This window comes from Haliotis asinina, chromosome 11 (genome assembly GCF_037392515.1).
Source record: "Haliotis asinina isolate JCU_RB_2024 chromosome 11, JCU_Hal_asi_v2, whole genome shotgun sequence".
NCBI lineage: Eukaryota > Metazoa > Mollusca > Gastropoda > Lepetellida > Haliotidae > Haliotis > Haliotis asinina.
This window is the reverse complement of record NC_090290.1, coordinates 40,329,492-40,389,665: the sequence shown is the minus strand read 5'-3', so window position 1 is coordinate 40,389,665 and position 60,174 is coordinate 40,329,492. Positions and strand designations below refer to the sequence as shown.

The window sequence follows — 60,174 nt, the reverse complement described above, 5'->3', positions numbered from 1 at the left end:
GAGACCGCAATAGCATACAAAAACGACCAGTTGTACAATAGAGACCGCGATAGCATACAAAAACGACCAATTGTACAATAGAGACCGCAATAGCATACAAAAACGACCAATTGTACAATAGAGACCGCAATAGCATACAAAAACGACCAATTGTACAATAGAGACCGCAATAGCATACAAAAACGACCAGTTGTGCAAAGGTGTCCTAAACATCATCAGTTAAATATAGATGTGAATCTCTCGTTAATGACTGTCTTCAACACAAAGACGTCACACTGTACACACACTAGTCCAATCATGTGCAAACAAACCACAGAACGGTGAAGTGTACCCCAGCTGTCTTGAATATTTTGTTTGTATGGCTCTGCCGAGAGTCTTTCCGGGCGGTTAGGGGAGGGGATTGAGAGGGTTGTATTCACCATACGTATGACACCTAGGCGATACCTTGAAATGGGTAGTATATGAGAGACCTAACAATAATCAAAAGTGTCTAGACATTTTATTGTTTGAATTATGTACGTCACAGAGAAATGTACCTATTTTGGGAAGAACTGTTTACTTCCCATATCTGTCACCCTAGACTTCATTTCATTTGGTCGAAGTGAAAGTATAGCATTCCCATTCCAAACTGATTTATCAGAAATAATGTTGGGGAGTGGAGGGAAGTTGGGGTGGGTTTGAAATAAAGAAATAAACAACAACAAATAATGTCATGTTGGGATGATCACAGTTGATATGTTCTGTTTAATCGCTTTACATTTCTATATCCAGTCGGAGGAATAGAAACACAAAATTGTTTGGAAGCCATGAAATTGTTTGGAGGCCAGTAACTTTACAAAGCAAGTACACTGAACAGCAAAATAACTTGATTTTGGAAAAAAATGAAATCTTGTAAAAGTAAACGTTAAGTGTAATATATTCTATTTAAAAACTTGACGCAAAGCAACAGTTGCGTTTCTCTTGTTGTTCAGTAAATTAAAAAATCTGGCCTTCTTCTGAAAAAAAAAGAATTATGCTTTACACTTGACTTTATGCTTCACCATCAAATGTACATCGTGTCACTCGTGTGTATATATGGGTACGTGCAAAATGCCTTATGTTCATGAGTACTAACAAAGCTTGAATCAACAACGTCACAATCAAAATCCTGATTTATGTTTCCACCTGTGGAATCAAAACAAAACATAAACATGTTATTTGTGTTTTTTATGCGAATTTCAGTATTACCTTCTTCACAACTGGTAACAAAGGGTAAGAACATGACAGGGTCTGAAGTGACATGTTCGGTTGGTGCTGGTGGACATATTCGGTGTTCTGTATTATTTCCTTTGTTTTGTTTATCACTACAGAATAGAAATATACCCTTGCACACCGATGATGTCACCATGAATGCAAATGCCATATTAATACGTTTTACTCTATGAAGAATCATTCCGATTTTAAGTGCTGAGTTGGGGCCATGTCTAAGACTAACGCAAACTTATGTCTAGTCTCTGAAATTTACATTTTTTTAAAAAAAGAAATTTCATTAAAAAAAACTTTCCTAAGTTGTATTAATAAAATGTGATTAAATGGGGCCGAATGACATTATTCATTTTCAGCCAGGAATTATGATAATCTAGACTTATATTCTGGACATGCATGGGCAGTATTGGGTTGTTTGTTTCAGGGTCTGTTTGACAAGGGGTAACGTACGCTCTAACGAACGCTCTAACGAACGCTCTAACGCGTTTTCGCCTCTAATACATTTTCATCAGGGTAACATGGGGACTGGACATTGCAGCGTAATGGTTCGTTAATGTCTTTCATGATAGAACGGTAATGAATTCGATGTATTTTCATCGGCATAATCGTTGAAATATGGACGGTGAGGTGGCCTAGTGGTTAAAGCGCTCTCTCGTCACGCTGAAGGCACGGGTTCGATGTGTGAAGCCAGAGCTGGTGTCCCCCGTCTTGTTATTACTGGAACATTGCTCAACACGACGTATAGTATGTTGACAGTGAAAAAGCAAATCCAACAAAGTGAAAGTAAGATTGCGAACATTCATAATTTTACCTTGCCAACTGACCCGTGAAGGTCCCGGGATAGAACAGGCCTTCAGCAACCCATGCTTGCCATAAAAGGCGGCCATGCTTGTCGTAAGAGGCGACTAACGGGATCGGGTGGTCAGGCTCGCTGACACACGTCATCGGTTCCCAATTGTGCAGATCGATGCTCAGGTTGTTGATCACTGGATTGTCTGGTCCAGACTCGATTATTTACAGACCGCCGCCATATAGCTGGAATATTGCAGAGTGCGGCGTAAAACTAAACCCACTCACTCACTCACCTTGCCAACTGAACATTTAAATCTCAGACGTTTATTCATCTTAGGATAAAAGTTGTTAGACAAACGATCATGGACTAAAATCGCTATTATTGGTTTGTAAAACAAAGGGGTAAGTAGTTGTACAGAACCTTGAGCAAATACATCAAAGAAAGCCGTCGCGAGTCTAGAAAATGTAGTAAGTCTAGATTTCCTTAACTTCAGCTTCTGAAGGTCTCATGGCCCCATTTCATTATATTATTGGGTTTTTTTTACTGTGATTTTTTTTGAAAGTGAAATATGTTAATTTCAGACACTAGTTGTTAGTCTAGGGGGTAAGCTAAGTACTGAGGTGAAACAAACGCACGTGCGGTACACGCGTTGAACGTTAACTTAGACCAATCCTTCTTCTCGGTGTTTCAGTTAATGTGCACATTTTTCCTAAACTCACTCGCTCACTCCTTGTCTGTAAACAGACAAGTCAACATTCCACTGTCCAAACAGAGGAAGTAGGGTAAACAGTAGTATTAGCCTTAACGACGGCGCTTCGCATTTCAACACGTTTCGCCCACAGCTTGGCAAATCCATGCACATTGTATGTGCACAAGATAACCATATACATCTCAACTGACCGAAATAGAAGTGAATGCAGATACGTTATTGTCACGAAATGTGTTTATATAACTGAGATGATTAATATTTATATTTAGGAACGAGCTAATTTGTATGAATAGATATATAGATATAGATATATAGATATAAGTCTATTTATGTATTCATAAGCGTAATTTGGGATGTGTTTGTTTTTGTTTTGTTTTTTGTTTTTGGGTTTTTTTTGTTTTGTTTTGTTTGTTTTCTTTTTGTTTTTTGTTTTTTTTCTGTCGGTTAAGAAGTACTCACCGAGAATTGGATAAGTGGTCGTTTACCATGCATGGTGGCTTGTATGGTCCAAAACGATTAATTCCTTTGTCAGTTGGCACCTTGGTTTAAGAACATTTTACAACAGGCTTGTTTCGATATTGAAATAGTTTGTTTGTTATAGATGTCTGTGTAACAACAGAGCTCGAGTTAGAGTTAGGTGAGGAGCGAAATATTCTGTTGTGGCTCCCAAAAGTGTTGCAATGACGTATTCTCATGTCAGCTATCACATACTGCGGGTCGATGTCACGAGTATAGAGGACGCGTTATAACGAGGGGTTGTTGTATGATCAAAGGGACAACCCAGCTAACATCCAGGGATGTTATCCTAGCACATGTGCTAGAAACGTGTAACAAATTGAATTTTTAAATGCACATGGATAGTCAATTCAATTTATGACGTCATGAAATTAGTTATATCAACAGAAATACTGCCTGTGTGGGCTATTATTGATATGCGCGTGTTAATCTTTTACCGTTCAGAAAAATATGCCAAGAGCTCTTAGCTCGATGACTAGCCCTTAGCTTTGTTTGTGCATCAGTTTACAAATGTACTTCTTTTCCAGTTGACCCGTGTTAACCAGGCTATAGCGTGGAAATGTTGGGTGAAACGTGTGATGTCGTTAAAGATTTGCACATAACTTATTGACAAGTTAATCTGGACTGGGGCAAATGTGTTTTGGAGACTGATTAAATGTTATCCGCAAAGTTTTTAGCACCAATCAATTATATCTATTTTGTTCAATATATATATATATATATTTAAATTTAGACACAAATTTATATTTAAAAAATAATTTTAGTTCAGAAACATATTACTAACGGAAGTGGGTATACCGGCTATCAAGAGAATAATGAAAAGCATTTTGATTTTCACAACCACATTATGTTGGCTGTTACTACAAATTACACGACAAAGACTGAGTGACTTGAGTCAGTCTTTATTTATATTATCGATTTAGAGATGTTTTTCATATCTAAAACTCTCTTAGAAGACTGCGAATTGAATACAGAATTGTATTCATGCTACTGAATAAAACCACATGCTTCAGTTTGAGTAACGCCATCTGCAAGGCATATATATTATTATATTTATCGTACTATTCATCTTATGTCTCAGCCCATTCTCTTCCCACAGTGGTTACTTGTCACATTTTCCTACGGAAGATATAACAAGTAACCTCTGTGGGAAGAAAATGGTCTCGACCATCCAGGGTACAAAAGCTCATGAGCAAGAATATAAATCAAAAGGAATTATTTTGTTTCGTGTAGCTCATCTGAGTTCAGCAAAACCACTTTCATACATCGGCAATCCGTACCAGTGTGTGAAATAGTCACTGGGCCGCTAACCTGTGTCAAGTAGATATCCAGTCGGGCCAGTAAATCTCCACAGTCACTGACTGGCCTGGCTGGCTAGTGACTTTTCACAGGGTCATGTTTTAAATATATCCCTCTCTCCGACTTGTTAACTTATAATATACTTTTAAATCATGCAAGAATACTACCTGATAAATGAGGATATGTTGCGTTTCTGTAATATTTTGTTTAGTTTCTACTTTCAAATTTTGGGCTAGTGAATTTTGTTGTGGTCTAGTAACTTTCAGGCATTGCTAGCCCGACTGGCAAGCAAATGTGGAAACTATTTCGCACTTCGTTCTGTACGTCTTAGCGAGTTTGCTGACTTACGTGTTGGCTGATATGCCCTGATACCGGGGCGGTTTTGTCCGTATTTGCAAGGTGCCAACCATACACGAGGTTCCACTTTCCATAAACATCAATGGGACCGATCAGAAGTGTGTTGGCAACATGAAATCGGTGTTGTCATATGTTCCATAATGACTCCTAAAATGGTTTGGGAGTTCGTTCCACAACGTCATCAGGTCGCCATTGACTGATCCAATGATTAGATTCCCATACTCTAACAATGACTTCTTCGATCGCTATTTTAAATGGAATCTCACTGTTTTCTCATCCCACGTGTATACTAAACGTTGGACAACCGACAGTACATCTGAAAAATATAATCAAAAACATTGTACATGGCCGGTAAAACAGATGTCCGAAGTTGTCTCAGTCTAACGTCACTAAAATGAACATACTGTACAAAAATATTTTCTAAATTGAAATAAATTGAAATAAAATGAAATAAGAGTAGCGAAGAGAACCTTTCTTCATGTCCAAGAACTGCTGTGATCTAGCCTTGCATGGGATGCATTGGTGTTTCGGGGTCTGTAAGAACGAGTGCATTCTTTGCACCTGTAAAGGTGACTTGCATGTTCTTTCTACATTGACGTTTATATCTATCATGATTTATTGGATTATACTCGTTATTTGTACAGTTGTATCTTGGAGGGAAATATGTTGTTGGAAAAGTAGTATTGTTAGAGTGAGTGGTATGCATTGTCTTTATGCAAGCTGAAATAAATTATTTTTCACAGATGGGATTTTGTCATATATGGCTGACGATCCTCGTGACGCACGTTTTCTTTTTACATTTGTTCACACCCCCTGCATCTAGAAATTGTTTATACAGATTCTGGTCAGTATGGCGCAGGTGTTTTATTCTGAGGCAAGGATGTTAACACTAACCTTTGATGTTTCATTTGTCATCAAACGCCCCTTGCCGTAACCTCCCAAGAAAAAACATTGATTACAGAACAGTCTCGTTATCTGTTTACGGGTTTCGCCCTATTGCGCAACATAGTGCGGTAACCAGTCCAGAATTTTAGACTTAATTCATTAAACTGGATTCATAAATGTTAATCAGTATGATCTGAAAAGTCTAAGCACTTGCATATTGCAACACTAAACTCCTTCTAATCCCTGCAAACACGTCGTACAGCTTGCTCTGTCGTACAGCGAGCTCTGAGAAACGGAAAACTGAAAATCGCGGAAATCTCAAAACGAGACTCTACCGCCAGAAACTTTGGCGGTCTGGTCCGGAATTGATACTACATCGATCTCATTGTGCGTTACATACCTCAACTGAATAAGCGCAACAAACACATAACAAGTCTAACCAGTGAGCCAAATGCATTGTGAATCATTTTACGACCTCATCAAATGGCAACCTGTGTTTTCTTACTTAAGGTATGCTGCCTAAACTTAGACATAAAATATAGGCATACGGTGTTATCAAAGTTTAAAATCAAAATTCATTTGTGAATAACGTTTTCCTATGAAACAAGGAATTGGAATTCAGTGTAACAGGGATGTTTGTGGTGTCTATTTTCACTTTCACATGTAGGTCATAGTCTGAATAAGGTAATGAGACTCATGTTTCGGTATGAGCACTCCTCAACACCCGCCCCATTCTGTAACATCTTGAAGACAGACGGACCCTGAATAATACGGGTTGGTCACGAATGTTGAAGTCCAGTTTTACTCCTATAGACAGTTAACTTCCTTTGCCTTCGGAAGATTGGTCGTATTTGGTCCCCATTTTTTTCTCAGATGCCTGCTTGCAACTAGTGATGCAGAGTTATGTCCCCTAGGCGGACAATCGGCATGTGATCGAGAATTCGAATTCGGAATGTTCATTCCTGTGTGACCTGAGGAATTGAGACTCGCCTCACGTCAATACCACGCGCTGACATAACTCAAAAAAATGTTCAAAGTTGACAAATCTCTCTCTTATGAAACTTCACAAGTATTTATTCAAATGAACTGCAGGATTACGACCTGTCGCAAAGTGAAAGTAGTGTCATGCTGCCACGAATCCCCATGATTATGCTGCCATGAATCCCATCTGGAAATACTTGTTTCTGGCTATCTTGGATTTACACGCACTGGATTCATCCTTATACTTTAACAATATTCTTGTTTGTCGAGACATTTTTTAAGGCTTGGTAGCGAAGGAAGATGTGTTTTTTTTCACCTTCATAGTTAACACTCACAGAAACGTCCATTCCCATGTCTGACGACTATGTATCGGACAAAGTGATCATTGCTGCGAGCGAACCCCGTCACCATTCCAGGTATGAGAGAGTGAGTGTGGGTTTATGCCGCTTTTAGCAGTATTCCAGAAATATCTCGGCGGGGGAACGCCACAAATTAGCTTCGCACGTAGCCATGACGGGAATCGAACCTGGGTCTTCGGCATGACGGCTGACTACAGAATTACTAGTTGTTGATAATTCGATTACATACCACTAAGTCGTGATCAGATGCAACATGCATTAGTTGCTGAAGACCTTTTCTAACCCGGGTCTTCTGATGGACAGAGTGAGTGATTTTTAAACCGTTTTCAGGAATATCATGGCGCGGGGACACCAGAAATGGGCTTCACACATTGTACCCGTGTGGGGAATCGAACTCGGGTCTTCGGCGTGACGGGTGAACGCTTTAACCATTAGGCTACCGCCCTCTCCAGGTATGACATGTAAGGAGCAAATGTGCTGCAAACATGAAATTTGACTTCAAAGCGTTTTTGACCTCTGTGTAATACTCAGAGGACATAACAGACCAGGAATGAACCATAATTAATACTTCCAATCAAAAACCATGTCGGCGACGTACGTTTCCTGCCTGCAGTATATCTGAACCAGCATACACGTTCATTTCACTGATGTTCAAATGGCTGCGTCTTTGCTACTTAATGTCACATTACGCAATGTAGTCTTATTCATGTTCGGGACAGATAGGCCTAATCCAGTGATATTATGAATGATCCCCATCTGGGTATGTCGACAGCCATCTTAGCAGGCCGCTCGATCCTTCTGACCTCTTCATACAGCAGCACTGGTTCCTGGAATACCAAGGAATTAACATATTCAGTGACTGTTCCTTCAATGCCTGAAAGTCTCGCGAGGAGCTACAACCGGTAATAAACTGGTACCTGGCTCCATTTGCGCCCAGATTGCGATATGTAAGCTGGCACCCACCATACTTCCGGTACCAAATTTCTGGTGAAATGCTTGTATTCAAGAACTACTCTTGGTTCCAAACTGCGCGACGGCCAAATACGACTTTGCTAGATCAGAGAAAGTTAACAGTCATGCCTGGCTGTGACAGCTGACAGTCTCAGTATACTGAACAGCAAAAGAAACGCAACTTTTGTAAAGTTTTTAACAGAAGACGTAAACATGAACGCTCACTTTTACGAGATTTAATCTTTTCAAAACCCGCTTTCCTTCAGCTGTTCTGTATAGATGGCAAATTTGGAGATGGTTAGCTCGAAAATACATAGCATGTATATTAATTCTGTATTTTCGGTTCCTTTCTCCGTAGGTTAGAAGAGGTCCCCCATTAGCATGTGCTGGTTTAAGAGCCATTACCATGGGTTCCAATGGTTCATAATTCTGAAAACGAATTAAATGACCCTCTTTCCTAATGTCTGGAGAAGCATTCTAGAAGTTGTAAGCAATAGGAATAACATTTCTTTATAATGCAATAACGTTTCAGTATAGATATTTAAACCATTTTCATGCTTTGCAATTTCAAATTCTTGAAAATGGTATACGTTCTAATATCGAAACATCACTACTGCACAAAAGAAGATGATCATGCATAAAGACTAGTCATTCCCACATCCACATAAACACAAAACAAACCTTGAATTTTTTTAACAACTTTTAATACAGGTGATCCGACATGAGGAATGCATGGATAAAGCAAGTTGTTAGCCAGTACCCACTATAACCAATACTATAGGTAACTAACACACATGCAATAGAAATGTTAAATATAAACATAGTGGAATGACCAGCCTCTATAGGCATCCACAAAACATCAATGTAAACCTTTAGGTATTAAGTGCAAACAAATACTGCTATTCTTAACCTGAATGGGTCCAAGTGGATGGTTGGTCAGTGAAAGTAAGTTCCCATACCCATCACCACTGCAGCCAACATGAGTTGTTTTCTGCCCCACCACACTGGATCCTGACATTTACTAACACAGTCGCCTAACAGGGCAATAACTTGTGACCCCAAAATCCTCAAATCAAAATTCACAACTGTGTATAAAAACTAGGGTCACATTTCTAGAAGACACTCACTTCCATTAATGTTAGAATATAAAGTTTGGTGTTCCATGAAGAACTGATGAGGAATAATATCAAATAATAATAATATCAAAGAGTGCAGGAATTCCCTTAAGTAGTTCCCAAGTAATGCTTTCAACTTTTCAGTATTCCAGTTAATCCACTCATTCAGGACTAACACTCAAGAAGGAACTTTTATTTTCAGATTATTTCTCTTACAAGAAGAAGATGGCAACACTGTCGACCCTTCTAATGACTTTTTTTAAAATCATTGTTTCTAACCCTGTTATCATTGAGCTCTGCATTAACATCCCAGGGATTGTAAAAGTAAAACACAACTTGGGATTTAAAAACATGATCATCAGATTCAGGCACGGCTAAGGAATGTAACTCTGTACATCAAACTGTTGTGACCATTACCCACTTAGGACCTGAAGAACATCTCAGACATGTCTTACAAATATGACCTCAGGAAATGATTCATGCATTCCTGAACACTAAGACAACAAGAACCAGTAGAAAAGTGTCAACATCTTGACATGAAAATAAGATTTATCACTTGTACGGATTGTAGTCAGTAGCTGTTATTTGTATTGGATGCCCACAGCACCCTAACATGACAACCGACTAGATGCAGTAAATGTATATGACAAGCATTGCTGGAGAGCAGGATTTCTTAACACTGGCACCATATAAACAACAGCACTGAACATGCCAAATACATTAACAAACATACAAAACAACCAAAGCATAAATCTGTATGTGTAAATCACCATGGTCATTCAATACTAATTCATGAAATATATATATCTAAAAAATAGTCAAGACAAAATACAATTTGTATAAAAATTGTCAAAAAAGAATAGTAAGTAGTCGGTGGAATACACTTTTCATCAAAACAAATAAATGGCATCGGTCATTAATGGATCAATACAGGATGTACTCTTGACATAAACAACCTTTAAGATTCGGGAATATTTAGATCAAAAGGCAACAGACCTCTCACAATGTATTTGTTGACTGAAATTATCCATCACATTACTTTGCAGTCAAGGTTCATTGTCAGCATTTCATAGGCCTGTACACAGTATGTTCCTCCAGCAATATTTGATAGGTCAAGCACTGGGACGATGTAGCATGGAACCCGTGAAAGAGAAATCAACACTGCTACAAATATGTCGTTTCATGCAAACCCTACTATTGATGAATGTGACAAGCGCGTGTAACACTGCGCAAGAGTACGCAAACAACTATGGCCTAGAATAATACATTAATATCATGGCCATGGGGGCAAGGAATGAGCATTACATGGTGGGAAAGGAACCTTGCTTTTTGGGGGGAGAAGCGAAAACATAAACAAGGCTACCCCACCGCCCACTGTACAAGAAATATTGCAGTTTGAGTAAAGTCACATTAGGGCTCATTCTTTTCCATTTCGCTTGAACCATGCCACTGTCTGAAGAAAAAAAACCTCCAAGGATAGCGATATGGCAAAACTGGATATAGGTGCGACAAGATTTTGCAAAGACTATTATTTCATAAATTCACAAAAGGTCACCTTCTGCCGAAGTATCACATCCCTAAATCACTTGCTATCCAATTTCAGGCAGCACAAATGGGATATTGAAGGGGAAAAACACATAAACTTGGAGGCACTGAGCAGATTTTGCTGCTTGTAGCTAGACAGGAGATTCTAGAGAAATTGCTTCAACTAGTTAAACAGTTTCTGTTATTTCTACAAAATAACTTGTAATGAATCACAAGTATTGTGATACTGGAGCTGTTAATTGATGCATTGTATTATGTGTCCAATATCGCCATACAATACATTGTGTCCCATATCGCCATACAATACTGTTTTACCGTATCATTACACCACGCCACACAGCCTATCAGCTGCATGGGCTGACTGGAGGAACATATGGCACTGACAATGAAAATCACAAGTGAAATCACAAGCTGAAAATACTGACATTAAGCTTACAAAACACTTGCAAGAAGTCAAGAAAATAGTGCAACCAGTTAGCTATCCAATCCACACGCATCCTTATTCTAAAATTCAAGTTTCTGAATGAATAAGATCTAAGTACCTCCATGACATCAAATGTCCACAACTTTTTTTAATGTATTGAGTTTTACCACTACTATCACATAATGATGTAGAACTAACTGGCTCATTTGTGTCTTAGGGCTAGCTATCTATACTGATATATACTGAACAGGAAAAGAAACGCAAATCTGTCTTGTCAAGTTTTTCAAAAAGAAGACATGACCGTCAATGCTAGCGTTTATGAGATTTCATTTTGTTTTTAAACTTGCTTTTCTTTTGCTCTTCAGTACAGATCATATGGATTGATAATTGTCCACTGAATCTTGATTGATTTCCAAAATAATCAGAAATGCCAAAAATATCTGAAAGAAATAAATATATTTCACATCACTGGTGAGTTGTGACATGAGTTTGCATGGATTATTAACAAAACAGCATCCCGAACATGTATGATATTAATAACTCAAATTTCATAATGACAATCATAGCACATGGTTTTCCTATTGACTTTATTTCTGATTATCGATCATTTTAGCCAGCCCCAATGCTTATAGATCTAACACACACAAATCAATGCAAACACACATACAGGTGTTACGTATCTGAATTTGTTCGCAATGACATTTGATTTTTCTCACCAGTCAGCTTTAAGTACACTACAGCAAAGTCACGTACAAAAATAGTAAAACATAAAAATCATTGTGGCAAAATTGCTTATCAAGGTTTATATGATGATAAAATAGGCACACAAGGTCACAGGATTAAGTTGTAGCACTTGAAGATAGTGAGCGGGTGATCAGCACATCAAGGGGAAACAACTCTGCTTCTTTCATCTAAATTGTCACACTTTTCATCGCTCCTTCAAAACTAAGCTTATATATTAACAAATACAACCCCAACTATTGTTCAAAGGAAAACCTATCACTAAGACAGAGAATAAACATTGTTTTATGTTTGAGTTTGAAAAACCAGAGGTTAATATTACAAGCATAGTCCTATGTTGTCAGGGAAAAACCAGAGGTTAATATTACAAGCATAGTCCTATGTTGTCAGGGAAAAACCAGAGGTTAATATTACAAGCATAGTCCTATGTTGTCAGGGAAAAACCAGAGGTTAATATTACAAGCATAGTCCTATGTTGTCAGGGAAGTTGACATGTAGGTCACAGATTCTGGAACAGATTGTTTCATCTCATTACATTTCAGGGCAGATTTATAATTCAACTTGAACATTTTTATAAGTACATCTTCAACAATTTCAAACACGTAATATCTAAGTTTCTCAGATGCTTTGGTGAAAGGTGCCGACAGTACTTCATCAGACAATAGTGTGCTCTTTTCGGATTGTGTCACAATGCCTCGGTGTCACTAGGCCATTCTAGCCTGCCCCATCATAATCAAACACTTTTGCATTACGTCACAATGAAACTGATGTCACAGTGCATGTCAGTTGCCATCGCCTCGTACAGCCTCCCACAGTAAACTACTTCATAGCACCCTGTTTCATAATGTGTAAACATTATGTTCATGTTTTAAGAAAGGTTAAACATCTAATATCACAACTTTCCAGCAACACGGTAACTTTCGCAATGTTTATATTCCCACAATGCAATTGTGGAATGTCGCTTGACTAGTCAGCTTCATCTGTATGTATTGATTTAAACTTACGTTGACAGTAGAAATGCAACGTTTATATTGCCACATGTGGTTTACAAAACTAACTAAAATAATTTGGAGAAGACATTTAACCTGAACGTAAACCGTCATCAAATTGCTTAGCATCTGTTCTTTCTAGTAATGTTCGTCTTGCTGTAGGGCAGAATACACATCAAAGGGAGAGCGTGTCAGTTAGCCCTGTGCAGGGATTTTTAATTTAGGTCATCAACACTGTTGTTTGTTTTCTGCCTTAGATCAATCGGTATTATCCTTAGAAAGTATTAAATTTGACATCTTAGAAAAGAAGCAATGTTTGCTCTACCCCAATGTGTTTTGTAATCAAGTATAGTTGACTGCCCTGAACTATTATAACATCAAAAAACTCTGACTGTCATCCTCATGCTTTAATCATAACAGTTCAGGGCAAAACTAATACTTTATTACAAAACATATAGGGCAGAGTGAATTTTAATTCCTAAATATAACGAATAGGGAAAATTTCTAAAGTTTGTAAATTGTGACAGCAAGACAGATATATTTGTAGAAAACAATGACCATCACTAGTCAATAAATGATATACTTATCCAACACATAGTAGTATTTTAAAGACAGTGATACCCCGAGCCCCAGAACCCATCTGAAAAATTGAATAATTGAACTGTTTGGTGGATGGTATCGCTGCGAATCATATTTAAGCTTTCATCAACGTGTGGTAATGTAATCAAATATTAAGTACAGTTTGCATCATGAAAGACGCAGACACTGATCATATTCAGTTTTACGACACTTATGTATTGCTACAAAAATATACTACTCAAAAGAAATTTAGGACAATTCCTTCATAGTACCACAATTACTACAATGACAGTTTAAGTATAAAAATTATAAAGTACAAGGTGGCGCATGGCAAGAAAAATTAACCATAGTAACATCAACATGATGAAAGCATCACACGCTCCTTAACTAATTCTGAGTGGTATAAGAGCTTTACCATGAAAGCCAACAGTCAGGTACTCTGCAATAGTTACCATGGTTACAGCAATAATGTGCACTACTAATGGTGTATAAAGTCAATGTGAACATATAAATCTGTGAAGATATAAAAGTGCTAAGTGTGCAGTATAATAGTGACAAATGCTGGCAACAAATACAGTCTATAGAACAGGGGTGAAACGGGATAATGGTATTACTGGAACTGTGGAATATTTGTAGTCATTTTATTAACCTGTGTAACCTTTTCTGAAATGTCTAGAAAGTGAATCATTTTATCAAAATCTATCGAGGTTTGACTCCTGCAGAGAATTTTCTGGATTTTGATCATGTCTCACATACCAAACTGAAGGCCTAAGACCACAATATGTACTGTACCGTGTTAGGAGTGAGTGAGTGAGTGAGTGAGTGAGTGCATGAGTGAGTTGCAGTTTTACTTTGTCTATAAATATAGTTCAGCATTATTCATGGCAGGGCACACCAGAAATCAGCTCCACACATTGTACCTATGTGGGGAATCAAACTGGGGTCTTTGAGGAGAAGGACAAACACTAACTGCAATGCTCCCTCTCTGTGGTAAGAGGACACCGTTTCACCCCTATTAGAGAACAGCACCAAGCAAAGAGGAAAATATTCCTACTAGTGCATTTGTGTTTTACAAACACTGCTACAATTCAATATAGAAACATCCCTTGTTCAACAAGTCTCATCATATGAACACATTTAACAGGAAACTGTACTACAGATTCTAATCAGATCTTCAACATACTGACACAAATTACAAAATAAAATGAACATGGTCTGATATTCAGATTCATTAACATGTTGTTCAGACTTAATTCAAACATTGGTAGAAAATAAGCAATAGCTATGATTGGGTGACGATACCCTCAATTAAAGGCATATGTCATGGTTGGTGTTAACTGCAAACAATATGAATATTAATTATTTACTTGTATTTTGGGGGCAAAAAATCTTCCCTTCGTGAAACTAAACTTCACCAATGTTTACTGATTACATCTTTGTGATACATTCACCCATAATAGTGAGTGATTTGGATTTTATGCCACTTATAGCACTATTCCAGCAATATCACGGAGGGGGTGTCACACCAGAAGTGGGGTGCACACATCGTAACCTTGAGGGGAAATCAAACACAAGGCCTAAATTTTCAAAGCTCTCTTAACCCTAAGAAAGTTAATGTTAATGTTTATGTATGGCACTTACAACTATCTTAGCTCTAAGAGAGCTGCGAAAATCGCAGCCCAGGTGTTGAGTGAACACTTTAATCTCCAGGTTAGAGTTTTACCATTGTGCATGAGATCTTGAAATGTACAGTGTACATAGCAACGCGTCAATGTCGCTACTTTTAGCATGGGGCTTTGGAAATCTGCTATTTTTTATTTGACAACATCTGAATGATGACATCTCTTTTCCATAAAGGAATAAAATTGGCAGAGGTAATAAGGAAATTGATTTTATATTTGTCAGACACCAAGACCGAAAACCTACGAAATAGCGGATATTCTAATGTGTGAAAGTAAATGTCTGGAATACATCGTATAACGGAAACACTGTTAGAAGGTATTCAGGGTTTCTTAGTCTTGACTGCTTTACAGAGAACTTGGTACTTTGGATTTCTTGGGTTTCTTAACAAATAAGGATAAAAAAAATGGCAAGATGTTGAGAGGTACTGGAACTTGAATCACACTTCACGTTCAACTTCCAAAGACGTCAACCCTGACTAGATGTAAGAAATGTCAGGGTAAAAAGGAGCAATATATCGAAGACCGAAAGTCATTCAGAGTACATTAATTAATTCCCTGTCAGCATCAACAAATATTGATCAACAATATGAGTAATGTGAGTGTTAAGACAACAACCAATCAGAGACACTGTACCTCTGAGGAATAGATATTTCAACATAGAGCAGATTGTAACAATGGCTCTTGGTGGTCAGCAAGGTCTTGCTGAAGGAAACATTTAACAACAGGTGCATGAACAACTAGCCCCATATTATTGTTCATCTATGACAACATTCATTGGGATGCTACATCAACTGTGATTTGGAGAAAGTCTAGCATAATGATGTAATTATATATTCAAAGTTCAAAGATTTGGTGTCTCAGGATTTAGGTAAAAATTACAGAAGCCTTGGTACAGATAGGCAAGTGGTCCTTCTGGTATCGCATTTCAAGTGTAAAGACCGCCAAATATTCCTGTCTTAACAAAGTGTACGAGGAACTGCTCAACGTCAAATGCAGATATATAACATTTAGTGAAGTGTTTCCCATAAATAACTTGGTGCTTATGAACTGTTGGTTACCATTTTTACAAGTGACATGCTTCTGAAGTTTCCCCGAACATATGAAAGCTTATTGACAGGCTAACTGGGAGAGAGTCTTTGTCCCTGTCATCAGAACACTTGGTCGAGCTGAGTCTTGTCAAGCTTTACTGAGCAGCTACAGCAGTGTCAGCAGCAGCAATTGTCTCCACCTTCTTCTCCACATCAACATCCACGTCCTTTCCTGTAATGTCAACATGATTGTATTTTCAATGAATTTTCAGTAGGGATGAGTGAGTGAGTGAGTGAGTTTAGTTTTACGCCGCTTTTTAGCAATATTCCAGCAATATCACCGCGGGGGACACCAGCAAATTGGCTTCACACATTGTACCCATGTGGGGTATCGAACCCGGGTCTTCGGCGTGACGAGCGAACGCAATAAACACTAGGCTATCCCACCGCCCCTTCAGTAGGGATGAGTACTGTGAGGGAAACAACTATAGCAACAGCCATAGTCTACTGCAGCATGTTGTTGGGACAGCGATAGTCTATTGCAACCCACTATTGCAATACAATTGCAATAGTTCCTTCTCCATGAGTTGTCCCTTTTGAAGTCATTCCCCAAATAAATGTATAGTTTACATGAAACAAAAACAAGCTGAAATAGTTTCAGTTTCTTTTCATGAGAAAAATCAAAAATTAAATCAAGGGACTGCCCACATCTTAGTGTTCACATTCAAGACTGATTCTGTAAACAAAAGTGCTTGTGCTAAGTGACTGACATAAGGGAGGTAACTCTAACAGTCTTCTATTACTGATGTCTTTCCAAGATGCCATACTCAAGTTCTTTGATCAATGTTCAATTTACAATATTATGCTGGTTGTTGTTTACCTCAGACAATACCAGTCAACCAGAGGCATACACTGCCATGACACCGAGTTCCCAGGCACTCTGAGGCCATAGAGGAAGACAATGTTGATCAAGGAAAATATTAGCTCATAAATCATTATTACTCCTACATATAATACACCATTTGAAAGGTCTAATCCTACTGTTTTTAAATATGAATGTTACATTTTATCATATTATTCAAGTAATATGACTACAACGTAAATAAGTGAATTTCTAAATAATATCTAGGCTTACACATTTATTTGCCTAGATAAATCATTAACTAAGCAAAAATTTAGACAAATTTTTTTCCTATTTGTAACGTCATGATATATACCCTTCCCTTTTCCTTTTATATTTTCATTTTAACGCAATCGGAAATTTATCACAAAAAGATTTTTGGTATAATATGTAAGGATTTCTGGATATCAGTGGCATTCCACCAACACATGATGTTTGTTGACATTGCAGACAAAAAAGTAAACTACAGGGTTTTACTGTCTGCTCTCGTTTACATCGAATACGGGCACAGGAGTGAAGTGTCATCAGCTGGCCGTTTCAGCTGGTTCCCATGGAAGCATCTGGAGTTGCTCATTTGTGGCGTCATTTTAACTTTACGTCACAATATGATTTGAAAAACGTGATGTGTTGATGACACAACAAAACAATTGTTTGCGATGTCAATACGCAGCGAATAGTCTTGCAGTTTCCAGGAATCAAATACCATTTGATCATGTTTTTCAACCAATCAGATTACAGAACACAGTGACTTCTGGTTTACAATGAGCATGACACCTGATCCCATTAGTTGCCTTTTATCATGTTAATGAGAAGCATGAGTTGCAGAATTCTAACCTGGATTTTCAAGAGTCTACTGGCAAGACGGTTTGGGAATGAATGTGATTGTGAGCATTGGCTGTCTATCTTTGGGAGTAAAATACTGCAACATTTGACTTCTCTGAAAGTCGTATGTCACGGTTGTATACTACCCACACCTTGCTAAGGATCAAAACATGGATTCAACGGAAAACTATCAAATTTGGTTTAAATACTTAACATGCTTAAGCTAACAGTTAGCATAGATCATAGGTTTCAGTATGGCACTGCATCTTGTGGATCTCATACCTGCTATTGACATGTGTTGTTCATTCGTCATGTACTCGTTCCATGATTTGCAAAATGATTGATTGGTGCATGATTTGTGCCATTTCTATGGTTATTCATGCATCAAGTAGAGTCAAGTCTCGTTAATCCGACATCATCCGTTCTACAGCAAACTGTCGGATTAACAAGGATGTCAGACTAAATAAATGAGACAAAATTATCTCTGTTTAATTAGCTGCAAAAAAAAAGCTTCAGATAAATCCAATTGTTGGGTAAACAGAGGTCGGATTGACAAGATTTGATTGTACATAAGGTTATAAAATTAACCATATTGTTATTTATCCAGTTTTAAATGGAAACTATTTCCAGTCATAAATCTACGTTTAAGTAAAATGGTGAAATTTTGTGATTGTCAGCAAAGTGTGAGTAGTATACTTTGAATACAAGTCATCTTTACCTTTCGTTTCAGGTTCAGCGTCAGTGGCCTTGACAACCTCCTCCTCTTTGCTTGTTCCCTCTTCTTTCTTCTCTTCAACTTTCTCCTCATCTTTCTTTTCCTCATCCTTCTTTTCTTCTTTCACATCCTCCACAGATGCGACAGCAGCCTCAGCTGCTGCTTCTGCCTGACCTTCACTCTCAACTTTAACCTCACCCTGGCCTTCACCTTCAGTTTTGGCCTCGGCCTCTTCCTTCTTTTCCTCTTCTTTTTCTTTCTTTTTAGCCGGAGTGGCTGCAGCGGCCGGTTCCTCAATAGGTGGCTCTGGTGCATCAAGAGGTTCGTATCCTTCCATGTGACAGTAGCGAGCGCTAAGTTCCCACAACTTTTGGGCCAGTTCTTCATTTTTTGATTCAGCTGATGAATCGACTTCAGCGTGGTCACGGTAAAACTTACCACTCACCCCTGAAAATAATATGAGAATTTCTAAAAACATCATTTGCATCTACAGGTCCAGTGATGGGTAAAAGTGAGGGAAGGAGCAAGTGAGTAAGTTTTAGTTTTACGCTACATTCCAACATTCTCGCAGCTGGGGACGCCAGAAATGGGCTTCACACATTGTACCTATGTGGGGACTTGAACCCATGTCTTCTGGGTGACAAGCAAACACTTTAACAACTAGGCTACACCACTGTCCTGTTGAACTTCGGATTAAAGTAGGTTTCTACAAACTTTTAGTGTTTTCATAGCAACAAAAATCAATATTCTAACCTTTCAGTTTTTCTGACGTAGCAAGTTCAACGATTGCCTTAGCACCCTGTGCTGTTGAACGCGTGACCTTGGTAAAACGTAGGATACCATCAAGGACGTATCGTGTGAAGAACCTCATTGGCGCTGATGCATGCCGCCCCAGATCAGTAGAGGGGATAAACCCTGTAGAAAGAAAACAACTAATTGAACTTAGTCTCAGATCATCCACAATGAAGATGAAAGAACACAAGCCAGGATTAATGTTAAAATATTTGACAACACATAACGTACCTGGACACAGGGCATTGATAGTAACGCCAGAGCCCTCTAGCTTCTTCGTCAGCTCATAGGTGAACAACAGGTTGGCCAGTTTGGAATTCTTGTAAGCCAGGGTACTAGTGTATTTCCCTGCTCCTCCAAGGAACAAATCTTCAAGGTCAAGGCCAGGGAGATCTGAAAGTAAAACCACTTGTTCATCAAATGTTGTTTCTTTGTCATTTAACCCCACACCCAGCACTATTCCAAATATACTGAACAGCAAAATAACTAAAGGTTTCGAAAAAATTAAATCTCACAAAAGTAAACGTTAATGTTTATGTCTTCTACTTAAAAATGTGTTTCTTTTGCTATTCAGTGTATATGGCGGCTGTCAGTAAATAATCTAGTCTAGCCCAGACAATCCAATGATCAACAGAATGAGCACTGATCTAAGTAATTGGGGTACGATAACACATGTAAAACAAGACAGCGAACGTGTCCAACCGATCCTGTTAGTCGCCTCTTACAAAAAGCATAGGTAACTGAGGAGCCATTCCAAACAGGATCTTCACAGATTCATCAAACGCATATGGCACAGTTAAGATACCCTTGTGGATAAGAGTTTGCTCATCACCCAGAGAGAAATAGGTTCAAATCCCCAAATGGGTAGCAACCCTTCATCAAATGTAAAAGTGTGGTGAGGTAGTCTCAGGGTTAAACAGTTCTGGCATCACACCAAACGCAATGAGTTCAATTCCCCACAAGGGCACAATGTGTGACACACATTTCTGGTGTCCCATGCAGTGACATTGCTTAAATATTGCTAAAAGCAGCGTAAAACTACCCTCAGTGAAATTATCCAAACAGACCAAAGGTGGCTTGCAGGCCCCTCAACATGCTGAACTGGATTTAATGTCATTGTCCAGCAATCTCTCAAATCATGGCTCTGAATGCGAAGCTCCTTCCTGGAGACCCTACTAAACTTGTCATGTTTACATTATCTTTCATTACTAACTCTTATTGCGGAAGTTCCCATCATGCAATATTGATGACACGACAACAATCCTGGAGTCTCCTGTGTCACCACCTGTCCTTTTCAGGTCATCCAGCAGAAGGTTCGTCAACAAGAAGTGACCTGAAAACACAGCAAACATACTTCATATCAACCAGGCATAAAAAAGTAAAAGTTGTTTTTCTGATTACCCGACCTCTTTAAGTCAGGTGCCAACCCATTTCTATTTAAGCGGTATGAATATATAAGCTTTCAGACAACACTGTTTTCCCAGGGCACCGATGGACATAGGTCATTCTGACAGAGAAAGTCGACATGATGGCCACAAGATGGATTGAGTAAACAAATGGGGGCACAGTGGGCGAATTGGCAAATTGGCTAAAGCGCCAGGATAGTGATCCTGCGAGGTTGAGGAGCCCACCTGTGACCGGGTGTAAAAACCTTTAGAGTGTGCAGACTCTTTCAGTGTTGTCACAACCCCTAGTGTACAGTTCACAACCCTGTGCACTTAAAAGAACCCACGAATCCGTTGGTATATGACCAGATGGTGGCCACATGAACATTTCATACACCTAGTTGCGGGTACAGCAACGTGCAGTAAACTTGGACAAAGAGCTGTGACTATGTGTCCCAGTCCACCCAGCCGTCAAATGGGTACCTCGTTAGGATGAGAGAGCCACAATAAACATGGTGCGCCTACTGGCAGCAAGAGTTGTATACTCCCCGGGGAGTTGAAATTGAATTACGATGTGCCGTTGAGACTGACATCCAATGATCGAGGGAAAAATACCAGCGCCTTGAGCATGCACTAGTGTGTGGATATGTGCACTATATAAATATCCTATATCTATCTATCTATCTATCTAAATATACACTGATAAAACTTGTGATTAGTTTGCATTTTTTTCTATAAAAAAAATGCAAAAGGAAGAGGTGTAATTTGCAGAGCAAGATTTTTGTTATTTGGCCCCAGATGAACAAAATCAGCACTCTTCATTTCCGAACATGATACTAAAAGATTATTCAAATTCACTGAACCACACAATAAACATTCACTTTTTTAAATTGGTAATCAGTCTAATTCAAACTCAAGTAAATAACATAATAATTGACAGAAAGATTTAAATATTGCCATATATGATCATTAATACTTGAAGACAAATTTCAGACAATTACAAGTGACAATGGTCACAGGTGCCACGACTGTATGATCTGAAAGTCCATAAAGTATGTGGCCTCCTTGAGCGTTGACAACAGCATAGCATCGTCTGTCCTTGGAGTGGATGAGATGGTTGAGGAACTTGTGCCAGGACTTGGTGATACGGCTGAAAGAATTCAGCTGCAGTTGTTGGTCTTAGTTCCCACATCATTGAATCTCGTCTCACAAGTGTTCTATCGGGTTTACGTCTGGACAAAGGGCAGGCCATTGAAGAGTTTGTATGCCGTGTTGACAGAGAAAGTCTCTAGTTGCTTTGGCAATTTGGGCATGCGTGTCGTCCGGTTGAAAGACACGGTTTCCATGACTACCAAAATGTGGCACAATGAAGGGTCTCAGCACTTGAATAATGTTACACCATTTCTTCTACCACCATTATTCTGGAACAGCATAGGGCCTAGTTTGTGACTGAAAGCAATAGCAGCCTACACCATTATGTTCAGATCATCCACAAAATGCTCCCTGCATCGTAGCCACACTCTCACACTGCCATCGTGACGCAATACTGGCTTGCATCAAAGGAAACTACAGTTCGCCACTTCAGGTGACGCCAATTTCGATGATGTGGCCCACTGGAGAAAAGCATGACATGTTTTTCGCATCAAATACAGAATATGAAACCAAATTTCCTGGAACATTGGCTACTAACCAGGTCTAGCTAACATGAACGAGAGTCTTATAAATTAGAATTATAAATGCCATATATCTGTAATCAGCAAAGTCACAATTTCAAGATCTCTCTCATATACCTGCCAAGATCTGTTGAAAGATATGAAATGGTTTTCTGAGTTCTGCGCTGGGAATGAAGTCCATCCCTTCATTTTGAGACTAAGTCCGAAATGTTTCCATGGAAACCAAGAAAATAATACATCACAAAAACCTTTAAAAACCAAAAGGCAACACTCTGGGGTTGGTCACACATATCTGCCAAGTTTTACTGACAGATATAAGAACTTTTTGAGTTCTGCTCCGGAAACGAAACACACACCTCACTTTTCAGACTAGGTCCATAACGTTTCAATGGAAACCGAGAAAATAATAAATCACAAAATCCTGTACATAGCAAAAGGCACCACTTTAGGTTCCGATTGATATAGCTACCAAGTTTTACAGAAAAATATTGAATGGTTTTTGATTTCTGCTCCGGAAACAAAGCCCACCCCACCAATTTGAGACTAATTCCAAAACATTTCCATGGAAACCAGGAAAATAATTAAATCACAAAAACCTGTAAATAGCAAAAGGCACCACTCTGGGGTCTGCAACACATATCTACTACGTTTTACTGACAAATACTTAGAACTGAGTTCTGCTCCGGAAACGAAACACACCTCTCACTTTTGAGACTATGCCTTAAACATTTCCATGGAGACCAAGAAAATAATAAACCACAAAAACCTGTAAATACCAAAAGTCATCACTATAGGTTCAGACTGATATATCTACCAAGTTTTGCAGAAAAATATTGAACGGTTTTTTAGTTCTGCTCCGGAAACAAAGCCCACCCCACCATAACACCAAAATGTTCCATGGAAAAACAAAAAAAATATAAATGCCAAAAATCTGTAAATAGCAAAAGGCACAACCATTGGCTGAGATTACTATATCTATCAAGTTTGGTCAAAAAAATATTGAACGGTTTCTGAATTATGCTCAGGAAACAAAATGATTACGGACGGACGGACAGACGAGGCGTCGACTATATCCCCCCGCATTACATGCCGGGGGATAACAATCTCTATAATACTCATTATAACACATGACAATGTATATGATTTTAAGAACAAAAACCATCAAATACAGTGTTTTGAAATTTTGTTCATTAAATATCTACATGAACAGTCAGGTTAGCCAGAAACAACCTTAACTTGATCAGACCAGCCATTTACCAGACAATGTCATTCGGATGTGTCTCAGTGTACATGCTTTGAATTGCTTGTTAGCAAACACTCTCAAATATTGATAAAAAGAACGGATGAAACTAAATGTCCTCAATCCTTAAAACTGAAGAAAGAAAGAAATGCAAAATCGTACAGTCAGTTTGATTTTTCAAAAGAGCTAATCTACAAAGATGGAATCTGACTGCAACAGACAAAGAATGTGCGACTGAGTTTTGTTTTACGCTGCACTCAGATATATTCCAGGTGCATGGCAGCAGTCTGTGAATAATTGAGCCAGGATCAAACAATCCAGTGAACAACATCATGAACATCTATCTACTTAACTGACCCGTGAAGGTCCCGGGGTAGAATAGGCCTTCAGCAACCCATGCTTGTCATAAAAGGTGACGATGCTTGTCGCAAGAGGCGACTAACGGGATCGGGTGGTCCGGCTCGCTGACTTGGTTGACACATGTCATCGGTTCCCAACTGCGCAGATCAATGCTCATGTTGCTGATCACTGGATTGTCTGGTCCAGACTCGACTATTTACAGACCGCCGCCATATAACTGGAATATTGCTGAGTGAGGAGTGAAACTAAACTCACTCACTCTACATAACTGAGTTATGATGACATGTGTCAACCAAGTCAGCTAGCATCAGCACCTGCTCCTGCCAGTCGCCTCTAATGACAAGCATGGGTTACTGAAGATCAATTCTTCACGGGTAAACAGATAAGGAAGACAATTATCATATTCATAACAGTTGTTAGAGATATCTGACACTGAACCAGGGGTTCAAAAATATGTTGAAAAGACACTTGCCACAGGGCAAGTGACTTCAAGAAAGTAACTTGTCCTGATTAATATTCCACTTGCTCTGATTTTATGACACAATGAGTGATGTTAATGTTTACTGGACTATTCATCGAAGAGTGAGTGATAATTTCACTCTCTACTAGCTCTACTTTATTATTATTGGGAACATTCATAGCTTCATTATCAGCAGATATGAAATGAAATCCAAGATTATTTGCAGTTTGAAACTGTAAGTGGAAATTATCTAGTAGACCACGGACAAGAAAGATACTATTAGTTGATTGCCCGAAACGAAAAGTGACTTGTCTCAGGCGTCGGGCGATGGGATTTTTTAACCCCTGCACCGAACCAGTTAATAAATCTGCTGCAAGTGGAAACAAATAGTCATACCTAAGTGGTTTGTTCCCATGGAGAGTTCGAAGTTGTCTTTAGTGAAGTATCGCTTGTTGTCCTTGCCATACAGGTAGATACCAGCGTTGTTGATAAGGCCATGAAGCTTGCGTCCTGATTGGTGAAAGTCCTCAACAAACTGTCGCACAGAGGACAGGTCCGCCAAATCCAACTGCAATACATTTACGTTGTTTCACCTTGCATTTTCTCCATGCATGATGCAATAACATCTTGCCTGATTCAAAACAGAATCTTCACTAAGATTTCTGAGAACCCCATGAAAATGATATGAGCGGTCCAAACAGGCAATGTGAGTGAACAAGGGAGTAACTATGGTTTAAAACAGCTTTCACTTTCAGCAGTATTCCAACAATAACATGGCTGGGGATGACAGAAATTGGCTTCACACATTTTCACAGCATTAAACAACAAAATCAAGACAAAGAAAAAATGTTTTGCTGTGTAGATATTAAAAGTAATCAGAACTGGTGTTGTCTGTGAAACATAATGAACATTGTTGCTCCGTGCTGGTTTGTTGTTGAATGCTGCACTCGGCAATATTCCAGCTATGATGAGGGGTGTAAATAAGGAGCTTGGTCTTGACAATCCTATGATCAGCAGAAAGAGCATCAATCTGCAGAAAGGGGATACGATGACATGTGTAAACCCTATCAATGAGCCTGATCACCCTATCCCATAAGTCACCTCTTACAACAAGCATGGGCACTGAAAACCAATTCTAACCCGGTTTTCAAGTGTGAGGTTGTCAGGGACATCGACTGGGTCATCTCAAGATAACCAACTCTACCCAGATCCTCATAATATATGTCCCACAGGGAATAAAAGATAATCCTACTTGATTTAAGCATCAACTTCTTACCTGCATGAAGCTGGCAAGAGCATTGGGGTTAGCCTTGAGAATCTTCCCAACGGCTGCTTTCCCCTTTTCTTCGTTTCTACAAGCCAGTATCACCTCATTTCCCCCATCACACAGGTACTTAGCAGCCTCAAACCCGATCCCCGAGTTGGCTCCTGTCACAATGATAACTCGCCCAGTCATTGTGGGTACTGTGTCAGAGCTGAAACACAACAATAGTCAAGTTTTCAATTCCAGGAGCAGTGCAGGCTTTTCCTCTACAATAAATGTATCACAGTTCTTAACTTCCTCAGCTACTACCTCATTTAGAAAGTGGTCAAAAGCAACATATGTCATGTTTGGGATTTCACTTTCCTAGTGAAATACAAATTCTAGTAGTTTTTTGGCATCATGAAATAGCTTTCAGATGTGGGAGCCGTGCCAGTTTACACTTATCAGAGGGGTACACAAAGTATGAAGTCTAGATTACCAGTTTCAGTTTTGTGGAAGTCGCGGAGGTTGAGCGGGCTAGGCAGCTGACTTTGTGAGCTGGCGATTAGGTGCCTGACTCTGAGGGTGCGGGTTCAAATGCCAGATGGGATTCAACCAAAAAAGTACTAGAATTTGTACTTTACTAAGAAAGTGAAATCACAAATATGACATATGTTGCTTCAGTGCTTTGTTACGTGCACCCAACATCACAAAGTGCAACCTAGTTATTAGAGTTTCAGACTAACTTGCACCAGGTGCAACTCCATACTCCAACGTCTCAATAAAACATTTAAATAATTTAAAATATTAATAGTACATTTCCTTTATTACGTATTGCAATAAAATTTGGCTGATGCAACTAGGCTGTTATCTCAGGTTACATCTGGTGCAATGTCCTGTTACTTTGGCACACCATTTATGAACACTGCTGCAAGTAGGTTAACTTCTCTTAAAAGTTGAATCGAGCCCTGAGCTCTCTTGCTGAACACTAGGCTATCCCACTCGTGATTAAGATTATGAGAATACTGGGGTACCAAAACAAATAAACTGTAGAATAAACTTTGAAACTTGAAAGTTTAAGAACCTGAAGCAACCAGAAATAGATGATCCATATAACATAACGTCAACAATACATTCTGGAAGTAACATGACCCGTAGTAAATACCAATGAGGCCACACCTCCGACAACTGTCAAAATGTGATACAAGTAAAAATGAAGCCAAATCCAAATGAGCTGGTGATGTGGATTGTTGTAATAGCTATGCTCACCACTTTAGGTCCTGTTTAATATATATCAGGCAAGTTTTGTTGAAAGATACTGAATGATTTTTGAGTTGTGCTTATTTACCTCTAAGCGTTATCACTGGCTTGTGAACGATGCAATGTTACGAATGGATAGGGTCCCAGTTACCCCAAAACTGCAGTCATGCATTTAATCATGTACAAGGAAGACCACACAGTTTCTGCCTTGTATACATATTCATCACAAGCCATTTATCAGGTTCCTGATGGGGTATACTGTTCAGGCTAAATCAATAAAATTGTCCCATTGTAACCATGAGCACAGACTTAATTACTTGATTACATTCTCTTCCAACAGAGGTTACTCAGGTCATATCTGTTCTCATACAGCCCTTTCATGGTACGAGTGTCCAGGATTCGTGATTGGTTACAATCAGATACAATTGTGCAATCAGCAATGTTGTTTCAAAAGTGATCATTTGCATGGATTCAGTAATTTCTCTATCATTTGGGAAAGCTTTTAACTTTTTCCCTTGTACGATGCTCAAACGTTTCTTCTAAACAGAAGTCAGTCATGCAATGATGTAATGGCATCTCTATCGCCTTCCTCGACGACAACAACCAAGCTAGCCATTAAATGTCTTATATGTCACATCAACAAAAACATCTCGTCAATTGATTCTTGCACTCTATTGTTAGTTTCTCGTTTTCAGATAAACATGAAATACCGAATCTAGCCTGTGCATGTTGATCCATGCTGGCCGCCATGTTGGATTTAAGTTGATATAACATATGCTCTTGGATAGAAAGAAGGGAGATAATTCCTGTTGCGAATTTTTGCCATTTGGGGTTTTACAAGAACCAGGATTATGGCTGTAGTAGAAAAGACATATGTAGGGACTTAAGTAACCAATGTGGGAAGGGAATGACTTTATTAGGGCTGCCATGAATGAGTGAGTTTAGTTTTACATCACTTTTAGGAATATTCCAGCAATATCACAGCAGGGGACACCAGAAATTTTACCAAAGTAGAGAATCGAACTGCCATAAATACACTATGAGGTGACCTGGATATGTATATTGTACAGCAACTTTAGTGCAATGAATATGAAAACATATTTACAAATACAATATTGAGGTAGAAAGTCATTTAAAACAATAAACAGTTATTTGACATGGTGAAAAATCATTTGTTTTCTTACTTATCATAGGGACAACTGTAAAGCACATCACTAAATCATAAAAGCCAATTTTTCTTCAACATAAGTCACCAGTCAAGTATTTTACAATGTCTGTATGGAGCAAAACAGGGCTGCAACAAACACACTACGTGGTGAATACGAATCACGATATGTATTATGAATACTGGGTAACAAATATGAATAATTATTCATGAATACAATATTGTAGTCAGGTGACTGATGCACAATATGTAGTCTGTCATACACACCCTGAAGCAAATATATCCAAGAAAGCCCATGCAAGTCTAGATTCCCTTAGCTTCTGAAACTGAAGAAAGCTTCAGGGTTCCATTTCATTATATTGTTTTTTATTCACTATGAACGTTTTTCAACAAAATATTTTCATTTCAAAAACTTAACTTGTCACAGCAATTACCAGAGATGTCATGCCACTCAGATTTGGTATGAACTAGTTTCAGTCGACAGTCCCATGTGTGACCTTGGCAAACTAAAATGACTTGCAATACTGAAATGCCATTCTTGCATATCTCACTTTGGAAAAGGACATAGGGGTTCAAGTAAAACACACTTCCTAAAAAAAACCATACATATTCGTTCATATTTGGTTCTGGTGATCACGAGTAATGAACTGAATTCATGAAGGGCTATGGTTCGATTCACCGAACAGAGCTCCCATTAAGGCACGTATTTGTATATTTTACTCAATAAAAATCACATTTCCTCAATTAATTACAAAACTGGGAGTACCAAAAACACATACTAATCACTTAAAACCCATTATGTCTATTATACCCTGAGTACTTTACTCAATTAACTAAACTGGCTTGCGTATGATAATTCGTCATTGTACCCAAACTCTACAACGGCGTTAGCAAACAATGCCTATAACATACGCATGCCATTATAGCCGTGGCCACTGTCCGGAGTTTACTGTAGTAGTCCCATAACTTGCATGTTGAATGTTTTTAAACGAGCGAAATTAATGAGAAGCATTTATATTTTTTATGTTTAGAAGTGTTGATTACCCAATGAGGAATAGAAGTGAGTGAGTTTAGTTTTACGCCGCACCCAGCAATATTCCAGCTATATGGCGGCGGTCTGTAAATAACCGAGTCTGGACCAGAAAATCCAGTGACCAACAACACGAGCATCGATCTGCACAATTGGGAACCGATGACATGTGTCAACCAAGTCAGCGAGTCTGACCACCCGATCCCGTTAGTCGCCTCTTGCGACAAGCATAGTCGCTTTTTATGGCAAGCATGGGTTGCTGAAGGCCTATTCTACCCCGGGACCTTCACGGGTCTAAGGATTAGAAACTGTGCAAATGTACTCAATTCTTTAACGTTTAACTTTAGGATAATGGGAGTATACAAAGCCCACCAGTTACTCCTAAAAAAATGCAATTACTAATACATAAACAGACATGGGAGTAAATACTCAGCAGCTTGAAAATTATCTGGAGGTCTGAAAGAATATGAGAGAGTCAAAACAGCTTTAATGCACAACACTTTCACATAGAGCAAGTTCACCCTGGCAAATGAAAATATATGACATACACATATCAACACAACCTGCGGATCCTTAAAAACAGATCCACTGACACAAAAGAATTCTATACTTAGAGCAGATTGGAAAAGCAAAACAGGATGTTTATATTTCAGTACAGAGATTGATGATCTGCATGTGCATAGACTATGACAAAGATGTATTATATTTTAGGCTCAATGTAAAAGCCGGGGTTCTTTTAAAGTAAGGTTTTCACCAAGCAAAAATGATAACATTGCTGGAAAATTGCCCAGTGTGGTGATAAACCAAAAAGTCCCCACAACTGAGTAATGACTTGTAGTACCCCCATCAAGAGCCTCATTTATCACAAGGAAATGATGACAGGAAAATGAGGGTGGGGGGTGGGGGTGGGGTTCATTAGTCCTATATTTATTCTGTTCATCCTTATGAGAGCAATTTCTCCTCTGAATTTATACTTTCAAGAAATGGGAGTGTGAAAATCAACAATGAAGTGAGAAAAACCATTTCAAGTAGTGTTTCACAACTAACCATTAGCCCATGTAAACAAATGTAGCTGTGGTTCACCAGGTGCTACAGTATGATGCAAAGCCAGTCATATATTATTTACTTATTAGTTAACTCAAAACAATACCCATCCAAACCAATGAAACAGAAATGTAATGAAACTTCGTTTGACAATGAATCAACGATACCCACATGTCTCCGAATACAATTTTGAAAAGTCAGCTGTATCAGAAATAATTAGCTTGATCTAAAAATAGATCTTTCTACATCTCAGACTGCAGAGCTTGTCATTAACATATGATTAACACTCTGATGGGAAGAAGTTACATTGTCATCGATTGATTAAATTAAAACATAAAAGATGAAGCGCTGACACGTAAACAAACAAGCACTCATGGTGTGGCGGGTCGGTCGGTCTGTCGGTGCGAGTCACTTCGCAGTCCGAGTAAGTCGATCACAACTGTCAGACGAATGAAATCTTTTAACACCTCCTTCAACTACAAATAACGCAACATGCAGCCAATAGTAAGTGAACAGGATAGTAATACATTATCGTTCATGAATTAAAAAGAGTAAACTCACCCAAATTTTCTTTAACACGTTGAAAAGCGTGACAGTAAACGTGCAAAATGCCTCTTTCCCGCCCGATGACCGTAAATATTGTTGAGAGGTCAAGGCCGTAGAACTATAATGTCTGAACGAGGCTTTACTTCACAGTTACCCCCCTTTGGTCCATGGGGCACTGCCTCGCCCCCCACAATCTTTTCTTATTGATATTGAATAGTAATGAAAATCTGGAGTTTTTTAAATTACCCATTGGTTGCAAATATCGATTTTAGTTAAGCAGAGATCGCCAGGATGGTCTTAACACTAAAAGCGTTTTGAGTGAACTGGATTAGGAAACCACGCTCTGTTTTTTTTCTAATAAGGCAACAACCCATTTAACTTTGAACATTATAAGCTAAAGTTACCACTTAACGATATAAAAATAGGACTACCTAGGGGAGGGAGAAGTAACTTATTTATAACTGTTGATTATTTTCCTTTTTAAGAACATTCCTGTCGCGGCGACAATGAATACAGACATTATGAAATGAGTATTGTCAGAGGGACATATATATGTATTGCTCCCTTTATAAGAATATTGTAATGTAAGGTAGACGTGAATATCATCACGGCTGTGTATACGATGTTGGAGTGCTTTAACGTCAGTATGACATTTTTACCATGCAGACGATGGGTAGCTAGCCTGGAGGTTATAGCGTTCGCTCGTCTTACACTGCGTGAAGTCCATTTCTGATGTCCTCTTGCGTGATATTGCTGAAATATTGCTTAGAGCGATGTAATATCAAACTCACCCAATCACTCATTCATTCACATGCCTCGGTTATTCATAAAGACCGAAAGCACTTTCATTTTATTCAAATCTCAGCAAATGATAGTCAATCTAAAGTAAAACTATATTCTACCTTAAACCCTGCTAAGGACAAATATACGTTTCATATTACCAAACATTTGCATCATCATCATCATCATCATCATCATCATCATCACCATCATCATCATCATCATCATCATCATCATCATCACCACCACCACCACCACCAGTGCAAAGCTCTGATACCACTGATTACGACAACGATGACGCAGTGACACGTAATCCATATATTAACGACCCGCATGAGTATCGTTGCAAAAGATGGACCCGTGAAAATACGAATTAGAAATGTCCTTCATCAGCCCATGCTTGCCGTAATTATAAGAGGCGTATCGAAGCTGCGAGGATTGACTCTCACGCTGTGACGATCACTGGGTTATCTGGCCCAGACTTCTTCATGTACAGTCAGCCGCCACATAGCTGGAATATTGCTGAGTAGCGTTATACAATGAGCGAACAAACAAAACGACAACCTTACTCTGGTTGAGGGGACACCGTTTTAGATTGGTCCCGAGCGGGTCGTTAGTCATATGGGTCGAAAATGCAGATCGAGTTGTCAGTATCGGCGATCACGATCGAGATCGTCTGTCCTTGAGAGCAGGTTGATCGTTGTTGATCACACCAATCATTGGCCAAGATTCGATTTTGTACAGATGATAGGGATGGAGTCGTGTTGAGTGCAACGTTAAACGACCATCAAACAAAACAAAGAACGGTGTATGTATTCCTCACAAACTATTATGGCTTATTAAAAGTTATTTGGCAGTGAAACGATACGCCAAAGATAGGCAACAGTTTCAATCTACCCACAGGGTCTTGTATTGCTGAAAACAAGCATACACTGATATCCATATACATCTTGTTATGCATATGAATATCAGTGTAGGCTTGTTTGACCCAGGATGTTTTATTTTCAGCAATACAAGCCCCTGTGAATCTACCTCCACGTCACTGACAAACTAACGACCCTTCACCTCCTCGTCGCCATGTCGCCACCCCTGATCCTTACCTTTCTCCGTCCATATTTGACAAAATAAAGCCGATGAAGGACACTTAGAAAACTCTGTTCGGTACGTTCATCGACAGGTAAGTAAATCCAGTGAATGCCCAGCCCGCGTTCACTGCTGTCGTTCTCTATATTGACACATGTTTGGTAATCAAGGCAGGTAGTCTCGGTATAAACTAGGCCAACAACCCTTAACCGTGGCCTGTTTGTTTAGCTGGGTCGCTCGGACTGAGTTATTTATATATTTGCCACATCTGTTATATAACATCGCTTTGAGTGAGTATAATGTTTCGCCGCATTTAGGAATATCCAAGCAATATCACGGGAGGGGGACACCAGATATGGACTTTACACGCTGTAACCATTTGGGAATCGAACCCGGATTTTCAGCGAGCGCTTTAACCACTGGGCTAACCCAACTCTTCGAGATTGGATTCGTTCGTTTAAACACATGTCTATAAGCAGTCTATATACCTGGTGTGGGTGTAAATAATAATCCAAACTTGCATTGCTGCAAGCCATACTGAACAACTTGTAATTGGATATTATGAATAAATGATATATCCACATAACCAAAACCAATAATGTTCGGGGGGGTGGTGGGGTAGCCTAGTGGTCAAAGCGTTCGCTCGTCACGCCGAAGACCCGGGTTCGATTCCCCACATGGGTACAATGTGCGAGGCCCATTTCCTGGTGTCCCCCGCCGTGATTTCGCTGGAATATTGCTAAAAGCAGCGCAAAACCAAACTCACTCACTCACTCACCGTCATGTTCGGATATTGGTGAAGATCTTGGTTAGAACTGATCTTCAGTAACCCATGCTTGTCGTCAGAGGCGACTAACAGGATTGGGTGGTCAGGCTCACCGACATTGTATCCTACCTGCGTAGATCGATGTTGATGCTATTGATAGCTGGATTTTGTTACCCAGACTCGATAATTTGCATACCGCCACCATTCATGTATATTACGTCCCATTTCCTTCAAAGACTTTTTCACACAACGTGTTTTTTTCTCACAAAAGGTGCATTTTAAAGTCTGACTAATTTTAATCAAATCGCCAATGACTGAAGGGATGGTGTAAATCTAGCTAGGGTGCATGCAGGTAGCAAAGGTTCAATATGTCCCCATGGTCCCTGGAATGGGGAGCTACCTTCTGTTGTTGGATTTTATTTTGGTACTATCTAAAGTGATTAAATTTTACGACAGTGTACATTTTTCTTTCGATGACAGGTTTTGAAGCTCTTACTCTACTAATTTTAACATTGAAATAAACTAGATTGTTCTCTTTACGATATGGCTGGCAAAATGCCGATGTGACGCTAACAAATCACTCACTCACAGTTGTAGTATGAATCGTCTTTATCATTAAATTTATTAAATATTTGAAACAAAAATGTTACTTACGGGACAAAAGTGTATTTCGTAACATATATTTTAATATGGCCTACTATGTTTTAAAAATTCTCTTACAACCTTTTTTTGTGGTGGCCAATGCATTTTACGAAAGCAACAGTGCTGATATATCTCAGACTGTAAATATGTTGGGGTGTTGGGTCTCTCTCTCTCTCTCTCTCTCTCTCTCTCTCTCTCACTCTCCCCCTCTCTCTCTCATATAGCTGGAACATTGCTGAGTCTGGCAAATGGCAAACAAGAACAAATCATAAATATGTCACAACAGTTAATATAAGACATTATATATAACACGATTTTCATATCGAAAATCATCAGTAATGTCATCACATCATTGTTCCATACAAATGTTGGGTTTGTCTCCATTAAAGGAGTGGTTGGGTAGCCTTGTGGTTAAAGGGTACGCTCTTCAAGCCGAAGAACCGGGTTCGATTCTCCACATGGATATAATGTGTGAAGCCCATTTCTGGTGTCCCCCGATATGATATTCCTGGAATATTGCTAAAAGTGACGTAAAACTATCTCTATGTATTAGTAACAGCTATAAGCTACTGTCGGCTTGCCGACTGACGGACTGATGACGTCGTGTTACCTGGGAGCACACATGAAGACCCGGGTCTTCTGCAACTGATGCATGTTGCATCTGTTCAGGGTATAGTGGTATGTAATCGAATTATCAACAGCTAGCAGTTCTGAATTCAGTTTTAAATTGATTAATATTTGTAAACCAATATGGGCAATGGTCGTGAACTAGTTCACTCACGTTGACAGTATCGATTTGTCAACCACACCTGTTGATATGTCTTTATGTTGTAAGGGCGATTGTTGTGGAAAGACATAACGCACAACGTTCACGTCGGTGTTATGGGTTTATCATCATCATCATCAACATCATCATCATCAACAACAACAACAACTAGCGTGTGATCGGCTCCAATGGCGACCACAACCACACCATCTCTTTCGTTAATATTTGGCAACATGTGACAAGCATGACAACCACCCAAGATAGACATTCCACACAGTTCCGTTGAAGCTATCGCTCTCCATGACATGAAAGACAGACATTTTTATTCCGGAACAGACCACCGGCCCCGAATACAATCATGATAATGTGTAGCACATCAGCACATTTCACAGTATTTCCTGTTTACATGATATAAGAAGAAACATACATTTCTTATCATACCCACATTTTCACTTTGTAGAATAGATATAAAATTTATAATTGTGGGGAAGTTACTGAAATATTAATTTCTGATACTAGAGAATGCATCACATACATAAAGTACATGCCATTCATCTTCAGTTAATAAAATACCATTAGATTTACAATATAGACAGTATCTTTCATCATAGTTCATGTACGAATATCTTTCCACAGCTAGTCTAAAATTGCAACATCTGAATCTAGCAAGTATAATTTTTAAATGTTGAGGAAGCTCATTACATAACAAGTATTTCTCGATAGTTAACAGATATTTAAAATGTTTATAATAAGTGCACTTACTGTTTGAAATGGATAGCTATTAACAGACTTAATTGCTATTCCACTTGCGCGATTTCTATGGTATTTCACCTGGCGACTAAAACGCATGTGGCAATAGGCGGCTAAACGGATCGCTTGATTCAGACTGTGTGATTTTGATGTCAGTCACTGGATTGATTGTCTGGCGAAGACACGATTATTAACTGACCTTAATGACTCATCGTCGTCGTCGTCGTCATCATCATCATCATCATCATCATCATCATCATCATCATCATCATCATTCGAGGAGCCAACAATTACAAATACGACCAGTGAAAGAGCGCACATAATTGAACTTACTGATTTCCTCAAATTATGTTTTGTAAACCTGTTTTTCACTATTAGGTTCGTTTTCTGTAGTGTATTGTCTTCTAGAGTGCACAATCAAACACACTAGAATTCGGTGAGTAAATGAATCAGATCAAAAACATGTCTTTGAGTGGTGCTTAATGTTTAAAATTTAGAAAGAAATTTTAACGGGGAAGCTATTATTTTTTGTAGAACCCAAATGTTGTTCCCGAGAGTCGACCGAATTGTGGTACAGCTAATGTTCAAGGTAAATGAAGAATGAATCTCAGAACCCATAGAAACAGGATGCTCACCACTTGCTTGATACCTGTTATTGTATCCCAGCTGCGGAGATCAATCCTCGCCATGTCAAACACTAGATTGTTTGGTCCAGACTCGCTTATTCAATAAATAATCAATAAATATTCAAAGTCTTACAAGATTATTTTTTCAAGCAGCATGGACATTAGACTCGAATGAGTCTAGGTAATTATTATTCGATTAAACGAAAATTTAGAAAAAAAAATCCCATGAATACCCGACTGGCGTCCTTAGACTGTCAGCTTATCTGCAGACTTCCCTCTTTAAAGGGTAGAATTACTGCAGTATACATCCATGGGCTTATAGGCTTCAGTAAGCGGTACCCCTGAAGGTCCCGTGGTAGAATAGGCCTTCAGCAACCCATGCTTGCCATAAAAGGTGGCTATGCTTGTCATAAGAGGCGACTAACGGGATCGGATGGTCGGGCTCGCTGACTTGGTTGACACATGACATCGGTTCACAAATGCGCAGATGGATGCTCATGCTGTTGATTACTGTCATGGATTGTCTGGTCCACACTCGATTATGTACAGACCGCCGCCACATAGATCTAGCTGGAATATTGCTGGGTGCGGAGTAAAACTAAACGCACTCACTCAGTACTGCCGTACAGACTTGGAGCAAGCTAGCTAGGCTACATGGACATCAACAAGTTATAAATATATTCAGGGTATGAAACTTCCAAACATTTCAGCCAGACCACAATGCTAGTTAGATGTAAAATTTGCCAGCCCTGACCAAAACTTACCTGCCCGCAAATGCATGTAATTTAGGTTTGACAGTCGATCCACGTAGTTTATCATCCAAATGGAATTCATCGTTTATTTTTTAATTAATAATGATTTATCATCCTAAAATATGAGGAATATCTTCATATACAAGTCGAATTTTTTACCTGACCGTCGGGCAGATGAATTTGAGAATCGGGTAGTCCACGTTCAAAATAAGTCGTCGCGGTCGGTCGGTCAGGCAGGTATTTCGAACGCTGATACATTAATTATCGGCTCACTCTCTCAAATCAGGGTTATCTACAACAGTGTAATCTCCCAACGCTTACGGACCAGTGAAGTTGTGCAAACTGTTAAACGAAAACACATTGTTTTGTGACAACCTTTTTAAAGCTTTGGGATATGATGACATTATTTTCATGGCTAAAGATGTTACTGCCACAGTGCCATTTTTTAATGCGACATTTCGTGGCAGAGACTGGTAAACGAGGATTTTACTTCCGCTTCTATCAACATGACCACAGGCGCCTGTGTTCTTCACTTCCGCATTTTATGTAGGTTGTGAGTTGTGATTGAGAGCATATTCACGGCGATCTAACGATGGCACCCAAACGGAAAAAGCCGGCCCCTGTTGCTGGTCAACCCAAGGCAAAGAAACCGAGGAAAGTGAAGGATGTTAAGGCCAAACCTACTGTGGAAGAAAAGGGTAAAGACGAAACGCCGAGTGCACGAAACTGATTACAGGTTTACACTGCTAGCAAGCGTTACACCTGGCATGTCCTTCGTTCGCTGATCTGCACTGCTGAGGACACAGGCCCCCCTAAGTAATTGCAGGAATTTCAGCAAATTTGAAGGAATTGCATCTCAAATGTAAACAAACGCAGCCCACTCGCGAAACAATTGCAGCGATATCGGTAATTTAGCGGTAATAACAGAAATACATCGGCCCTATCGGAAGCAATGTCGGTAATACTGGAAACACGATCGGCCATCTTCGGAGATTTTTCGGTCGCGAGCGGAAACTCACGCAGCAAAACATGGCGTCGTTGGAAGAAGCGCCCGTCTCGGTGAGATTTGTTTTTAGTTTCTACTATTACATTTTTATACTTATCCATCTTTGACCACCCGTGTTGAATGCGTTTAGGTATGAGGTGTTGTCGGGGCAAAAGCTTATGTTTTTAGGAAAAGATAGTCACTCTAGGAGAGTGTCACAAGTCATGCCCCTGTAGTTTGTTTACATCTGAACATCGAAGTCGTGCCGATGATACCAACGTGCGCCAGATATAACATCATTTTTGTGTAAAATGTGTTTAAATTTGTCAATTGCACTTCGTAGCAAGAAAAATTATGGCTCATAAACTTCTTCATGGCGCACGTTCATGATGTTCGTAATCATCGGCACGACTTCGATGTTCAGATGTAAACAATCTCCAGGGGCATGACTTGTGACAATCTTCTGCAGTGACTATCTTTTCCTAAAAACATAAGCTATTGCCCCGACAACACCTCATACCTAAACGCATTCAACGCGGGTGGTCAAAGATGGATAAGTATGAAAATGTAATAGTAGGAACTAAAAACAAAACTCACCGAGACGGGCGCTTCTTCCAACGACGCCATGTTTTGCTGCGTGAGTTTCCGCTCGCGACCGAATCTCCGAAGATGGCCGATCGTGTTTCCAGTATTACCGACATTGCTTCCGATAGGGCCGATGTGTTTCTGTTAATACCGCTAAACAACCGACATCGCTGCAATTGTTTCGCGAGTGGGCTGCGTTTGTTTACATTTGAGATGCAATTCCTTCAAATTTGCTGTAATTCCTTCAATTACTTAGGGGGGCCTGGGACATGTCATGACATGACCAACGTACAAATCGATGTCAACTGTTAAATAAGCTTGGTTCCTAATGAAAATGAGATTGCACTGATTAATAGTACACGTACGCGGTCAAGGTCAAACTATCTTATTGCCCAAAGTAAGCTCATAGTTTTTTGTTTGATTTTTTCCTCATTTGATTTCCCACTCGCCTATCATTTGGTTGTACCATGGCCTATGGTTTGAGAGTCTTATAGGATCTCAGTAGTGCTGAAGGGATCGTTGTTGGCACAGGTACAACAGATATACCTAAGCAGGGATAATCTACAGTATAGATCTAATCTATCTTTGTTGAGTCTCCCTGACCTAAGTTGTGTTTCTGTGCATAAAGATGTACCCCAAACAAAGTCAAATACAGAAACTTACTAGCTAGTATCCGAAAGGAGGAAGACTTCATCTAAATATTCTGCAACCCAACACCGAAACTGTTTGTAGTTGATCTGTTCAGCTTATTGCTAGGTATTAGGCATTCAGCAATAATCCACCTATATGACAGCAGTCAGTTAATAAACTACATATACATACATACATACATACATACATACATACATACATACATACATACATACATACATACATACATACATACATAACATATTGTGAATGCTTTAAGTGATTGCTTTTAATGGGTAGTATGTAGGATGCGTTTTTAAAACTGTCCACACACCAAGTCGATAATATATGACCTTGACCATTTCGTCTTGCACTCACGACTGACTGTTGGGCATTGTTTAAAGATTAAAAGCCGATTTCCTAGTAATAGTAAGAAAATATTGGAAAACTTAACTCTCTCACACGCTGTTAAGCATGCCACTTTTGCGTAAAATATTTTAAATTGCCATACTGTTATAATGTCTTCCTTTCTCAGCACCTGTAAAAGTGTCAAAGGCGAAAACAAGTATGTCGTCATCATTTGATCTGAAATCCCTTCTAAAGGAATGCAGCTGGACGAAAGCCTTACAGGACGTGTTCAAAGAGAAGTATTTTGAAGACATCCAGAAAAAGCTGGAGCAAGATTATTCAAGTGGAAAGCAGATCTTTCCTCCAAAAGAAAAGATTTTTAATGCTTTTAACCTGACCCCAATTGACAAGGTAAACAAAACTGCAAATGTGTCAGATTTGTTGAACTAAAACTTTAATCAATAACATGAAAATTCTTTGCAATATTTTGTGGCGACATTGTCCTTTTTGTACTATAAAGCCTATGATTTATGACATCAATGCACAAAGTAATTGACTGATCCTTTAACAGAAAGCATCAGTGCTTTCTTCTGAAGAGAGATAGATTGCCATGTCACCCCAAAATTTGTTTTCATTTCATCAGTGTGATGAAGATTTTTATTCTCCCAGCATCATTTTGGGAGCAAATTTTTCAACAGTTTCAACAAGAATTGGTAGATATATCAAATAGAAGCCTTTTGCTATTTACAGATTTTTGTCATTTTTCTTTTTCTTGACTTCCGTAGAAACCATTTGGATTTAGTCTCACATGGGAGGGGTGGGTGGGCTTCATTTCTGGAGCGCACCTTGAAAACCGTCCAATATCTTTCAACAAAACTTGGCAGACATATCAAATGGACCTTTAAGTTGTGCCCTTTGCTATTTGCGGATTATAGTTATTTCTGTTTTTCTCAGTTTCCCATGTGGACTTACAGAAAAAAATCAAATAGGACAGTACTCTAGGGACCCAATAGTATACATATATATGTATGAAGACAGGGTTGAGCAAAAGATAATTATAGTAACAACAATAATTATAGTAATATAAAAAAAAATAAATAGATAAGAGATAAAATAAAGTAATAGTAAATAAAAAGAAGAAAAAAAAACCTAAATAAAAAAAATAAATAAATAAATAAATGAAAAAAAAACAAAACTAAAAATAAACACACAACATGCACACCCACATTCAACCGCACACATAGTGATTGCAACTCAATTAATTAATGATACCGACATTTAGTATTACAGTACTAATCTTTAAATAATTGAGTCTGAACCCAAAAGCCAGTGATGAAAATTATGAGCATTGACCTTTGCACATGGCAAGATGATTGTATATTAAGGTTGGACGGTTGATGCATGATGAAGTGAAAATAAGAATTTCACCAATTTCAACACAGTAGTACCTTTCTTAATGACATGTTGAAGTTTGTGTTGTTTTTCAGGTGAGAGTTGTGATCCTTGGACAAGACCCATACCATGATGATGGACAGGTGAGAAGAGCAGGATCAAAACTGAGGTTTTGTTGCAGCTTATGATCCAACCAATGATATACTTTATATACAATTTCAAATATTGTTATGAAGGGGGATATAGTTGATGTCACATCCATCTGTCATCCATAATCATTTGGTTTCCAGAGAATAACTCAGATATCGTTCAATATCTCTCTGTAGGACTGGGCAGACACATCAAACAGATCTTGAAGTGGTGGCCTTTGCCGATTTTTGGCATCTAAGTTTTCATGGTCTCCAATGGAAACGTTTTGGACATTATGTAGCTGTCAAACATAATGGGGGCTGGGGGATTTGTCATATTCTGATGAATCTTGTTTAATGAGACAGTCCCAGGAGGGTCTAAGGGAGATAACTGTGAATTAAATGGAGGTCTGGGGCTAACTGTTATGGATAATTTGAACTGGTTTTGGTTTTAGGCAGAAGGTCTGGCGTTCTCGGTGCCAGATGGACTCGCTGTTCCTCCATCTCTAAAGAACATCTACAAGGAATTGACAACAGACATCCCTGGCTTCAAGACTCCTGCTGGTGGAAGTCTGGAGAAATGGGCAGTACAAGGAGTGTTTCTTCTGAATGCTACGCTCACTGTGGAGTAAGTGTTGTCTCCTAATGTTTCTGTGATATATAAGGCTGCAGAGATAAACCTAGGATGCATTTCTGCATCATTTACACATCAAACTATGGGTTGCTGCTGAGAAAAGTTTTTTTCAACTCATCCATACCAGGGTTGGATTTGGTCTTCTGCAATTTAAGATTTTATCAGGAGGCAGATAACGGGATCAGTAAATGTAAATCAGTGGATTTTCTGGTCTAGAATTATTTTACATATCTGTATCATAGCTGGAAATTTCTGACTGTAGCATTACACAACAAATAAACAAATAAACAAACATGTCAAATTATCAGACTTTGATATCAGTATTATCAGTAGGATGAACTACCTATTCGTAAATACCACTCAGACAGCCCTTGGATGTGAAATGACCTTAATGGTGTAGAACACAACTTTGCGGATTCTGATACCTTTCGGTATGCGCATACCGAAACAAATCATTAAAAATGCCAATTCAGCCTTTAAAGTTAAAAAAAAAATCAATGAAGAAAAGCCCGTGAAATTGGAGTTCAAATGATGCACTAATTTTCCCCAGTACTGGGGTTTCAACAACTGTGCTGTGCTGCACTCATAATGTATGCACAGTGAATAGGTTCACAGAGTTTGAAACAGTATGCATGCCTGGTGTATGAGGTCATGATCAGTAGTCTAATCTTGTTTGAATACAGAAACAAATAAATAAATAAATAAATAAATAATCTACTTGTTACCTAAAAGAAAAACCATGTTGATTGTGATAAGCAGACTCGTTCACAGAGAAAACTCTGGTTTATTGACACCCATATGTCTGCCTGCCTGTCTGCTAATGACAATATGCAATGCACAACTTCAATCATTGACCACATGCATTTTGCTGTTAACAGCTATCGAGCTTATAAGCCATAAACAAAGAGCCGACTAAGTGTATTGGCAAATGAACCAGTGGACAATGAAAGGTCTTTCTTACACTTGAGTGCACACCCACTTGCTCTGACTGGGTGGGTATCTCGACTGCTTCTTTTCAAGGAAGGTAAACCCAAGTACAAAATTCTGCACTTTCGATTTGTGATTATACACTTACAATTTTGTTTATTTGTTTTTTCTTAAAGCAGCACTGCATTTAAATATCACAAATAAGAATGAGTGATAACTGTTTTAATTATGTTTGATTTTTTGGTTGTCTGTGATCTTTAAGTAAAGGCAAGTAGTTCAAAGCAGCTTGATGGAAAATCTAATGTCTAGCAGTAAACATACTGAAAATGTGACCACACCATCCCAAACCACTGAAATATTAAATAGTCTCCATATCATGTTCCTTACATAATACACTGGTATATATTGACAGTACTACACAAGGTCCTGTTACATACAAGTTATATGAAACGAATCTCCTCTTCTTGGCATCTGACCGAGCAAATGCTGGTTGAAACACTGTGTTTATTTTGTTTTTGACAATTAAACACTGACATGGCAATGTCCACAATGTTTACCTTCCCACAATGCATATAAATTGTAGAATGAGTGAATACACATTTGTAAGAATATAAAAGTAATTCTGTCATAACATGACCTAACTGATATGGCTTCGATTATCCAATCAAATTGCGAGAATCTCAGATCAGGTCATTACGACACAGATCAATGAGATACAACACTCGTTTTACGTACAAGACTGGTATGTAGCTACCTATATATTGCCCTTGTTGGTAATAAATGTCCAGTAGGTTTAAGTCTGATTTTCAATATGGTTGCCATTACGACCATATTTGAAAATCTTTTTCTTTAATTATTCAAAAATCATTTTCTTTAGTTTATTCAATGTATGTGAAGCTAGTAGTGGTGCTTAGCATCCTGAATTAGGAATAAACACTATGTATGGTGGACAAAAATAGTCAGGGATCTTTGAATTTATGATATTTTGAAATTATGAATAATGATGTATACATTTTCACTCTGATAAATATCAGTCCTAACAATACCAATATCCCTAACTTATCTTGTCCAGTGTATTTAGCTTATCAAGGCTCACTAAGTACATTGCTTCTTCTCAAAGCAGGATATTAGCCATCCCAAAGCACATTTGCATGATAAATGATATTTATGAGACGAATTTGGTTATTTAAAACAATGTTGTGTAACCAGTTGAAAGTTATCCAAGGAGTGCTGTGTAACCAAACTTGATTGTTCAGTGATGATGATGTCATAATGCCAAACTGTCTGTAGTCACCTTGATATTTTAACTAACATTATTGCTCCATTCCAGTTTTTTACCAAAAATGTCAATTGTAAAACCCATTAGGTTTGTGCATTATTAAATTCAAGTTTGGTGTGTAGGGGATTAGTAGTTGTTTTTCAGTTGAATATTTTTAATTGTCACCATGAAGTAGTTGTGACAGAGTTATCTCCCTTTCATCTGTTTAATCTGTCATGGATCACACTGTTTTCTTGTCCTATGTGTGGTAAGTAGATCACAAGACTTGTGTATTGAAAAAGGAAATTTAGCTTGTGAATAAATCAAAATGTTTCAAAATATTGAGTTGGAAAATGATCCGTATTGAAAACCTGCAAGTGTTGTAATCTTTATGTCTATTGAGCTTCAAATGCAACCTTCGTCAGGTGCAACCTATACTTTGTTAGGTGCAACTTATACTTTGTCAGGTGAAACAAGGTCATTACCTAATGTTGCCATAGGTGCAAGAAGACTTAATTTCCTTATTTTGATCCCTCCTTTACTTTGTCTCTTCTGTTTCAGGGCACACACTCCTAACTCACATAAAAGCTATGGCTGGCAGAAGCTAACTGATCAGGTCATCAAGATCATCAGTGATCAGTGTCCATTTGTTGTTTTCATCCTCTGGGGAAACTTTGCTCAGAAAAAGGACAAACTTATTGATGATAAAAAGCACACCATCATTAAGAATGCTCACCCCTCCCCTCTAAGTTTTACCAAGTTTGCAGGTTGTAAATGTTTCTCTGAAACTAATGCCGCGCTGCAGAAGAAGGGGTTATCTCCAATAGATTGGTCTCTAGAGTAACAAGAGCTGTAACTGCTGTTCCTTTAAGTGAAATGAACTGTAGTATCTAGAGCCTGTAGTGATTGTACCTCAAGTGCCTGGTCCATACAGGGACTGTAGCTCAAGTATCTGGTCCCTGTAATATAACTTCATCTCAAGTATCTGGTCCCTGTTTTGACTTTATCCCAAGTATCTGGTCCTTGTCATGACTTTGTCTTGTGTGTCTGGTCCCTGTAATGACTTTATGCCAGGTATCTAGTCCCTGTGATGACTTTATGTCAAGTATCTGGTCCCTATAGGGACTTCATCTCAAGTGATTGATCCCTGTAATGACTCTATCTCAAGTATCTGGTCTCAGTAATGACTTCAATTCAAGTACCTGGTCCTTGTAATGACTTTATCTGAGGTATCTGGTCCCTGTAATGACGTTATCCCAAGTATCTGGCCCCTGTAATGACTTTATCTCAAGTATCTGGTCCCTGTTATGACTTTATTTCAAGTATCTGGTCCCAGTAATGATGTTATCTTAAATGTCATGTCCAAGTTATGAGTATATTTCAAGTGCCTGATCCATACATTGACAACTCCTGTGACAGCTGATCATTACAGTGACAAGTGCTGTTAAAGCTGGTCCACACATTGGAGAGGAGTTGTAGCAGCTGATCTGTATATCGGCAGGAGCTCTCGCAGTTGGTTGCCACGGTGGCAAGATCTGTAGCAGACTGTCATTACAGGGACCAGAGCTGTGGTAGCTGTAGCAGATTGTCATTACATGTCCATATCTGAGGCAGCTGTAATATCATATCATTACAGGGACTAGGTCTGTGGCAGCTGTAGCAGATTGTCATTATGTGACATATCTCTGGCAGCTGTAGCTACTCATCATTACAGGGACCGGATCTGTGGCCGCTGTAACATCTCGTTGATACAGGGACCAGATCTGTGACAGCTGTAGCATATTGTCATTACAGGAACCAGATCTGTGACAGCTGTAGCATCTTGTCATTACATGACCATATCTCTGGCAGCTGTAGCATATTGTCATTACAGGAACCAGATCCGTGACAGCTGTAGCATCTTGTCATTACATGACCATATCTCTGGCAGCTGTAGCATCTCATCATTATAGGTACCATATCTGTGGCTACTGTAGGAGATTGACATTACAAGGTCCAGAGCTACTCATCATTACAGGGACCAGATCTGTGGCCGCTGTAACATTTTGTTACAGGGACCAGATCTGTGACACCTGTAGCATATTGTCATTACAGGAACCAGATCTGTGGCAGCTGTAGTATCTTGTCATTACATGACCATATCTCTGGCAGCTGTAGCATCTTGTCATTACATGACCAAATCTGTGGCAGCTGTAGCATCTCATCATTATAGGGACCATATCTGTGGCAACTGTAGGAGATTGTCATTACAAGGTCCAGAGCTGTTGTAGCTGTAACATCTCATTGTTACAGGGACCAGATCTGTGGCAGCGTAGCATGTTGTCATTACATGACCATATCTGTGGCAGCTGTAGCATCTCATCATTATAGGGACCAGATCTTCGGCAGCTGTAGCATCTCATCATTATAGGGACCAGATCTGTGGCAGCTGTAGCAGATTGTCATTACAGGAACCTGATCTGTGGCAGCTGTAGCATCTCGTGATTACAGGGACTAGATCTGTGGCAGCGTAGCATCTTGTCATTACGTGACCAGATCTGTGGCAGCGTAGCATCTTGTCATTACGTGACCAGATCTGTGGCAGCTGTAACATCTCTTCATTACAGGGACCATATCTGTGGCTGCTATAGCATCTCGTCATTACAGGGACCAGAGCTGTGGCAGGTGCTCCCTGTGACAAAAATGTGATAGCTGTATTTTGTGGCCACTGCAGTGATGAGTTGTGACGCTGGTCCCTACAGCGATAAGAGCTCTGTAGCATCAGGCCTGTACAGTGACAAGAGCTGTGAGATGTGAAGCAGCTGGTCCATACAGTGAAAAGAACTGTATTAGCAACTGATCCTAGCATTGACTAGAGCTGTGAGAGCTGTAATTTACAGTCCCTGCAAGAGATGTGAGATCTGTTGCAAGTGGTCCCTACTGTGACAAGACCTGTGGCAGTCTATAGCTGTCTTCTGACCAGGTCCATCCTTGATACAAATTCATTTTCACAGATTCATACAATGAACAGTTTAAGAGAGGGTACATCAGCATATAACCAATAACATTGATAGCAGTGCTTGCTTCAATCATGAAACAACATTGTCATATGTATGGGTGAATAACAGCTGAGAATGTGTTAAGGCTCTTTAGTCAAGTGAAAGTATTATTCTCTGTATTTCTGAGGATTCACTCACTTCGCTTCTCAACCACTGTAGCAATATAAAACTGTTCATCCGGATGTCATTGTTTATTTCAAACAGTTTCACATGCACATAGGCCAGTTTGTCATAGTTCTTAGAATCCCAGAATAATTTGCCATTTACACTAGCATGCAATATTTTTAATCATTACTTTAAGACTAGTATATCTAAGCTATTTTTACACACATCTTCATAATGTAACGATTTTTTATCAGTATTTGTACACCTAGCTTGTTAAATGATAAATGCTTCTATAATTGCTTGTAAACTGATATAGTTCTTTTTACAGATGTTGTTTTGATGCAACATTAACCATATATATTTGAAGACTATATTTTAGGTTGTAATCTTCCTCCATGTTTTAAATTTGCCGTTTTTGTGAGGTTTTTCAATAAAAAACTTACCAAAGGTTTTTTTATGTGTCGTCCTTCAAAACTTCACTTTTGCATTACTACTTGACCAGATTGCTGACCATTAGCTGTTAAAATAGCTGGACATCAGTGAAGATCTGCAGAAGAATTGGTCTCTAGCAACCCATGTGTCCTAAATTGTCAGGAAGCGTGTCAGGAGTTTCAGGGATAATTTAAATCCTATTTCGTTTTAAAGTTCCTTTTCCATTTTTATGTCCATTCCTAGTGTTAGCCAAGTCAGTGAGTATGACTACCCGATCCTGCCAGTCGCCTTTTATGACAACCATGGGTTGCTAAAGACCAATTCTATAGCAGCTGCTATAGATGGATCTTCATAGGTCTAAGAGGTCTATACAGCTGAAATTGAGGCTTGTGTTGAGTCACAAGCATGAAGTCATGGCATCTCTAGCCTCTACTCCTTGAGGGTACCCTAGTGGTTAAAGCATTGGTTCATAGCAAGGGAGACCCTGGTTGATTTCCTGCATAGGTACAATGTGTGAGGCCCATTTCTGGTTTTCCTAAAATATTGATAGAATGTAACTAAAAACTCATGCCACTTCCAATCTGTAACAAAACTGTATCTCCAGTTCATAAAAACTGTATACAAAACAGTAAACTTACACAAAACAGTAAACAGATGCAAAATCCTTTATTTCAAAGTAAAAAATATTAATAAATGTTGTTTTACCACATTATAAGTATGTGCAATCATAGAAATCAGTAATCATTAACTAAATATCGATGAATATCAGTGGCATAGTTTTGGAACAAAAATGTCAAAAAGAAATGAATACATTTCTGATAACTGGTGGGTGGTGACATGTTTTTTGATGAATTACTAACAAGATGACATGGTGCACACATTTTAGAAGCAAACCATCAATGAGTCATCTATGTGTGAGAAACATTTTTCTATCACACACAGTGACACACAATATTATTGATTACACAATTATATATCAATAATCATTAATTTATTTCCTGTTGACGATATTTCTAATTATCAATAATTTTTGCTAGCACTACATACAATTACATGTTGATAACACATTAGTGTCTTTGCCCAGTCTGTGACAGACTGACACGACAAAGACACAGGAACATAGAAATATATCTCCTTCCAAAAGTCCATTCACAACTGAATGAGCTCTTGCTAAGATTTTGCAGGAACAAGGAATATTCAGTCTCTTCCCACAGGAATTATTACAGTCATATCCTTGTATAGGTCGAATTTTGAGGACCAGAGAAAGCAGTCTGTAGACCAAGACTGTAACTGCCAGATGTCTTGTGGTGTGAGTTGACAACGACCATACTTATATTTTACATCCAAGGCTGTAACTGCCAGATGTCTCTTGGTGTGAGTTGACCGCAACCATACTTACATTTTACATCCAAGGCTGTAACTCCCAGATGTCTTGTGGTGTGAGCAATGACCACGACCATACTTACATTTTACATCCAAGGCTGTAACTGCCAGATGTCTCTTGGTGTGAGTTGACCGCGACCATACTTACAATTTACATCCAAGGGTGTAATTGCTAGATGTCTCTTGTTGTGAGTTGACCCCGACCATACTTACATTTTACATCCAAGGCTGTAACTCCCAGATGTCTTGTGGTGTGAGCAATGACCACGATCATACTTACATTTTACATCCAAGGCTGTAACTGCCAGATGTCTCTTGGTGTGAGTTGACCGCGACCATACTTACATTTTACATCCAAGGGTGTAATTGCTAGATGTCTCTTGGTGTGAGTTGACCGCGACCATACTTACATTTTACATCCAAGGCTCTAATTCCCAGATGTCTTGTGCTGTGAGCAATGGCTGCGACCATACTTACATTTTACATCCAAGGGTGTAACTCCCAGATGTCTCTTGGTGTGAGCTGAACCATGACCCATTGCAGGGTCAGCTTATCTATGAGATCGGCTTATACACAGTAATATACGGTAACCACTGTTCTAATACAGTCATATTTCCTGGTTCTAATATTCCCTAACAGCAAAAAATCTCAACTCAATTTATCTCCCTTCTTTCTGTCCAATCAGAACATGTGTTTCACTGACTCAGATCCAACATTTCAGTAGTTGTAGTTAGTTGACTAATACAAACGAAACTGGGGTCAGAAATATCCCTCCTCTGATGAGGACTTGCATTGTTGTGACACACAAGACATTTCGTTGTCAACGAGGCTGATGGAGCTACCATTGATCTGCCATTACATGACTGAGCTCTGTCTTGCAATAACATTTGCGCATCACCAAGGGGAAGAAGTTCTAGTTTCCTGGAAGCATTTGAAAATTTCTGAGACTTTGCGAATGATCACCTTTAAAAACTCATCACTGATTGCACAACTAAATCTGCAACCAATCATGAATCTTGAACACTCGCAATCATGAAAGGGCAGTATTCGAACAGAGCCACATGGGAAGATATGACTTGAGTAACATTTGTGGGAAGAGAATGACAATAATATGCTCTTGAGACTACCTGAATCTACCTGTCATACTATTAAATTATTTTAATTGAATTCAATGGGATCCTTTGTGAAGTTTCTACAATTTGGATATATAGATCTTCTTTGTTTTGTCAGGAATGTTGTAAGATAAACATAATTTCTTCGTAAACAACTTGAATGAGATTCTCAGATATGTAGTGCTAAGATAAGTGTCGAACCTTGATCAGTGCAATATCTGTTTATGACCCGTCACCTATATTTTGTTATACATGGTATATAGTCATTGTTTTGTGCCAGTATTCAGTATTTCTTGGCAATAGTAAAATTGTACTTACTTCAAGGATATGGGCCTAGACATAACTCCTCATTTCTGATGACTACTGGTGCACCCTATCATTCCCCCATGTGCTTGAAAACACTATAAGAATTTGTACTGAATCATCACCATTGTAATAAAAAGAAGCTTTATAAAGTTTGGTCATCTCTATACAACCAGCTTATAGAATGCCACTCAAACAAAGAAATAAACTTTGTCATTTTAAACATGTAAAACACAGATTGTTAAACTATAACAAACTATAATGGAATGGTAATAAATAAATATATTTTTAAGCAACACAAATAAATAAATGATACATGTAAAGACTTCTCAAAAAATAACTTGTTATTATGACAGAACAATAAACAAAATATGCTTTTGTTCATAATGGATGGAATCATGTAAAATGTGGCATAAAATACCACAATATATTATATGGCCCATATAGCTTCAAGGCCTATTGTCTTTTATTGTCGGCAGAACCTTATACCAAGAAAAAAATCACATAAAATCTCAGAACCAAAGGACAACCAGATGACATCAGCCGATATGCCCTTATCTAGGTCATACAGATCATGATATGTGCCCTCACCCAGGTAAGACAGCTCGTGATACATGCCCTTATCTAGGTCATACAGATCATGATATGTGCCCTCACCCAGGTAAGACAGCTCGTGATACATGCGCTTATCTAGGTCATACAGATCATGATATGTGCCCTCACCCAGGTAAGACAGCTCGTGATACATGCGCTTATCTAGGTCATACAGATCATGATATGTGCCCTCACCCAGATAATAGAAAACATATGTGCCCTTACCAAGGTAATACAGATCGTGATGCGTACCCTTACACAGGTAATGCAGATTGTGATATGTATCCTTACCACAGCAATACAGATCGTCATTTGTACCCTTACCCAGGTAATACAGATCGTGATGTGTACCCTTACCCAGGTAATACAGATTGTGATATGTACCCTTACACAGGTAATACAGATCATGATATGTACCCTTACCCACATGGTACAGCTCGGGGTACAGTTATTGTGATTATATGTCTGGTATGGATCATTGATGTCAGTAGCCAACACCATAACATCTTTCCATGCTCCCAAAATACATGTAAAACTTAAATGAATTATATCTAAAACATTGAACTTTCATTTCCACATACTAATCCTTCCATACAGTCAGGAAATACTTTCACATACACCCCAACCTCGCTACTGAGTGTCTCTTTAACCATATGAACTAAACCTCTCCATCAGCCGCCATAATACATGATGAGTTCTTTTGTTACTGCACACTTTTCCTTTTAGGACGAGCTGGAAGGCAATTCTTTAGAATTACATTATTTTCTTAAACAAACTTTTAAAGACATCACTATGTTGATGAATGTTCCAGTTTTGGGTGGGACTAGTACAGGTGCAAATTATTTAATAAAGACAAAAAAAGGCAAATTTCTTCATTTGTAGGTATTTGGGATCAGGTGTTGTGGGGGTCAGGTGTTGTGTGGATGGGGTCAGGTGTTGCGTGGATGGGGTCAGGTGTTGTGTGGATGGGGTCAGGTGCTGTGTGGATGGGGTCAGGTGTTGCGTGGAGTGGATCTAGCACTTGGTGGAAGCTTGTACTTGAGTCTGATATTGTCCAGTTCCATGTTGTGTCTGCGATGGTCAGCAAGACTCTCCTCTAGACGGGTCTGTGACCTCATCAACACCTCGGATGTTAAACTCTGCAGGGGCACTGAGGAAAAACACAATGTAGGAAATTTAGGGCATGCAACTTCTGCTTAGCCGTTGTGGCTGTATATGAGATACAAGCACTTCATGTGATCATATTACCAGATACAAGTCCCACATGTGATAATCGTAACAGATACAAGCCATACATAAGATCATCTTACCATCCACCTCATGTTCCCTCATCATCCTACGTCTAGGCTCCTCTGTGTCATCAGAGTCCTCCTCACTAGACACTGGGTATCCCGCCTCCTCTCGTTCCTCCCGAGTGATGTCCACATTGTCCAGCTGCTGCAGATTATGCAGGTCCTGAATAATGCAGCCTCTGGAGAACAGTATGAGTGACAATGAGTGAGTTTAGTTTTATGCCGCACTAATATTCCAGCTATATGACAGTTGTCTGTACATGATTCAGTCTGGATCAGAGAATCCAGTGATCAACAGCATGTGCATTGATCTGCGCTGTTGGGAGCCGATGATGTGTCAACCAAATCAGCAAAGTCTGCCCATCCGATCCTGTTAGTTGCCTCTTAGCAAAAACTATCTGACTTACAACTAGTGGTGTTCCGATGATGGGAAAAATAAAAAATCAATCGTAAGAAGGATTATGATAATTATTGATAGTAGGAAACCTATTTCCGATTAATCAGAAGTAGTTGTTTTGGTAAAACACACTTGAATGATGTAAACTAACCAGTGAACTTGATGAACTAACAGGCGCTCAACGGGGCCAAAACATGCACATTGTAACACCTTTCATTGTTTAAATAAAATTCTGGTGTCTTTCTTGAATGCTTGCATTTCATTTCATGACTGCATTAGTTGTAAAACCCCTTATTACCAAAAAACCTGGGGAACACCCCTTAAAATTGGTTATTTCATTAAAAATGTTTATATTCCAATTATAGCTGGAATATATGGTCACCATAAGTGCTTTGATAATTGATCATGGGTTTGCTTTCCCATTCACAACATTACTTACAACTTCAAGCACTGGACTGTTTGATCTAGAACAAGTACAGACCATGTTGTCATATAGATGGGATATTGAACAAGCAAATGGCAGAATATGTCATGGAACAAACAAACAAGGCTAATTCTTTCATATCAACGTTAAATAAGAAAACATTCCTGTAGTTTGTGAGTTATGCACGAGCTGTATTTCGTCAAAATTACAAGGCCAGTATCTCACCGGTAGTCAGGCATCTGAGTGCAGGGGTTACCAGACAAGTTCAGCAGAATCAGAGACTGGGGGAACTCATCTGGAACAATGTCAAGTATATCAGTCGTTGGTGTTTTGCTATGAATATTGTCAGGTACATCAATCATCAATGTCTTGCTATAAAAAATGTCATGTATATCAATCATTCATGTTTTGCTAAAAAAATGTCAGGTAAATCATTTATCCCTGTTTTGCTATAAAAAAAAGTCAGGTAAAATGATGATCAGTGATCAACATCAACATCGATCTATGACATGTATCATTCAAATGGATGAGTCCCCCATCGTCATATGTCTAAAAATGAGGAAATGCACTGCCACTTGCAAAATATTTGATATGTACGGGGACCTGAGGCCTTATTATTCCTGATCATTGGTGTATTGTTATGAAAGGATGACAGGTAAACTGATTATCATCATATTGTAATGAATCTTTGAAAGGTAACTTGATAATCAGTATATTGTTATGAAACTATGAAATTTAAACTGATTATCACTGGATTGTTATGAAAGAATGACAGGTAAATTGATTATCATTATATTGAAATGAAACTTTGAAAGGTAACTTGATAATCAGTACATTGTTATGAAACTGAAAGGTAAACTGATTATCACTGGATCGTTATGAAAGAATGACAGGTAAATTGATTATCATTATATTGAAATGAAACTTTGAAAGGTAACTTGATAATCAGTACATTGTTATGAAACTGAAAGGTAAACTGATTATCACTGGATCGTTATGAAAGAATGACAGGTAATTTAATCATCTGTGTATCAACATGAAACAATGGCAGTGCAAATCAGTTAATTCAAAGTCTAAACGATATACATGTATATAGCTTCTGGCGAGAGAGGCTGGTAACATGAGCATGGAAGCTGACATTCACTAGCATATGAATGACACATTTTGACGTTGACGTTTTTCACAACACTGTATTTTTCAAATGACGTAAACACAGATGGACTAACTTATCTGAGTAACATATAGAAGTTGGTGTGATGCACAACAGGGAGTGTCACATGAATATACAACTATACAAAACCCTATAGGTACAGTTTACCAAATATATTATGACTGTAACCATGGAGACTCTTCCATCGGGAAAACCTCAAACCTCAAACCTCAAATCTCCCTGTAAGAATCAAAGATAAACCGAACCGCTGTGAAGAAGAAGAAAGACTCTATATCTGCCGTATCTGACCACATCCAAGCTCGCCCAAACCACAACATCCTTTGGAATAGTGTCCACCTAGGAAAGTCACATTTGAACTATATCAAATGCTGGTCAAGCAACATGTCCATTACTGGTTGATTCATATCATTATCAACTCTTGTTTTCCTACATAAAGCTTTCCCAGGCTGTAACCTTTGGAACAGCTGGTGTGGCACCTTACCAATGTCAAACTGTGCTATGCGGTTGTCTGAGAGGTCTAGGAACAGCAGCTTGGTGAGTTTACTGAGGTTCTCCACCTCCTGTATAAGGTTGCCGGCCAGTGTGAGAAACTGCAAGTTTTTCAGGCAGTCAAGGTTGCTGATACGTGTGATCTTGTTCTGGAAGCAAGTGCAATTGTCAAAATCAAACTCTGTTTTCTCTACCATGCTGCAGCAGTTCAGAATCTTTTGGATGAAATACTGGATTTTGGAAATGAAAGACCAGACCACAACATGTGATACCAGCTTGAACAGTGAAAAACAAACTCGATGTCATCTTAATCATTGATCTCACTGAGTCTATCTCTGATGTCACTGTATCTATGATCGCACTATGTCTATGATCTCACTGTTTCTGTGATGTCACTGTAGCTATGATCTCACTATGTCTATGATCTCCCTCTTTCTATAATCTCCCTCTTTCTGTGATGTCACTGTAGCTATGATCTCACTATGTCCGTGATCTCACTGTTTCTGTGATGTCACTGAGTCTATGATCTCACTATGTCTATGATCTCACTGTTTCTGTGATGTCACTGTAGCTATGATCTCACTATGTCTATGATCTCCCTCTTTCTGTGATGTCACTGTAGCTATGATCTCACTATGTCTATGATCTCATTGTTTCAGTGATGTTGCTAAGTCTATGATGTGGCTGTGACGTTACTGCATCTATGATCTCATTGTACATATGATGTCACTGTATGTATGATTTCAATATGTCTATGATGTCACTTTACCCATGATCTCACAGTATCTATAATATTACTGTATCTATGATTTCACAGTGTCTGTGATATGCCTGTATTGATGATGTCACTGTACCTGTAATATCACTGTGTCTATGATCTCACTGAGCCACTGACTTCAATATGTCTATCATGTCTCTATGACTGAGTGGGTGGGTGAGTGGGAGAGTGAGTGAATTTTTTAGGCCACTTTAAGCAATTTTCCAGCAACATCATGGCAGGGGACATCAGAATTGCCACTGGTCAAACCTGTGCAAAACCATGAAATTGATGACATCGAAGCGATGAAATTCATTTCATACAATATATTTTCTGATTTCTGCAAACAGTTTACAGACTTTTCACAACATCAACAAAGAAAACTCATGCTACAATCTTACAATCACAATTTACAATCTAGAACAATCCAGTCCAAGACATATAGGAGGTGCTGATATTGCTGACATAGTTGTGTCTACCTTTATTCTGGAAAGCTTCAAAAATTGGCACACTCTTATCAAATCTGCTTTCAAAAATGACATTCTTAAAGATGATGATAATAATATTGACAGCATGCTTGTTTTGGTCAGGAAGACCAGGCAACACTTGCCCTTTTGTTATTTTAACTTTGATATTGCATTTTTGGTCTAGCCAGTTTTCAAATTTTTGCCAGATATGATTAACTTCAGCACCAGACCACAAAATGTGATCATGAAGACCAGAAATGGGCTTCACACACTGTACCCATGTTGGGAATCAAACCCAGATCTTCAGTGTGACAAGCACACGCTTTGCCCAATAGGCTGCCCCACCGCCTGACTCACCTGTTGGAGATACACATTGGTGACTTTATCACTGAGTAGTTCCAGACTGTCAATGTGACTGATGTTCTCACGGTCAAGTCGAACATGTGTGATCTCACTAAGGGCTGTTAGGCTGTAGAACATGAAAATGCTTCTTGTAATTCATGACAAGTCTTGATTGCATTATAGTCCACTGTGTATCATACAAACGTGGTTTCACGTGAAACCCTTTTCTAGCGAGTGAGTCTAGTTTTATGCCACACTCAGCAGTATTCCAGTTATGTGGCAGCAGTCGGTAAACAATCAAGACTGGGCCTGTGATTGTTCATCAATAGCATGAGCACCGGTCTGCGCAGTTAGGAGCCGATGAAGTGTCAACCAAGTCGGTGAGACTGACCACCCGATCCGACTAGTTCTTACAATACGCATGGGTTACTGAAGGCCAATATTTTAACCCCTTCATATATAACCCCTTTCAAAATAGTGAGCTGATTAGTACACATTCACTAACAAGTTAATGTATGATGCTGATGGTGATGAGGATTTTATAAAGGAGATAACCATCATACATAATTACAATCAAGTCTCAAATGTCTTGACGACATAGTTACGGGCATTCAGAAATATCTGGACGATGGCTGTCCTGAGTTAGAAGCCATGACAGTTGAATGAGTGAAAAAAAGCTTAACTTTGCAACTATCTTTGTTTTCAAAAACAGTAACCAGGAACAATTATTTCTCTTTTACAGATTTCGTGAAAGACTGAATCTGTGAAAGAGAATAATAATGGCTATTTATAAAGTGCCGGTTTCCATTCACTAGTGCATGATCTATGGTAACACGTTGTTACCCTGGGCTAGTGACAGGCAATACATAAACAGGAAGACATGTGATCATAACACTCCTTCATGGTGCAGAGAGAAAAGTATGGCTCATTCTTGAAAAGCCATACAAACTTCCCATATGTGGTGAGTGGCAACAGTTTCACCGATATGTGATCTACGCTATTTTTGTCGGAGTCAGTGAGTATTGTTTTATGTCACTTTTAGCAATACTTCAGCAATATCATGGTGAGTGATACCAGAAATGGGCTTCACACATTGTATCCATGTGGGGTATTTTGCAGGAAATCGGTGACATTTTTGAGTGAAATAGATGAATATATCAGAGTCCAGATAAAGCCCATATTTGTGTATTTTATTCAATAATAATCACATTTACTCAATTAATTACAAATCTGGGAGTACAAAAAATGTATAAGAGTTACCTCAAACCCAACAGGTCTATAATATCTTGCATACATTACTCAGTTAACTAAATTGGCTTTCGTTTGATTCTTTGCGGCTCACAAACTCTACAACAACATTAGCTAATGGTAAGCGACGCCTGTATATTACATATACTATTAGAGCTGAAGCCACTGTTTGGAGTTTAGTCTAATAGCCATATGACTTCCATGTTGAGCATTTAGAATTGGTTGCTGAATGTTTGGCAGTGTGACAATTTGACAAAATACTAAAAAAACATTTAGTAAAAAATGTACTCAATTCTTTTAACTAGTGGAAGTATTAAAAATGCTAGTTACTCCTTAAAAAATGCAAATACTAATACATAAACTGACATGAGAGAAAATACCCAGTTGCTTGAAAAATTATCTGGAGCTATGAATATATCCTTTATCACTCAAGGTTAGTGAAAAAAAAAACTTTAAATGATAAAATTTATGTTTTTGTCCCTGTCACCAGGATACTTTTAATCATATGGTTTGTTGTCACTATAAGCTTCATGGCGGTTTAAGAATCTACAATGAAACGTCACTCTATGCAATAAACAAGACATTGCCATCAATGAGGTAGTATGCTTCTTTTTAGACTCACCAACTTCTAGACTGCCGTTCAAACAAGGAGTCAGTTATCACTACAGTAAGCTGTGCCCATAAACAACACTTTGCTTTTATCCCACCTCAGAGTTTGCCTTACTAATGTGTAGATGAACACAGACAAAAGATATTCACATTTTTTCCTGGTCCCATGAGGTAGTTGCCTCTGGTGGAAGATGTCTGGTCACAAGCAAATGCAAGGACAAGCGCTGAGTTTTCTTCTCAGCTGAAATAATAAACATATACGACTAAGATGAATATGGAGGACATACCCAGGATGCATATGGTGAGAGGAATCATCAGTAACCATGGCAACAATTGTGACAGATCATATTTACCTTGAGGGCTAACGTGCAATGTCTGTGATCAGAACTGCACAAACAGTGACACTTTGTATCTAACACATAATTCTAAAAATTAAAAATACCTTGTAATTCAATGTAAAAATCTTGAACGTGATGTAAAAGTTAATGTCATCACACTGAGTTTAGTTTAACATGATTATAATCATCAGTTTGTAATATTACTAACATTGTACCATGTTTTGTCCCATGCTGAGATACGTGATGCTGTCCAACACATGTATACACAGTATGTGACTAGTCCAGCATAGATCTAAACGACTTCGCAATTTACCAAGGTGTGTGCTTGATGTAGGCGCCTTGGCTGGAATACGAGTTGATTCAAAATAACTCTTGTGATAAGCTGTCTACTGCTTGAATGAGTAGCGATGTGTATACGTAGCAGAAACAGGCCCCCCTAAGTAATTGAAGGAATTACAGCAAATTTGAAGGAACTGCATCTCAAATGTAAACAAACGCAGCCCACTCGCGAAACAATTGCAGCGATATCGGTAATTTAGCGGTAATAACAGAAATACATCGGCCCTATCGGAAGCAATGTCGGTAAACGTGTATACTAAATAAGTAGTTCATATGAATAAACTCGTATTCCAGCCAAGGTGCTTACATCAAACACACACCTTGGTAATGTGCGATGTCGTCTAGTTCTATGCTGGACTAACTAAAGAAGATGCTCAACCAGTAGCGATACACCTGTACGTTTGTTGCATAAAATGAACCTGCTCGATCTCTGCTTTCCTAAGAAAAACCTTCCACGTACTCACTTTTGAAAACATCGAACGTATGAAGATCGGCCTCGTCTTCTTCCATGATCAGGTTATCGATCGCTCTGTTACATCAGGTACCTGTACTTTATCAGTGTTGCAGCCGTAGTATCAGTGTGAGTGATTGTTTTGTTTTTCGACTCGACAACAAACTAGAGTGCTCTCCCTTGCTGAGATGACCACCGAGCTTCTTCCCGGGCTTATTCCCGTTCGTTCAGGCAGGCGCAGCGTCACAGAGCGGAGTTGACGTCGCGCAAACGGAACCGGGAACCAGCTTCTATGTGCAAGCTGAGATACCGTCTGTCACATTACAAGTTGGAGACTCGCACAGTGAGAAAAAAACCAACTCGAGCTTTTCACACCTTCGTATTCCTAGCGTCATGGTGGGGTGGCCACCGAAACATTAACCTCAATGCCATGGAAAACATATAGAAATTATCTTTGAACAAATGGGGCCTTGAGGAAGGTAAGTGGTTAAAGCGTTCGCTAGTCACGCCGAAGATTCTGGTTTGATTCCCATCATGAGTTCTATATGCGAAGAACGTTTCTGATCTTCATCGCCGTGATGTTGCCGGAATTTTACTAAAAAGAAGGCCTAAAAATCAAACTCACTCACCAACTCATGGAAAAAGCCTTCGTGTCTTGAGATGTCAACCCCAGAAATTAAAGTTCAAGAGGTGGACGCCATATATGTTGTAGGGCTCAGACGGGTAACGAGGGTACCCGGGACGGATGGGTAATACGTTGGACCCGGGTGCCCGTCCCAGTAGCCGGACCCACTATGATCGTGTGTTTTATACATTAAACAATGTAATGTTATTCTTTCATGATTGAAAGGTTGGATTGTTTTTTTTCTAACATGAACAGCCACTTTTGAATATAACACATGCATCAGATATTGAAAAAACTCGAAATTTTAGCCTCCTGCCTGAAGAACAGTTTGCTATTTCTTACAAATCCGGAGTAGGGTAATGAGGAGTGGGG

General features: G+C 38.9%; 3 protein-coding genes across 7 annotated transcripts; 1 reads left to right on the top strand and 2 right to left on the bottom strand.

Moving 5' to 3' along the window:
* Positions 1 to 15,298: 15,298 nt before the first annotated feature.
* LOC137255235 (retinol dehydrogenase 12-like) lies at positions 15,299 to 32,834 on the bottom strand. 2 transcript variants are annotated; one of them, XM_067792672.1, is made up of 8 exons: positions 32,715 to 32,834; positions 25,823 to 26,021; positions 24,943 to 25,114; positions 20,642 to 20,761; positions 19,660 to 19,821; positions 19,390 to 19,551; positions 18,640 to 19,083; positions 15,299 to 16,430 (listed from the first exon to the last, which is right to left on the bottom strand). In XM_067792672.1, the coding sequence occupies exons 1-8, from the start codon at positions 32,726 to 32,728 to the stop codon at positions 16,354 to 16,356; spliced, it is 1,350 nt and encodes a 449-aa protein (XP_067648773.1). In that variant the 5' UTR covers positions 32,729 to 32,834; the 3' UTR covers positions 15,299 to 16,353. The 2 variants fall into 2 exon arrangements, with proteins under 2 accessions (XP_067648773.1, XP_067648774.1); XM_067792673.1 differs by lacking the exon at positions 32,715 to 32,834 and adding an exon at positions 30,850 to 30,961.
* Positions 32,835 to 37,498: 4,664 nt separating this feature from the next.
* Positions 37,499 to 47,480, top strand: LOC137255233 (uracil-DNA glycosylase-like). Of its 4 annotated transcripts, none has more exons than XM_067792669.1 (5): positions 37,499 to 37,697; positions 39,735 to 39,958; positions 41,035 to 41,082; positions 41,523 to 41,695; positions 44,448 to 47,480. In XM_067792669.1, exons 1-5 carry the CDS (start codon positions 37,592 to 37,594, stop codon positions 44,728 to 44,730), a joined length of 834 nt encoding a protein of 277 aa, XP_067648770.1. In that variant the 5' UTR covers positions 37,499 to 37,591; the 3' UTR covers positions 44,731 to 47,480. The 4 variants fall into 4 exon arrangements, with proteins under 4 accessions (XP_067648770.1, XP_067648769.1, XP_067648771.1 ...); XM_067792668.1 differs by lacking the exon at positions 37,499 to 37,697 and adding an exon at positions 38,564 to 38,804; XM_067792670.1 differs by lacking the exon at positions 37,499 to 37,697 and adding an exon at positions 38,566 to 38,756.
* Positions 47,481 to 48,110: 630 nt separating this feature from the next.
* On the bottom strand, positions 48,111 to 59,339 carry LOC137256338 (leucine-rich repeat-containing protein 46-like). The gene is made up of 7 exons (XM_067794115.1): positions 59,191 to 59,339; positions 58,200 to 58,290; positions 56,208 to 56,319; positions 54,619 to 54,775; positions 53,192 to 53,261; positions 52,164 to 52,324; positions 48,111 to 52,003 (listed from the first exon to the last, which is right to left on the bottom strand). The coding sequence occupies exons 1-7, from the start codon at positions 59,234 to 59,236 to the stop codon at positions 51,846 to 51,848; spliced, it is 795 nt and encodes a 264-aa protein (XP_067650216.1). The 5' UTR covers positions 59,237 to 59,339; the 3' UTR covers positions 48,111 to 51,845.
* Positions 59,340 to 60,174: the final 835 nt, after the last annotated feature.

Coding starts and splice junctions, on each gene's coding strand:
- LOC137255235 (XM_067792672.1), bottom strand. Junction 20,762..24,942: donor CATGGGAACAAACCACTTAG/GTATGACTATTT, acceptor CTGTGTTTTCAG/GTCACTTCTTGTTGACGAAC. Junction 19,822..20,641: donor TGGGAACTTCCGCAATAAGA/GTTAGTAATGAA, acceptor TTTTACTTTCAG/ATCTCCCTGGCCTTGACCTT.
- LOC137255233 (XM_067792668.1), top strand. CDS start 38,654: ATGGCCGATCGTGTTTCCAGTATTACCGACATTGCTTCCGATAGGGCC. Junction 39,959..41,034: donor ACCTGACCCCAATTGACAAG/GTAAACAAAACT, acceptor GTTGTTTTTCAG/GTGAGAGTTGTGATCCTTGG. Junction 41,696..44,447: donor AATGCTACGCTCACTGTGGA/GTAAGTGTTGTC, acceptor CTTCTGTTTCAG/GGCACACACTCCTAACTCAC.
- LOC137256338 (XM_067794115.1), bottom strand. CDS start 59,236: ATGGAAGAAGACGAGGCCGATCTTCATACGTTCGATGTTTTCAAAA. Junction 54,776..56,207: donor CCAATGTGTATCTCCAACAG/GTGAGTCAGGCG, acceptor ACTTGCTTCCAG/AACAAGATCACACGTATCAG. Junction 52,004..52,163: donor GAGGGAACATGAGGTGGATG/GTAAGATGATCT, acceptor GTTTTTCCTCAG/TGCCCCTGCAGAGTTTAACA.